We start from the raw sequence: 68,263 nt of genomic DNA on the forward strand, positions 1-68,263 counted from the left end.
TGTTAGCTTTGCCCTTCGAGCTACATAAAATAAGGCTTTTTGTTAGGACGCTTCCTATCTTTCCATGCTGAGTACTCTCTGTTCATTCTTCCCTCTCCCCTCCACTGGTTTCCCTTATGGCATGATTTCTACACCACTCACCATCCTGCTCTCCCTCCTCTGGGGCACCTTCTAATTTTTTAATTCTTCTGTCACAGTTAACCCACCAAATTTGAGTGTATAATTTTGAGATGCTCTCTTACCAATACCAAATGCAGTTAGTTGTATGATTACTTCTTGTGATTTTAATAATACATTGGTTTTAACTTTTTAATGACATTGGCTTTTTAATGAGCCACCTTGCTTTGTTAGTGCCTATGAAGCACAGTCTTTTTTTTCACTTTTGACACAACAGAGCTCTCTTTCTTTATTATTAATGAAGAAACAAAAGAAAAACATAGGCTGTGTTATTACATTAGCAATAAATAAAATAATCAGGCTTTCCTGCTTTAAATATTATTTATATATAACATTGTACATTTCAGTCACATCTGCATTTTGCCCACTTGTGATGGGTCGTCACAACTGCTGGTCATTGCTCCTGAAACGTTCATGCTATCAGACGTGCCGCAATATATGCTGGTGCACTCTGGGTTTTATAGGACTCTTGAGGCAAGACTTAAGAAACAAATGGAAGTGACTCGAAAACCACAGCTCCCAAGCTCCTTTGGGATCTCTGTTAGGATAGTGCCTGAGGGCACCTGCGCTGCCGGTGACCCAGCCTGAACTTGCACTCCATCCTTCCCGCCAGCCTTATGATGCCGCTCCTTTCACTCCCACTCAGGAAGCTATAGGGCTGCCGGTTATTATAGAGATAACCTTTAATTGGCTGCAATGTAAGGAAAGCGAACTGCATTTTTAACTCCTATCAAAGTACTTCATAGTGGGGCTGCTTCCATGGATTTTAACAGGACGGAGGAAGAGGGAGCCCTCTTCCACAACTTTTGTTCTATGATTTTAAGTGTGATGAGGCCCTGTCTTCTGGTAGCTTTGTTTTACGTCAGGCGACACCAGATTGCTGGGACTTGTTTCCTGGCCCATCTGGATGACTGCCCGGGAAACTCTATTCAGGCCACTGAAAATTAACTTTTCTCTCTCTCTAGAAAGAAAGGCAAAGTGAAATGATAAAACAAAGGTTAAAATATTTGTCCTGAACTGTAGGAGACAGGTAGATTACAGTAGAGTATGACAATGTAATTTGGGCCATTTGGAATGTTATGTGAATCTGGTAGTTAAGACTTTTATGAGGTTTGCTTTCAAAACTGTGACTTACCAGTATCACCACAGTAAACATTTATTTGAGTATTTGTATTGAGTATTTGTAGCTAGACACAAGTTTACCTTAACCTACTTACTCAAGTGTTCCGTGGAGAGCTGCTTTCATCTGCCTTATCGTTTTTTGTTCTTTTCACTCTTCTTGAGTAATAATGAGATGAGGCTGAAGGAGAAGCTCTCTCTAAGCAGAATCTCATAGGCCACATGGAGGCCCCTGGTTCTCTGGGCATAAACTACCCTCTCATTATCAAGGCAGTTTTTCAGCTCATTGTGGTGCCTTTTGTTAACACCTGTTTGAATTTTCATTTTGGGGGATGGTCCAGCCCTTACCCGAAGACCTACTGGAAACTTCCTTGCCATCTTGACTTGAAGAGAAGCGCTGCCTTTGTCCTTCTTCATGTTGCATTTCCTGTCCTGGCTGGGGAAGTGCTACGAGTGACTTGTGTGTCAGCTAGAGGGATTTCAAGTCCATCCCATGCCTCTCTCTTCCATCAGTACGGGCTCATTGATGGACTTAGCACTGAAAAGGGAAGAGACGCCATCTCTCAGATGTAGCGGATGGGCAGGGGAAGGAGAGCGTGCCACGGAGTGCCTGTCTGCCCTCTGTGGCATTCCCCACCCTCGGGGCCCAGGCTGGATCCCCCTGTGGTCCACGTACTTCCAGGGCATGAATGTAATATTGTATGGATCCTTTTCCCTTTTCTTCTCCAGTGTCCAGTGTAAAGATCTCTTGCTCAGGCTGATAAATCTATCACAACTGCATTGTAGTTGGTCCAGGCTTTTTGAGACTTCCTCACTTGCCTGGATCCCATTATTTTGGAAAATGGCTGTCCACCCAGGAAAGTGATCTTCCTTCTCTTCCCCACTGTGCTCATAGCTGGCTATGGAGTTGCCGTAGCCACATTTAATCCGAAAACATAGCCTCTACTACTGTTGGTTTTTTGTTTGTTTTGTCTTTTCTATTAGAATATGAGAGTTTTTAGAGATGTATCTTGGAATTATTCTTTTTTTTTTTCTTTTAGTCCTCTTTTTCTCTTGGTAAAGTTTTGTCATTTTATCTTTTAAAAAGCTGGCCATTAATTTTATTGCTCATTTATATTGTCCTTTTACTCTCTATTTCATCAACCTTTATTCTGATCTTTATAACTTTGGGCTTCACTTGTTTTTCTTGTTTCTTGAGGAAGTTCATTTGAAATTTTTCCCTTTTCCTGATGGAGGCATTTACCGGTATGAATTTTCCTCTTCGAACTGCACTTGCTGCATCTTACCAGTTTTGGTGTGCTGTGTTTACGTTTTCATTTGTCTCAGGGTATTTTTTGGTTTCTCTTTCTGATTTCTTTTTTTTTTTTTAATAAAGATTTTATTTTATTTTTTTTATTTGACAGAGAGAGAGAGAGAGCACAAGCAGGCAGAGAGGCAGGCAGAGGCAGAGAGAGAAGCAGGCTCCCCACTGAGCAAGGAGCCCGATGCGGGGCGGGTGGAGGGTCGGGGGCACTCCCACCTCCTGGATCCAGCTCAGCACCAGGTCCACTAGCAAAGATCCCTGCATTAATGCCAACCCAGTATGGCCTCCCCTGGTCTGTGCCCCACAGCCCTGACTTTCTGGTCGGAAGGACAGCCTTATGTACTTCTTCCCCATTGCTGGTTTTTATCCACCTCGTGATAAAGGGCAGGGGCCTTAGACTCCACCATTTTTCTTACACTTCAAATGAAATGAGAGAGAGATGGATTGTGTCTTGAGTCTCTACTATGTTCCTAGTCCTTATGGGCAAGCCTATGAAGAGTCTTACCTCCATTTCCTGGATGGGGAAGCCAGATGCAGAGAAGGGCAGTGATTTGCCGAAGGTCCGCACATCTAAGGTTCTTTTGGGTTCTCTGCTCTGCATGCCTTTTGGGGTGATGGTTAGTGAGATGAGTATCAGCTACCTGAGGCCAGAGAGAAATTTACATGATTTGATAAGTTTCAGAACAAAAGACCCACAGCTTTGAACCAAGGTTTGTGGCTAGTGGCTCTTAGGGAGAGATGAGAATCATAGAGGTCAGCAGAAGGGCATACTCTCTGACTCCAGGTAAGGGCTCTCCTTTCTGCTAAAAGAAACCTGGAACACAATCCCAGATGGGCTCTTGCCTACCATCTCCTTGGCACAAGGCCGGACTTTGGCTTCCAGGAGAGCCTCTGGATACAGTAAGCTCCTTCATGGGGTCAGGATTGCTAAGCCAGCGTGGCTCAACACTTTCCGGTAGGAGAGCTGATATAGGATTCCCAAGACATGTCCTAGGATGAGAATTCCCATCCTCCCCTGACCTCCAGAGTAAAACTCCCAAAGGCTCAGAGCCTGTCATCATGACGCAACACCAACTTCCAAGGAACCTCCTTCTGAGATTTCTATTTTAAGGACTTAATGTATATGAAAATGTTTTGCAGTGTAGAAAGACCTGTACAAATACTGATAAAGAAAGTTGAGGCTTGAAACTATAAAATTCCTCAGAGAAGATGTAGGGGGAAACCTTCATAACATTGGCTTTGGCAATGGTTTCATGGATATGATACCAACAGCACAGTAGAGGAAAGCAAAAATAGACAAGTGGGATTAGGTCAAACTAATTTCTGCACAACAGAAGAAACAATCAACAGAGTGAAAAGGCAGCCTACGGAATAGGAGAAAGTATTTTCAAATCTTGTATTTGATAAGGGATTAATAGGGGCTCATACCCAAAGTATGTAAGGAATTCCTATCACCCCATAGTGAGAAAACAAATGACCTTTAGGTCAGTCAGAGAAAGACAAATACCATATGATTTCGCTCATATGTGGAATTTATGAAACAAAACAGAAGATGATCGTAGGGGAAGGGAAAGAAAATAAAATAAAAAACAGAGAGGGGGGCAAACCAGAAAAGACTCTTCACTACAGGGAGCAAACTGAGGGTTGCTGGAGGGAGGGAGTTGGAGGGATGGGGTAACTGGGTGATGGGCATTAAGGGGGGCACGTGATGTAACGAGCACTGGGTGTTGTATGCAACTGATGAATCACTAAATTCTACCCCTGAAACTAATACTACACTACATGTTAACTAAATTGAATTCAAATTTTTAAAAGTGGGCAAAGGACTTAAATAGACATTTCTCTATTTAAGATGTACAAATAAACAACAGATACATTTTAAAAAGTGCTCAACATCACTAAACCTCAGGGAAATGCAAATCAAAAGCACAAAGAACTATTATTTCATGTTGATTAGGATGGCTGTTATATATTAAAAAAAAAAGTTTGACAGGGATGTAGAGAATTTGGAATCCGTGCACTGTTCGTGGAAATGTAAAATGGTTCAACTACTGTGAAAAACAGTAGGGAGTTTCCTCAAAAAATTAAAAGTAGAACTAACTCCCCTATGATCCAGAATCGCCACTTCTATGTATTTTATCCAAAAGAACTGAGAGCAGGATCTTAAAGTGATGTCTGCCTCCTGTGTTCATTTACCATTATTCACAATAGCCAAGAGGTAGAAACAACCTTGATGTCTATTGGCAGAAAAATGGATAAAGAAAATGTGATCTTGTGGTGCCTGGGTGACTATCAGTTAAGTCTCTGCCTTCGGCTCAGGTCATGATCCCAGGGTCCTGGGATGGAGCCCTGCATTGGGCTCCCTGTTCAGTAGGAAGTCTGCTTCTTCCTCTCCCCCAGCTCATGCTCTTTCTCACTCTCTTTCACTCTCTCTCATATAAATAAATAAAATCTTTAAAAAAGAGAGAGAGTGTGTATGTTACAGAGAAAAATAGGGAGTACAGGGGAGGGGGCCCATTTTAAATAGTGTGGTCAGAGAAGAGCCCTCAGAAAAGAGATTTGAGCCAAAACTTGAAGGAGGCCAAGGAACAAGCTGTGTGTTTATCAGCGGGGAGAGTGTTCTGGGCAGAGGGCATAGTGTGTGCAAAGGTCTTGGAGCAGACTGTTCTGAGTGCAAATCAAGGTGTCCCTGTGGCTGACAACAGAGTGAGGGAGTGAGACATGGGGTCAGAGAGGTAAAGGACAGGGGTGAAGGGTTTTCACGCTGCACAGTATTCCATGTGCTGGACAACAATGAAGGACAGGTGAATTCCTATGGAAGTGAAGAAATATTTTGCAATGTGTATTAGGGTTCTTCAGAGAACTAAAGTATCTATGGACATTCATTCATACATATGTGTATATACTCATATGTACCCGTGGGCGGCAGAGGGGCTGCCCCAGTCAGCATAGTAGATAGAAGCAAGATTGCAAAGGTCAGGGAGCTGTTTTTTAGGAAGTGTGGAGATAGGGTTGGAATTCCTTCATGCAGGCTTCCCCTGTCTGTGAAGGCGGTATTACTTATTAACCTGGGAGTCTTGGATTGTCCCAGCAGTGAAAGTAAATGATTTTATAGACTCATAAACCTATGGATTCCTGCTCCTGGCAGTCTAAGGCCATTATTGGTTGTTTACTGCCCTTGTAAATGGGACTTGGCTGCCTTCTGGGGTGGAAGATGGAGGCGTGGCTGGGGTGGGAGGGCAGGTTCTCACTCTGATCTGAGCTACTCCTCGGGGGGCGGGGGGGGGGATATGATCACAGTGGTCTGAGAAAGGTGGTTCATTTTCAGTCTCTGGGGCTCATTATCACTAGAAAGACAGACCACGGTTCCCAGCAGGTGCCTTATACCAGAGGGAGGCCCATGGCCTGGAAAAGCTGGGAGGACCTCAGGGTCTTTCTGATCTGAGATCTTTATTACAGATGAGGAAGGCAAGCCAGAGAAATGTCACAACTTGATTATCAGAGTTCAGGTATGAGGTCCTCTATTTTGTTCCAAAGATTGAATTGTATAAGCACAGAACTGGGAATTCTCAGTTTGGCGGCATTTTGCAGTTAAAAGTTTTGCGGGGGGGACAGTTGATAAGAGCTTTGTGTGTGTCAACACGGAAATATGGTTCTGAAAAACGAACATGCTACGTTTAAAGATATTCATCATAACTATAAAATAAAATCAATATGTTTATGGTAAGAGATTTGAAGAATATTAAAAAGTATAAAGATAAAATCAGAAATCACCCATAAAATCCACACCTCCAGCATGTATAGCCAATAATTATAGACATTGTGTGTGTACGTATATATCAAAGATATCATATAAGGCAACCATATAATATTTACAGTTACGTAGCACACTTCTCAAAATTAAACTTTTTATTTATTTATTTATTTATCTATTTATTTATATTTGTTTTTAGAGATAGCAAGAAAATCCCAAGCAGAATCCACTCCAAGCACAGAGCCCGACTCAGGGCTCCATCTCACGACCCTGCGGTCATGACCTGAGCCGAAACCAAGAGTTAGGCACTTAACTGACTGAACCACCCAGGCGCCCCCAAATTAAACATTTTTTATTTTGAAGTAATTGTAGACACACATGCCGTTGTAAGACATAATACAGAGAGATCCATGTACCAAGTTTCCCCCAGTGGTAGCATTTTGCAAAGCTATAGTACAGTAGCACAACCAGAATATTGAAATTTATAATCTACTAATATTATTCAGATATCCCAATCTTACTTGTACACATGTGCGTGTGTGTTCTCCACAATTTTATCACACGTGTAGGTTCACACACACATGAGCACCAAGAAGATGCAGAACACTTCCATCCCCGCAAAGAGCCCTTGCTGGACCCTTTCGTAATCATACCGCCGACCTCACATATGTGCCAACTCACCCCTGAACCCTGGCAGCCACTGATCTGGTCCCTAAATTCTAAATTTTGTCTTTTCCAAAGTGTTATACTAATAGAATCCTCTTTGGTATGCACGTTACCCTTGGAGATTGGCTTTTTTCTCCAGCAAATCTCCTTGAGATCTATCCAGTTGTGTGTATCTTACTAATTCATTTCTTTTTCATATATGCGCTGCCAAAGTGAGCTCCTAATTCGTTTCTCTTTATTGCTGAATAGGATTCCACGGTATGAATGGACCACAGTTTGTTTATCCAGAGGAGGTGAGGTAGGACGGCTTGGCTCTGGGTTCTCGGATTGCCTGTTGGCCCTCCTTATTTTAGCTTCTATCAAGAAGAATTGAAGGATATTTGAGTGGTTTCCAGTTTTCTACTATCAGGAATAAAACTGCTATACATTTTCATGTACAAGTTTTCACGTGAAGGTAAGTTTTCATTTCTCTGGGATAAATACTCAAAAGGACCCTTAGGGAGTCCTACAGTAATTGCATGTTTAATTTATAAGAAACTGCCGGAGTTTTTTCTGCAGTGTGAATCATACATTTTTGACATGCTGTGTGACTATTTCTCTAAGTAATTAGTCTTTAAAGAAACATGACTCTTAACAATGATATAATATTGCGTGGGATACATGTAGCATGATTTATTTAAGCTTTCCCCAAATGTGGAATATTTTGATTGTTTCACATTTCTTTTTCCCCGTGGAAATCATGAATAGACTCCTGCACGTGGAGGTTTGGGAAAAGGCCGGCTGGAGCTGGTTCTCACAGTGGCCAGGGGTGAGCAGGCTCTGAAGGACGGATTCATGGTGACTTGGTTGCACAGGGCCCCGAGGGAGACATCGCAGTGTCCCGTGTTTCATCGTTCAATGAGCAATACAACTGTCACAGGGACAGGGAGGGTTCATGGGAGCACTGACATAAGCGACATCCCTTTCCACCTTCATTGGAAGGCTGTCATAATCGGAAATTCCCTTTTAGCTTGCCAGGAGAAAGACTTCACGATGCCACAAATCTTCATGTAGTCAAGTGCCAGGAGAATCAGATGGGCCCTTGGTGAACTTAGAACCAGGAAAAGGGGAGTGAGGTGTCTTTAATGGTCCAGTTGGGGGTGGCCTACAGCCTCCTTCTCATCTTGAGGAGGACAGAGGACAGAGCACAAGGACATCATCCACTGGCTGAGCTGGGTAGGAGGGTTTCAGTGGGCTCTTCCTATAGTACCTCTCTGGATTTCTGCATTTAAAACCTCTTCTGACTGACACCATATTTATTTTGTGAGTTGATGCCCTTCAATCCAGTCCTGTGAGCCTACTAGCTTTTCTGTCTTTCCATGGAGTTTGTGTCTTTGGTGTCTGATCATTTGAGAGGGTTTTGCAGTTTGACACTCAGTGGGAAGTACAATTTCCTCATTCAGTTGTTGGGGGACATACCATTTTGGCCTCCAAGTACTTACAACTTCCACTACTGTAAATAACGTTCGTTGTTACAAATAACTCACACTCTTAGAAACAACCCTATTGGGCACGAATCTTGTCATTTTTTATTATTTCTTTAAGGGGAATTTTAGGAGTAGAATCATTGGGTTCAAGAGTAAGAACATTCTGGGGGGCTTGGTCATTTATAAATTCATTCCTGGAAAAGAAGTTCATGAGAATACCCCTTTCATTTTATTTTTATCAATACTGGACGATATATTTTTAAAAAATGCAATTTTGATAGGTGGAGAGAGGATTTTTTTTTTTTAATGAGCATGCTATTAACTTTCAGTGAGTTAAACATTTATGTATAAACAGGCTGAAAGCAGAGTCCAGGGGCATCAATAAGGAAACTGAGTTGCTACGTGGGTCATGGTGGACCTCTTCCAGTTGTCAGAAGCACTCATAGTTTTTATGGCACTGACCACAGGTAGAAAAGATTCCTCTGCCCTTGGCCTTGGCACTCTGTACTGCATATGTAACAACGTTCTAGGCTGTACAGTCACATGGACTTTATTTCCTCACTAATTCAACAAACAGCTATTGAGCACCTACTTTCTTTTTTTTTTTAATGTCTTTTTAAAAAATTATGTTATGTTAGTCACCATACAGTACATCATTAGTTTTCGATGTAGTGTTCCATGATTCATTGTTTGCATAGAACACCCAGCAGAGCATGTACTTTCAAAACACCATGCTCGTCACCGGAGACACTAGGGTCAGCAAGACATACTCTCTGCCCTCTGGAGTTTACAACCAGGGAGAGAAGACAGACAGATGGTTACAAAGCAGTGCGATCAGCACGTACAGGGTGCCACACCATGGGAACAGAGAGAACACCCAGTGCTACCAGATGGTAAGGGCCAAGGATAACCAGGCCGAGTCTCAAAGGATGGAAGGAGTTCAAATGAACAACCACGGGCTGTCATCAGGCAAAGGACTGGGTGAAAAGGAATCTCAGAAATTGTGCGATGTACAGACTTGGGCTGTACAGATAATAGTTGAAGCCTCCATGGGAGGGAGGTGGGAGAGCCACGCTCCAGGACCTAGTGTTATATCCTGTTTCTGGGTCTCTGTTTTAGTGGCCACCAAAACCAGTCGGGAATTCCCACAGTCTCCTCTTCCTGAGTTCCCTCTGCCCACGAATGGCACTGTCACCCAAACCAGAAACCTGCCAATCACCGAAGACCCCTGCTCCTTACTCACCTGTGTTAGTCAGTCACCAAGCCCACAAGATTGCCCTTCTCGGGAATTCTCAAATCCTCCCCCTGCTCTTGATCCCCACTGCTACTGGTCTAGTCTCATCCCTTGCTGGAATGCCTCGGCCTCCTGTCTGGCCTCCATCCTCCTTCCAGCCCTGTCCCCGTCCCATCCAGCCTCCATTCTGCAGCCAGGGTGTGTGTGTGTGTGTGTGTGTGTGTGTGTGTGTGTGTGAGAGAGAGAGAGAGAGAGAGAGAGAGAGAGAGAGAGAGATTCAGACTTCAGTTGTCTGGCTTCTCCAACCCCCAGGGGAGTTAGCTCTGAGGGCAGACACCCTGGGCTTCCTTATTAACATGTCCCTGACACCTAGCACAGTGCCTGGCATCGACTAGGTGCTCATAACTATTTACTGTCCCCCCGCCCCCATCACCATCCTTGTTCTCCCTTCTCTCCCAAGTCAGAGGCAAAGAGAGATGATTGGATTAGAAGAAAAGATAATTTGTGGTTCACCTTGTGGGTGCCGCATAATTTGCTTTGCGTAATGGCACTGCTGCAGGCTCCCGACAGCACCTTCTTAAAGGAACCCCAGGCTACTTTCGGAGCAGCCATAAGCAGTGAAAGATTAATCAGACCAACTAACTAGAGCTAATGAATGAGTTGGAGAATCTAGTGCCCTCTCCAGTTACATAAAGACAACTCAGCTGAATGTCTCCAGAAATCTTTAAAGTGTAAGCAAAATGGTACAGAGAGAAGATGGGAAGATGGAATGCTCTGGACAGGGACCAGGTTGGCCAGAAGCCTATAGAGCCCATACATGGGAGTGATCCTAGAGTTTATATTCCCTCTAGCAGGGCGATCCTGCTTGAAGGTGGCTGGGCCCTCACTGAAATTGCCCTCATTCATACATTCAACAAATATTTATTGGGCATCTCCCATAAGGTAGACATAGTTCTAAGTTCTGAGGATATGCTAGCAAACAATTCAGGCAAAAATCTCTGCTTTCATGCAGCTTATATTTTAGCATAGAGGAGAGAGAAAGAAAAAATAAGTAAAAAATCTAGTTTGTCACACTGGGATAAGTGTGAGAAAGATATAGCAAGGCAAGGGGGAGAATTCTGGAGATGAGAGGACTGCTGTACACGATGGTCAGAGAGAGCCTTTCCGAGCTGACGTTAGTACAAACGCGTGGAGCCGCCTTCATGTGGGTATCCAGGAGAGGACATCCCTGACAGAGGAAAAAGCTTATGACAGAGCCTGGAGGAGCTGCCTTGCATTGACCAGAAAAGCAACTGTGGCTGATTTTACAGGTGCTGCTCTGGGACTTGCCAGGGCAGGTGGAGGTGACGGAGGTGGCCGCTGTGGCTGAGCCCTGCAGGTGCCTTAGGAGAATCTAATTGGCAACACTCCTATTGGCAAAGGTCTTGGCCCGTGCTCCTTTTCGGGATTTCCCAAGCTCCCTTTCGATGATCTGACATCCCAGTCAAAGTAGGATTTTGGTCTGGTCCTCCTACTAGTCACAGCGGTGACTCTCCTTCTGTGCCCTGTGGGTCAAGCCTGGGTGCCTGGGGAATACTGACACCTGTGAACACAGCTAAAGCAGGCAGAAGGTGAAACTTGTCTTATTGTGGCTTGCTCCCTGTTATCTTTTTGGGGCTCCCTAGTGCATATCAGACCCCCTTTGGAGTTAAATATCCATATATTTGGGTGGGAGGGTCTAGACAAAGTGGTGGTAATGATTCTGTGAGTTGTACTTTGATAAACACAGAAAGCCATACCACTAGAGGGAAGAAGGGATCGAATACTGCATTTGAATGATGGGCTATTCATTGTGCTAAGTTTTTTACACCAACAATCTTACTAAATTTTCATTATTCTGCAGTGATACTCTGATATCACTGTCACTATTTTACAGAGGAGAAATGGAAGTCTCAAAGATACTGGCTATTCCCTGCTTACAAAAATATTTATAAATATATAAAATTAGTTTGTAAGCATTTCAAACAAAAGTAAAAAATAGGAAGTGAAAGTACCTCATAGTCTCACCTCTTAGAGAAAACAACCATAAGCGGTGAGTTGTATAATCTTCCTTAAGTTTCAAAAGGTACACACAAACGCATACACGCATACCCTTTTTTCTTTTCTAAAAAACCTGGGACCGCAGTTTACAGACTGTTTTGAAATTTGTTTTCTTTTTTCTTTTATCTTGGTTATCTTGCCTTGTAGTTGGGTAGTCGTACTAATGAAAGCAAGGCTTTTCTCTAGCACTCTGTGATGACACAACTAGTTGTGTGACTGCACACAAGTCACTTTCCCTCCGGACTCCAGTTTCCCTTATTTGTAAAACGAGGACGCGGCACAGAGGATTCCGCGATGGAATGCCAATGAGCAGGGCACCTCACCCCCTGCCCGCCTCGTGACTATCTGGGATGGTCTCCAAGGTCCAACCCTGCTTGACTTGGACAGCAGCCGCCGCTTTCAATAAGTCAGATCACAAAGCCGGCGCCAGGGACGCCTGGAAAGCCAGGCGAGCAAAGGGTAGTTCAGTCGCTCCTCCCGGAGGCTGATGCTGACGGAAGTGGCTGGGCAGGGCTAGGGGCGGGACCGGGGCGGGGCCACAGGCGCGCGGCGCGCGTTGCGTGCGGGCTGCTAGGCGGGCCGCGGCGTGACGTGCTTGGCGCCGGCGGCCGGCTCCGCCCCGCGCGGCGAGACCCCGCCTCTCCGCCTCTTGCCTGCCGCGGCCGCTCACGGCGCTCGCGCAGCGATGGCGGAGGCTGTGGAGCGCACTGACGAGCTGGTCCGGGAGTATCTGCTCTTCCGCGGCTTTACGCACACGCTGAGGCAGCTGGACGCCGAGATCAAGGCGGACAAGGAGAAAGGGTTCCGGGTGAGGGGCCGGCGGGTGCGGCGCGGGCAGAGGCGGCCCCGAGGGAGACTGGAGCGGGCTCCCCCCAAGCTCTGCCCTCCGGGGCGGGAGCCGCGCTGTCAGTGCGCCCGGGGGGACCGTCTGCATCAGCGCGTCTGGCCCTCCCTTGACACATGAGGAACTGAGGTCCTGAGAGGGGACGAGACTTGCCTGAAGTTGCCCAGCGAGTCAGGAGCATCGCTGAGGCTGGAGCCCAGGTGCCCTGACTCCTGGTCCGGGTGTCTGTCCTCCACGCCAGTCTCCGAGCAGGTGCTGGCCAACTGGCCAGGATGAAGATAAGGGTTTTAGGAGATAAGGTTGGGTAGATAGTTAAGTTTGGGCAACAGAAATATGAAAAAGTTAGCTTCTGATGGCATTGGGAGCAAAGGGGTCTGCAGCCCAAAATGTTAGCTGGGTATCTTTTGGTGTTTGTTTAAAATGGCATTGTGGGGGACTTACTGGCAATTTTGTCTCCGCAGTTGAGGAAGACCTTGTACATTTTAGAACGTTATATTTCCCCTGCTCAGACATGATTTTCTGTTTAGAGGTTCTTGGAATGTGTATGTGTGTGATTCGTGTGCTTGCTGAGTCTAACTGGTGTTGACAGGTGAACTGAGAGAGAGGCAATACTGTGTCCTCCGGTGTGATTTCTCACATGGAGGTGACTTCTTTGGTTGACAGTCTGATAAGCTACCAGGATTTGGGTCAGTCAGTGCATCTCTTCCTGAGTCTAGGACTCCTGGAATGGTGGAGCTGGGAGAGGGATGATGGAGGTTGTCTCTCTGGTTTTTTGTTTTCAAATCTTAGGCCACTGAGACCAAAGAGTTGAAGTAACATTTTCAAGTTGGTTGCATAAGCCAGACACACTGATCCAAGACCTAGACTCAGGTTCTCCTGCTTTGTGCTTTTACGCTTGACATTTCCATGCTTGCTACAGGGTCAAACCACATTTCTAACGTCAGAAAATAACTCAAAAGCTATTATATTACAATGTTTTGTACATTTTATAGATGGCTAATTAAAAAACAAAACAAAACAAACAAAAAACCCTCTAACATCAGAAGCCACAGCAAGAGGAAAAAGCTGTATTAGCTCTGTGAAGTGATGGGAAAATTCCCTCTTGTCCTTCACCACATTCTCCATCTCATCTTTCTCCACCAGGTGGACAAGATTGTGGACCAGTTGCAGCAGTTAATGCAGGTGTATGACTTGGCTGCCCTTCGGGATTACTGGAGTTACCTGGAACGGCGACTCTTCAGTCGCTTGGAGGATATATATAGACCCACCATCAACAAGCTGAAAACCAGCCTGTTCCGCTTTTATCTTGTCTACACCATCCAGGTGCTTGTTCATTCCGGGATTCCTTGGAGAGAGTTCTTTGACCCTGAAATAGATTTCCTTTTTAATTTCTAGGGAGGACTCTGTGTTCCTGTGGGAAAGAGGGGAACAGTTATAGTGCGAATTATTTTTTACTGTTTTCCTACTTTTTTTCCCTTCTCCTCTGTAGATCAGCTGACCTGTCTTCCTCATTCCTATTTCCTTTCTTGTTTTAAGCACATAAGCCTGGGTGGCGTTTCAAAGAATATAAGTAGCTGGGTTAAAGTTTGAGTAATAAAAATTATAGCTGACCCCGGGGGATAAGTCACTTGGATTGTTTGGAAATCAACTAGGAATCAATTTTTAGGATGGCATTTATCTTCAGGGTTTCAATTTAAACCAGCTTCTTAGAAATTACAAGGAACTTGAGAAAAGTATTATCCTTTATGGCATTTGTAGATTATATTTGGCCACTTTTCTGGTAGGCTGCTATCTAGAGGCTCTCTTTTGTGCAGTAATGACTTATCTTAATTCTGGACTTCTGTCTCGTACCCCTTTCTGCTGCCTCCTCTTTGTCTTGGCAGACAAACAGAAATGACAAAGCTCAAGAGTTCTTTGCAAAGCAGGCCACAGAGCTCCAGAACCAGGCCGAGTGGAAGGATTGGTTTGTCCTGCCCTTCCTGCCATCCCCAGACACCAACCCCACCTTCGCTACCTACTTCTCTCGACAGTGGGCCGATACCTTCATTGTGTCCCTGCACAACTTCCTGAGCGTCCTGTTTCAGTGCATGCATATCCTCCCAGCTGCCTGGGGCTGTGGGCCTGGTCTGCCCAGACAGCGTGATCAGTGGCCGCTGCTCTCGATGCACTGCCCCAGCATCGTTGTCATGTGTTATGTGAGGGGGCTGGACAGACCGTGGTTATTTTTGTCAGCAGGCCAGGAAATCATGAATCTTCATTGTGCCGCTGCTGAAGCAGTAGCTGACATGCACGAGTTGGGACAGTAGTAGCAATGAGGTCCAAGTGCCTGGCCCTGCTGGGAGCCCTCAGATAGGGCTGAGCTGGTGCAGCTGCTGCTCTTTGCAACTGGCCAGCCTGGAGAATACCCTGTCCGTGCGTGCCCTGTGCCCCTCAGGGTGTTACTTGCCTTGTTGAGATCAGGTAGGAGGTCAGAATACTTCTTGGGCTAGAGCTTCCTTCCTGTGTTCGCGTTTGGGTCACTCTCTGACAGCTACCTCCGTGTTTCTCAACTTGCCAGAAAACAGAGCGGCTCTCAGAATGTGTGTATGGATAGTTAAGAGAGGGAGAATGTAAATAAATTGTAGCCCACCGGGTTTACCATTTTGTCGTGGAAAGCCTGCATTCTTGAGGCCCAGGATATCCTCCAGGGCTCATGCCCTTTAGGCTGAAATTCTAGAGGAGGAAAAGGGAATCCGGCTTGGAGGTTGCTGCCTGGTGAGTCACTGACAAATTGGGTGTTTATGGGCCCACCCACAGGTGACCCATTTCGGCCTCTGGGAGAGACAGCTGGTGGAGGTAGGAAGGGTGCCCCTTCCTTTTGTGCTGTGGGTCTGAGGGTGAATTCCACTCTTGCCAGGTATAAAAGCCCCTCCTCCTCCTTGTCCCCTATTGCTTTTTATCCTGAGGGCTTTCAGGCTAGACTAGCAGGGGGCTCAGCCCAGTGGTGGTTATGACACGACCATATGGGCCCTCTATGGAAATCGGAAATGTCACTGAAGGTCTTTTCAGTGCAAGACAGTGCCCTGCAAACTAGGTCACACACATTTGAGCTACAGTTCACTTCCCCAGGACCAAGACCCTTTGCCTGCTTTGTGCTCCCCTTGACTGAAGCTGTTTAAGGTGGTGGGAAAGATGGACACCCTGACCTAGAATGATATTCATAGCATGGCACGGGACTGTCCAGTCTGCAGAAAGCGTTCTCCTCAGTCTATACCTTTACTAGGAAGAGGTACAGACTGGGGAGGGGCAAGCCAAGTGGCTGAGGCTTCTGCCCAGATGGTAGACCAGCTGGCCCCTGGGATCGCTTCTCACTGTCTGCCCTGACCTTGCTATGGCCTGCACTGGCTGGGAGGCCCACTGAGTGTGAGCTCTTTGCTGCTGGTGTTTAGGGAGAAAACACTCAGGTTTAGATTTATGTCCTCTTTGTGGGCTGACCAGCCAGATTGGCGTGAGTGTGAGTCTCTGGAGAAAGGCCAGACCCAGCTTCAAGGGAGAGATTCCATACAACTGTGGAGAGCCTGCAGGACTAAGTCTGTCCTCTGCTCCCTGTAACTCGTGTTCAAGGGTTTTGCTGCTGTATCAAGAGTTTGGGAAGGGCTTTTAATCATCGCAGGCAGGCTTTTTCTTTAACTTTGGGCACCAGTTCCCGTAATCCTGAACTTCGATGCGGAATGCCAGAGGACCAACCAGGTTCAAGAAGAAAATGAAGTTCTTCGCCAGAAGGTTTGTTCTAAACACGCTTGCTTCTTGGGAAGAACTTCTGCTTTTTGTATGTGAAATTAGGTAGTGGTGGTGGAGGGCTGATTAAAAATAGGGAAGCACTAATCTCAGATGTAAGTGAGTCACCAGAGAGGCAGTATTGGAGATTTGGGGGGCTGTAATAGTCTCTGGAAACAGAGGTCAGGTTCATATTATAAGTCCCGTGTAAAGCATGAATAACATAGCAATGGTAATGAACTTTGAGAGGAAGAAGACTATGTGCTTTCCTGTGTCTCTTTTGTGCCCCCAGTCCTGTATGTCCACATCTGTGTTGTTTACAGCCCATGTATAGTCATTGTTCTGCTCAGCTCCAGGAGCCTCTAGTTGGGTAAAACGCTGGAGCTGGGGGACCCACATTCGCCTTTATATTTTGTCGGAGGAGCACTTCTCTGCTGTTGAAATTAAGGCAACTGTAGGTCATATTTTCGGAAAAAGGAAGATTATAAGCTGTTTGCATTTTAGGTGCGTGTGTGTATATAATTTTTTTCAGGCATAAGGTCAAAAATGCTGAACTGTGTTTAAAAAAAAAAAAATTATCCATGAGACTTCCAGAGCCTGATTTTGTAGATTTTCCAAAGAGCAAAACAGGACTGGGTGGAGCTGTTTTTCTCCATGAATTCAGGAAGAAGCAAGTCAAATGACGAAAAGAAAGAAAGTGGGATTTGTGTGTCTGACAGTTGTCGGTGTCTCACTTCAGTATAGTCAAGGAACAGCTGCCCCTGGCCTGGTATCTCACTGGGTGGTGAGCAGAGGGTTGGGCTGGTGCCCCGAGGCCCACGAGGCTGGATGTTGGACGGCTGGGTGTTGGAGGAGGCTGGGTGTTGGACGTGCTGTGTCTGCTGCTCCTTAGCAGAGGGAAGATGGGGTGAGGTCACCATCTAACTCGCCCGCACCCCCACTCAGCTTTTCGCCCTGCAAGCCGAAATCCACCGCCTGAAGAAAGAGGAGCTGCAGCCGGAGGAGGAAGAGGCCTTGGTCCAGCACCAGTTGCCTCCTTATGTCTCCCACATGGACCGCCTGGGGGACTCGGAGCTGTGAGTGTGCGCCTGCTTGGGTGGGAGGGGCGGGTGGGCGGTCCCCTCCTCTAATCTGTCCCCTGTCGCCTCACCCTGACCCTCCCCTCCATTCCTGGTGACAGGGAATTGCTGGAGAGCCTCCTTGGCCCTCACTGTTCCCGCCTGAGCTTTCTAAGTAAGCTCCCCTGGCTTTTAAAGCCCTCTAGCCTCTGAACCTGCCCCAAGGGAGGGGCCTGCACACCCAGATGTGCACATCTGGGTAAATAAACACAGACGCTGTCCTAAAGCCTCAGGAAGTGTGCGTGTGTGCGCGCGCGCGTGTGTGTGTGTGTGTGTTGAAAGCAGTGCCTTGCGGATGAAAAGGTTGGATGCAGTGTGTGGTGAAAGCGTGCTCCCACCCGAGGCTTTGGAGAGGTAGGCAGGTGGGTGGCTAGCAGCTAGCTTAGAACACAGCCAGTTAGAGCGGAGGCCCCAGCTGATGAGAACAATGGTAGCCGTTGAAGATACCGGGGCTCACAGTGGTCCCACAGCTAACGACTGGTGAATCAGGATGCAAAGCCAGGCAGGCAGATTCCAGACCTACACGAGGCCAGGTGCTATACTGGGGGAAACTGCGCTGGTGTCTGAGCTAGCCTGGTGCAGTGGAACCCCAGGGCAAGCCAAAAACAGCACATAAAAATTTGTACTTAGGGGTGCCTGGGTGGCTCAGTTGTTAAGCGTCTGCCTGCCGCTCAGGTCATGATCCCAGGGTCCTGGGATTGAGCCCCACATTGGGCTCCCTGCTCCATGAGAAACCTATTCTCCCTCTCCCACTCCCCCTGCTTGTGTTCCCTCTCTCGCTGGGTCTCTTTGTTAAATAAATAAAATCTTTTTTTTAAAAATTGTACTTAATACTCAGTAAAAAGAAACAGGTGCAGTTAATTTTAGGAAGTATTTTATTTAGCCCAGTATGTCCACGATATCGTTTCAGTGTGGGTTGAACAGAAACGAAGGACCCGTGAGCTATTTTGCTCCGTTTTCCTGCTGAGGCTTGAATCCCGAGGAGTGTCGTGCTTCTCCAGCACAGGGCCTGTGGGACTGACGGCGTGCCAGGGGCTCAGTGGCACGAGTGGCTAGGTGGTTATTGGAGCGCATGGCTCTGAACTGTACCTCGGCCCTCAGAGTGCGGCGGGCGTCCCAGTCGTGCCAGAGAGGCTGCAGGCTCCCCTGGGTACAGGAGGCGGTCTCAGGGATAATGCCACCTGAAAGCCGGGCCACGCCCCGGTGCCGTCCAGAGCCCAGGAGGCCTGTGCTTTGGGTCCTCTTGGGTCCCCCTCCAGCCCTGTGACCTTGTGTGTCTGCTGGTCCAGGGCCATGGTGTGCAGCCAGAGGAACACTTCCCTGTCGCAGTCGCCTCGAGTGGGTTTCCTGTCCTCCCTGCTGCCTCAGAGTAAGAAGAGCCCCTCAAGGTTGTCGCCTGCCCAGGGTCCCTCTCAGGCTCCGAGCTCAGCCAGGAAAGAGCCTCTCAGCGGTCAGGTGAGTGCAAGGCCTGCGTTTCTAACTGCCAAGAGGCCCCTGGCTTCCGAGACTGTATTTTCCGACTTTGTTTGTTCTGTTCTTAGGACTGATTTCTCTGGTATGCTGGTGAGATCCTAACTTCACATCTCACTCCCTTTCTTCCTTCCTCCCCACCTCCTTCTCACCGGCAGGCAGTGCCGCAGGGCCAGGCCACAGATAAGAGCAGGATGGAGGCGCTGAGGCAGTGAGGAGGAAATCACCTCGCACAGCCTCTGCCCGCCCGCCCCCCTTCCCCTCTTCCGGCCGCAGCTGCAGGTGGTGTGGGCACAGTGAGATGGGAGGCTGGTGGGTGCTGTGGACCAAGGGTCGGGCCAGGTCTCAGACCCACGTCTAATCTGGAGGGACCTCTCCCCCAGCCCCCTGCCCTCTACACCGCCCGCACTCCTGTGCCAAGCCTGAAAGCTGTGACAGCCCGCAGGGGAGCAGCAGCCTGGCTGTGAGCAGTGCGCTTTGAATCTCTTCCCTTTCCCTCCTAAGCTCCTCTGAACTCGTGAGCACTTGTGACTGGGGTGTGGTGGCTTGAGGGTGAATTCAGGCAATTCTGGAATTTTGAATTTTGGGTGATCTAAAGCAGTGTGTAGAAAAGGAGTAAGTTAGAGTTACTTCTGAATCAGTGCGTTGCTTTTACAAGCTGGGATTTACTGATTCCGCAAAGGCCTCTCGCTATTTTTCACTTTGATAGCCGCTCGCAGGGGAATTTCTTTTATGCTAGTTCATGTCCAAAACAGCCCTGGGTCCCACTGAGGACTTTTCCTGGCAGAGTTGGTCAGAATTCATGGCTTTCAGCAGTGCCTTCCAGAGTGAAAGTTTAACAGACCCACAGTCATGCTTCCTTGCTTGGCCGAGGATCCTTGCTCTTTTAATGTATTTTTATTCGTTACAGATAAAGGCAGTCATCATAATCGCGGCCTTCCTCTCCCGCCACCCTTGGCTCGGGAACCGTTACAAGTGACGCAGCAGTTTGGGGCTGCTCCTTGCAGCGGGGAAGCGGGGCATGTGCCCCGGGACCTGCGGGGCTGTTTTGCTGCTGAAGTGCAGATGCTGAGCAGGGCACTGGGGAGGGAAGAGTGTGGGCTTCAGAGGCAGGTGATGTCCTTTCAGCTGCGGCTCCTTGTTCAGCGTCCTTGCTCAGATGGCTGAAAGTCACCCTGATTTGCTTGAGACGATACAGACACGTCTTGCCTAGGGGGAGACTTCATGGAACTGGCAGACTGTGCATGCCCAGTACACTGTAGCAGCGCTGGTGGTCTTAGCAAGGGCACTGGCCTTCCTGGGTCCCCGCTTCAGCTCGGAGACCCCAGGTCCCAGCCACGCTAAATGACTCTCACCTGGCATTCAGGAGGCCTGCGGCCGTCACAGAGCCATCCTGGTGATGCCCATGGCGGGTTTTCTGAATTCCAGTTCTGTGGAATGTGGCTGAGTAAGTTTTGCCATTTGCTCTGGAGATCCCTGTCATAGTTCAATATTTTCTAAGTGTAATAGATCATGGATGGGGTGCTCGGGCTCTTGAAAAATGCATGAAATTATGAAATTCAATTTCATTGACTTAAAATGAAAGAAAAACCGAGGATGGGTTCTTTGGGGTTAAGTCTGCGGCCTTGTTCTTTATGTGTTCAGGAACTAAGTGTCACATGATGAGATGGGAATGGGATTGGAACTTGTTTGTGTAGTTCATGTTCAAGGGATGAGGGTAAGAATGTCGTTCACAGCAAGCAGTCCTTGCCTCTAAATATATTCCAACAGAACTTGGGTCACTGTATGGTATGTTAACAGAGTGGAGGTAGCTCTCTTTCCATTTCATGGAAAGGGAAATGGGATAATAGATGTCTGTCATCTGAAAAATGGGGTCACTTGCGATTTTATTAATTTGTAGGACTCCACATTGATGTTTCAATTCTGAAAATAACTAGTATATTTGAGGTTCAGGAAATTCAGAACTTTATAGTTGGAGGAAGCTTAAAGATCATTTTGGCCCCCCACTTCTATTTTGTAGAGGAGCACATCCTTTGATTGCCTCCTGTGATGTGGATCTCACTACTTGCTAGTGTGAGGATATTTTCCTGTTAGAAAGCTGTATGTAGAAACCGCTATAATTTTGAGGCACCTGGGTGGCTCAGTGGGTTAAACCTCTGCCTTCGGCTCACGTCATGATCCCAAGGCCCTGGGATCGAGCCCCACATCGGGCTCTCTGCTCAGCAGGGAGCCTGCTTATCCCTCTCTCTCTCTGCCTTCCTCTTTGCCTATTTGTGATCTCTGTCTGTCAAATAAATAATAAAATTAAAAAAAAAAAACGCTGTAATTTTCACTTGCTGATGTTAGCTTTGCCCTTCGAGCTACATAAAATAAGGCTTTTTGTTAGGACGCTTCCTATCTTTCCATGCTGAGTACTCTCTGTTCATTCTTCCCTCTCCCCTCCACTGGTTTCCCTTATGGCATGATTTCTACACCACTCACCATCCTGCTCTCCCTCCTCTGGGGCACCTTCTAATTTTTTAATTCTTCTGTCACAGTTAACCCACCAAATTTGAGTGTATAATTTTGAGATGCTCTCTTACCAATACCAAATGCAGTTAGTTGTATGATTACTTCTTGTGATTTTAATAATACATTGGTTTTAACTTTTTAATGACATTGGCTTTTTAATGAGCCACCTTGCTTTGTTAGTGCCTATGAAGCACAGTCTTTTTTTTCACTTTTGACACAACAGAGCTCTCTTTCTTTATTATTAATGAAGAAACAAAAGAAAAACATAGGCTGTGTTATTACATTAGCAATAAATAAAATAATCAGGCTTTCCTGCTTTAAATATTATTTATATATAACATTGTACATTTCAGTCACATCTGCATTTTGCCCACTTGTGATGGGTCGTCACAACTGCTGGTCATTGCTCCTGAAACGTTCATGCTATCAGACGTGCCGCAATATATGCTGGTGCACTCTGGGTTTTATAGGACTCTTGAGGCAAGACTTAAGAAACAAATGGAAGTGACTCGAAAACCACAGCTCCCAAGCTCCTTTGGGATCTCTGTTAGGATAGTGCCTGAGGGCACCTGCGCTGCCGGTGACCCAGCCTGAACTTGCACTCCATCCTTCCCGCCAGCCTTATGATGCCGCTCCTTTCACTCCCACTCAGGAAGCTATAGGGCTGCCGGTTATTATAGAGATAACCTTTAATTGGCTGCAATGTAAGGAAAGCGAACTGCATTTTTAACTCCTATCAAAGTACTTCATAGTGGGGCTGCTTCCATGGATTTTAACAGGACGGAGGAAGAGGGAGCCCTCTTCCACAACTTTTGTTCTATGATTTTAAGTGTGATGAGGCCCTGTCTTCTGGTAGCTTTGTTTTACGTCAGGCGACACCAGATTGCTGGGACTTGTTTCCTGGCCCATCTGGATGACTGCCCGGGAAACTCTATTCAGGCCACTGAAAATTAACTTTTCTCTCTCTCTAGAAAGAAAGGCAAAGTGAAATGATAAAACAAAGGTTAAAATATTTGTCCTGAACTGTAGGAGACAGGTAGATTACAGTAGAGTATGACAATGTAATTTGGGCCATTTGGAATGTTATGTGAATCTGGTAGTTAAGACTTTTATGAGGTTTGCTTTCAAAACTGTGACTTACCAGTATCACCACAGTAAACATTTATTTGAGTATTTGTATTGAGTATTTGTAGCTAGACACAAGTTTACCTTAACCTACTTACTCAAGTGTTCCGTGGAGAGCTGCTTTCATCTGCCTTATCGTTTTTTGTTCTTTTCACTCTTCTTGAGTAATAATGAGATGAGGCTGAAGGAGAAGCTCTCTCTAAGCAGAATCTCATAGGCCACATGGAGGCCCCTGGTTCTCTGGGCATAAACTACCCTCTCATTATCAAGGCAGTTTTTCAGCTCATTGTGGTGCCTTTTGTTAACACCTGTTTGAATTTTCATTTTGGGGGATGGTCCAGCCCTTACCCGAAGACCTACTGGAAACTTCCTTGCCATCTTGACTTGAAGAGAAGCGCTGCCTTTGTCCTTCTTCATGTTGCATTTCCTGTCCTGGCTGGGGAAGTGCTACGAGTGACTTGTGTGTCAGCTAGAGGGATTTCAAGTCCATCCCATGCCTCTCTCTTCCATCAGTACGGGCTCATTGATGGACTTAGCACTGAAAAGGGAAGAGACGCCATCTCTCAGATGTAGCGGATGGGCAGGGGAAGGAGAGCGTGCCACGGAGTGCCTGTCTGCCCTCTGTGGCATTCCCCACCCTCGGGGCCCAGGCTGGATCCCCCTGTGGTCCACGTACTTCCAGGGCATGAATGTAATATTGTATGGATCCTTTTCCCTTTTCTTCTCCAGTGTCCAGTGTAAAGATCTCTTGCTCAGGCTGATAAATCTATCACAACTGCATTGTAGTTGGTCCAGGCTTTTTGAGACTTCCTCACTTGCCTGGATCCCATTATTTTGGAAAATGGCTGTCCACCCAGGAAAGTGATCTTCCTTCTCTTCCCCACTGTGCTCATAGCTGGCTATGGAGTTGCCGTAGCCACATTTAATCCGAAAACATAGCCTCTACTACTGTTGGTTTTTTGTTTGTTTTGTCTTTTCTATTAGAATATGAGAGTTTTTAGAGATGTATCTTGGAATTATTCTTTTTTTTTTTCTTTTAGTCCTCTTTTTCTCTTGGTAAAGTTTTGTCATTTTATCTTTTAAAAAGCTGGCCATTAATTTTATTGCTCATTTATATTGTCCTTTTACTCTCTATTTCATCAACCTTTATTCTGATCTTTATAACTTTGGGCTTCACTTGTTTTTCTTGTTTCTTGAGGAAGTTCATTTGAAATTTTTCCCTTTTCCTGATGGAGGCATTTACCGGTATGAATTTTCCTCTTCGAACTGCACTTGCTGCATCTTACCAGTTTTGGTGTGCTGTGTTTACGTTTTCATTTGTCTCAGGGTATTTTTTGGTTTCTCTTTCTGATTTCTTTTTTTTTTTTTAATAAAGATTTTATTTTATTTTTTTTATTTGACAGAGAGAGAGAGAGAGCACAAGCAGGCAGAGAGGCAGGCAGAGGCAGAGAGAGAAGCAGGCTCCCCACTGAGCAAGGAGCCCGATGCGGGGCTTGATCCCAGGACCCTGAGATCATGACCTGAGCCGAAGGCAGCGGCTTAACCCACTGAGCCACCCAGGCGCCCCTCTCTTTCTGATTTCTGCTCTGATCCATTGGTTGTTCAGAAACATGTTGTTTGATCTCCACATACTTGTGAATTTTTAAGTTTTCTTCTTATGATTGAGTTGTAGTTTGATACGATTGTGATGCCTGATATGTTTCCAGTCTTTTCAAGTTTATTAAGCCTTGTTTGGTGGCCTAACATGTGATCTATCCTGGAAATGTTCCGTGTGCTTGCAAAGAATGTATATTCTGTTGCTTTTGGATGGAATGTTTTGTGTCTGTCTTTTAGGTCCTTCTAGTGTAAAAAGTAGTTCAACGCAGTGTTTCCTTATTGACTTTCTGTCTGGATGGTCTCTCCATTGTTCAAAGTGGGGTATCGGAGTCCCTATTAGTGCATTGCTGCCTGTTTCTCCTTGGTATTTGCTGGGTATGTTTAGGTGCTCCTGTGTCAGGTGCATAAATACTTTCAAGTGTCATATCCTTTTATTTCGTGGACCCCTTCATCATTACATAATGACCTTCTTTGTTTCTTATCATAGTCTTTGGCTTAAAGTCTATTACGTCTGATAGATATATAGCTAAGCCTGGGGAAGTCTTCGGTCTGATTTTCCCTCTTCTTTAGAGATATGGGGAGGAATCAATGGATTCCTATAATGAGGGCCAGCACTAGTTTCAAGACCTCCTTGTATATCTTGACCAACTGTTACTTCTGGGTATGTTAGAGAAGTCTTCTTGGACTTTCTAAAACTGTGGAACCTCTTCAGTGTTCCATGAACCATGGTTTACTTCTCAGAAATGGCCAGAAGTACTGTGAGAAGGGCCTTGTCTTTGTTATTTAGTTCTGGGAACATGACATTTCTTCTTTTCTATTCATTGTCACTTTCTTCTCTGTGCTCTTTTCATGCTGTTGCTTTCATCAGGTTTCTCGGGACATGGGGTTTGCTGTCAGATTTGGGTGGGAATTCCACCTCTGTCCAGCTCTCCCTGTGTGAGCAGTAACCTAACCTAAGCCTGACTTCCTCCTGTTAATGTCCTCATCTTTATTTTAAGGGAACATTTGTAAAGTTCTTAGCATGGTGCCTTGTATATGGTCAGCATTCAATGAGTAATCTATTTTGGTGCATTATTGTTGTGGGTTTTTTTGGTTTTTTTTTTAGGTTATTTCTTTTATCTTGACTTTTAGGTTGTATCTTTTATCTTGAACCCTACTACTCCTAAAATAAGCCAGAATATAGAGTATCAAATACTTTCCCTAGAAGAAACCTCTGTTACAAGCATAAGTGGATACCCCTGAGATCACCTCAGTCAGAAAAATAGAAATAACCAGTACCATGAAGGTCAGCTACAGTTAGGTTCCATGTGAACTCATAGTCCTTTAAAATTTCCTTTTCAACTCTTCCCATGACTCCAGGGTCCCAAGGAATCTGTGTTAATCATGTTAAGTTGTTTAATATTAACATAAAAACTAGAAAGTAGAATGGGTAGAAAGCAACAAGCACACTTTGGTTGAGTTCTCTTGACTCACGTCTTATGTGCAAGTGACTTGCCAAGAGGTTGGTCTCAAACCTGAGTGGCTGTTAGCATCCAGATCCTTTCGCTAAGAGTTGTAAAATGAGGAGGGAGGGGACCATCACAGTTTGTGGGAATAAGGTTGGAAACAGCCCAGCCAGATAATCTGGAAGGATGAGGTGACATCTTTTAAAAAGGCTCTAGGGGCTCCTGGGTGGCTTAGTCACTTGAGCGTCGGACTCTTGATTTTGGCTCAGGTTGTGATCTCTGGGTCATGGGATCAAGCCCCAAGTCAGGCTCTGTGCTCAGTAGGGAGTCTCCTTGGGATTCTTTCTCTCCCTCTGCCCCTCTCCCTATACTCACTCTCTCTTATAAATGCATCTTTAGGGGCCCCTGGCTGGCTCAGCTGGTTAAGTGATTGCCTTCAGCTCAGGTCATCATCCCAGGGTCCTGGGATCAGTCCCGCATTGGGCTCCCTGCTCAGTGGGAAGCCTGCTTCTCCCTCTGCCACTCCCCTGCTTGTGTTCTCTCTCTCATTGTGTGTGTCTGTCAAATAAATTAAAAAAAAAAACTTTTTTTTTTTTTTTTTTTTTTTTAAAGATTTTATTTATTTATTTGAGAGAGAGACAGTGAGAGAGAGCATGAGCAAGGAGAAGGTCAGAGGGAGAAGCAGACTCCCCATGGAGCTGGGAGCCTGATGCGGGACTCGATCCCAGGACTCCGGGATCATGACCTGAGCCGAAGGCAGTCGTCCAACCAACTGAGCCACCCAGGCGTCCCAAAAAAAAACTTTTTAAAAAATGAATAAATAAATACATCTTTAAAAAAAATTAAAAATAAAAAGTCTCTAGATTAAGAATCTTCTCTCCATGGAAGTGGGCGGGGGTTATTGAATTCATCTGCTGTAACTTGCTCACCTTTTCACTCCTGCCATCAAACAGGGCCTTTCCCACCTTGCTCAGAGGTCCTTGAATTTCCAGTAATTTCTGTTAAGAATTTCTGGTTGCCTAGTAATCATTTCCAAATACCTCAGTATTTGTTAACATCAGCTGGCTTTGTCATATACTTGGCCCAAATAAGAGAGGGTACTGGTTCCTCTGGGGCTCTGGAGAGGTGACTATATGTTGCATAATTATTTTTTTTTGTATTGCCTAAACACTGAGTTGCCTGTAGCCATTTTTGACACTTAGCGTGGGGCCTGACCCCTCTCATAGTCATCGCTCAGTAGGCATAGGTCTCCTGCCCCTTAGCTAGAGTTAATTGTTCTGGTTAGATGAAGGGGTGTGTGTGTGTGTGTGTGTGTGTGTGTGTGTGTGTGTGTACATGTACACACACACACCCCAAGAGCTGTGGGGTAGAGAAGCTGCCCCCTTCCTTGGCTTCTGCCTCCGCGCCCCCCCCCTCCCCCGCTGGCTGAGGGGTCATGGCCTGGCCTCCGGCAGGAAGCCGCCCTTCACCACCCGGTGTCTCGCTGTCTAGACTGCCAAGGGAAAGGACACGGCGTGCGGGCCCAAAGATGGGAAGAGCCTCTTCGGCGGGCTGGCGTCCGGGGAGTCCAGCTGGTCGCAGCACCGGCAACGGCGCTTGCAGGATCACGGCAAGGAGAGGAAGGAGCTCTTCTCTATGACTTTGCAGGTATGGCTGGGTCTTGGCGGGGCAGCCCTTGGGGGCCGTGGCTCTCGGTGGAGGAGTGCAGGGCCTGCATGTACCCCTCCCAATTTCCATGTAATGCTGTTCATGGGTTACAGGTTCTCTGAGGCTTGGCCGGAGAGACCTGCTTCCCTTGCCTTCACCCAGAATCACCCAGCCTTGCTTGGTCACAGGGTGCCTTCCTCCTGCGTCCCATGCTGGAGACGCTGCCCTGACATGCGGTGTTGTGCTGAACCCAGGCACTTGTGCTCGTGACACTGATCCTGGGGACTCCCCTCTCCCCTGAAAATGGGATGGGGGTCTACCCTTCCTGGCAGTAAAGCTGCTTCTCTCTCTGTCACTTGCTCCGGATTGAAGTGAAACATCCAAGCGATTTGCCAGCGATGTCACCTGCCTGACCACTTACCCTCTGTCTGGGGCTCCTGGCTGATGTCAGAAGCACTGTTGCCGCTCCCCAGCCCTGTGTGTGCCGGCGGAGTAGACCCTCGTGGCTCTGACCTCAGATGGTCCTGTTCTGACCCCGTCGGGTTAGAGACATGCCTGAGCTCAGCTTCTCCCAGAGGGCGCCTGTCTGAGCTTGAGGTCTCTCTCCCTCTCTTATATTTTTGCTGTAGAGCTGTGCTTCTGTGATGCGAGGAGCACTTTGAAGAGCCTCAAGGGCTTTGGGGGTGGTGAAGGCTGCCCTGGCCCGTGCCCCCTGGCCCGGGTTATGTCAGGGGGAATAGTAGTAGTTGTGGGGGCCAACCCCCAGCCAACACTGGGGAGGCAGAGAGGGTGTGTGGGGTGCCTGCAGGGGCCTGGCCTTGTTGTGGTTCTGCCGCTGTCCTCATGTCTGCATCCCGATGTCTGGTCAGTCGCCTCGGTCTCATGGGATGGTGGGGCGAGGCTTCGCATCCAGCTCTGGACCTTGGGCAGCGTATTTAACCTTCTGCTTTCAGTCTTAGTTTCCACAGTTATCAGATGGGGTTGATAATAGGATCCTGGACGGTTTGGGGCAGGATTAAATGATTGAATCAAATGTAGGCATACAGCGCCTGGCCCTTACTGGGTGCTCCCTGATTTTTATTGTCAGCCTGTCCTGTGTCGTGTCAGCTGTGATAGGGCAGGGTTCCCACAGCCCCTGACTCCCTCAGCAGGGCCTCTGAGAGGGGGAGGGTCTCTGGCAGAGCAGGAATCTGCCTCTCCTTGGACAAGCTGGTGCTGCTCTTAGTGTCCAGAGCTCTTTCTTCTAGAGCCTGTGGCCCCTCAGAGCCTCCCCCGGCATCCTGTGGCCTGGCATCTTAGCTGTCCTGCAGCAGGTCCCCAGATGTGAAGGGCTGGGACCTGGGCAGACCCCGCACAGCTGACTTGTCCCCATTTTGCTTATCATAGAGCGCAGAGAAGAAGGCCGAGGCTAGTGGCCCAGAGGCTGAGCCCTGCCCCGAGCCCCATGTGGAGGCACTGGAGACGCTGACACGGGCTTCTGCAGCAGGTGCCGAGGGCGGAGGGGTCCGCCCCGAGCAGCCGTTTATTGTGCTGGGGCAGGAGGAGTACGGGGAGCACCACTCCTCTATCATGCACTGCAGGTGGGCTTGGTTCCGGGGGTCCGGGGGAGGCCCTGGCAGGGAAAGTGCTGACTGGGCTGGCGGGGCTGGCTCCCTGGGAGGCCTGGCTTGTCAGGCTGTGCATGTGAAGGTGTGGCAGCAAGGAGGTCCCTCCGGGGGGATGGTCCCTGATGGACCACGGTCATCCATCCAGAGTCGGAGGAGGGCTGGACAGCTGCTCTTGGCCTGGGTAGCCTCTCTGTCCTTTCTCACTGTGGAACTCTATGAGTTTTAGTTTTAGTTGTAGTTTTATTTTAACTCACTGAGACTTAACTTTAATTTGCTTTATGTTGTTTTATATACATGTTTTATATATACATATACATATATATACATATATGTATATGTATATATAAATAATTTCCTATATGTTGTTTTGTTGTTTTACTTTTCGGTAAACCTTCACCATGTACAAGTTTTTAGTCACGCATGGTGAAAGCATGAGCTCTGTGAGGCCTTGTGGACTGTGGTTTGGGGAGAGTGAGGGGCTCCCTTTCGCGGGACTGTGGCTCTGGAGTCCTGCAGGAGGCGCAGCTTTCTGGGCACAGGGCCGTGGGCCCCTCGCCGCTGCTCCGTCCCCACTGCTTCCCCCAGGGCTCAGCACAGAATAGATTCTTGCTAAGTAGTTCTTGACCGGTGACTGAATGAATACTTCTAGAAAGAGTCCACGCCCATCCTTGGAGTGTAGGCAGTTTGGGAGACAGTTGAGAAGTCAGCGAGGCCATGCTCTGGGCTCCAGCTGACGAGGATGGTGGGCTCAGGCAGGGATGGTAACAGCCTCCTTCTCTCTTCCATCTTAGAGTGGATTGCTCGGGAAGGAGGGTCGCCAGCTTGGATGTAGACGGGGTCATCAAAGTGTGGTCCTTCAACCCCATCATGCAGACCAAAGCGTCCTCCATTTCCAAGTCGCCACTGCTGTCTCTAGAGTGGGCCACCAAGCGGGACAGGCTGGTGAGGGGACGCCCGCCTTGTTGTGTCTAAGTGAGGAGGTCCCGAGGCCATCCCCCGGCGTCTGGCACCACAGGCTCAGCTGAGGCAGCCAAACCACCCCTCCCTTCTCTGCTACTGGGGTTTGGGGGGACATGCATCCAGAGTGTCCTGGCTGGGGGGTTTAGTGGGGAGTCGTTCTTCCTCTCCACCTAGGGAGATGCCAGCTTGCCTCCTGTTCCCCGCCCCCCGCCAGCTCCCATCATCTGTCCAGTTTCTGACAACCCACCGAGAACGTTCTCAGCTGCCCCTCCTCCTGCTGAGACCCCTCCCCATGGCAGGCTCCCGGGGTAACAGCTTAGGCTGGTGGGGATGGTGTCCTGTTCAGGGTCCCCACAAGTCTACTACAGTGCTATTGGTACAGTGTTCTTCCTTTTGGACTTTACTGTTTGGGAGAGGATTTGTAGTTTAGGAGGTAAAGTTGATTTATAGTGTTTTCTTTGATTGTATTCTGTTTCGAGGAGATCATACAAGGCAGCCCAAGGAGCAAACCTCATTGGCAATTTTTTTTTTCAATAATTTTTGACAACCTGCAGAATTTATCTTTATGATACTAGGATCTCAGAACTTAGCCTTTACATGTATTAATCTGCCGGTGTTAATTTGAGCTCAGAATGTTGGTAATATTCCTGGGGGATATCCTCAGACTTGCTTCCGGCGCTTTCCTTTGGCAGTACCAGTTATCATCTTTGAAGCTTTTTACCCAGTAAATCACAAATGCCTGGAGGCAAGGATATCCTTTTCTATTTTTTCTGGAGGCCATAACAGGCCCAGAGTCAGAGGTTTCCCCAGAACATGTCACTGGGGCAGGGCCCAGTACCCAGGGAGGTGTGGCAGGTAGAGGAGAAGCCAGAAGAGAGGACGGGAACTGCCGGGACTGAAAAATGGCAGAAAGGGAGGGAAGGTCAGGGGCCTTCATTTAATCAGTTAGCACATTTCCAGGTGTATCTGAGGCGATACCTCTCTCCCAGTCTATAGATTTCTTTTGAAGTTTTGCCTCTGTTCAAGGTCACCTCTGATGGGTTCATGTCATTTTTTTTTTTTTTTAAGATTATTTACTTATTTGACAGAGAGAGCTAGCGAGAGCACGAACACAAGCAGGGGGAGTGGGAGAGGGAGAAGCAGGCTTCCCGCTGAGCAGGGAGCCTGATGCAGGACTCGATCCCAGGACCCTGGGATCATGACCTGAGCTGAAGGCAGAGGCTTAACAACTGAGCCACCCAGGTCCCCCTCTTCATGTAATTTTTGAATGAGGTCCATGTTAGCCAGATTTCTCCCGAGTGTGTGGTGGTGGGTGGAGGCGGGGCCTCACCCTGCAGCTTGCCCAGACCCGCACCTCACAGGAGTGGGCCTGGCCCCGCAGTGGTCCTCCCTGACCAGGCATGAGCTGTCCTTTGCATCCCCCGCCCCTTCTCCTTCTAGCTCTTGCTGGGCAGTGGTGTGGGGACGGTGCGTCTTTATGACACAGAAGCCAAGAAGAATCTCTGTGAGATCAACATCAACGATGATATGCCCAGGTGAGTGGGAGGCCGCGGCCCACACCCGCTGTGCTCTGCGGGGCTGGTTCTGCGCTGGGCCTTCTGCCGCATCCCCGTAGCAGGACCTGCCTCAGAGCTGAAGCCTGACTTCTCTGGGGGAGGCACAATGCTGACCTGGCCCCACGTGTATTGCAGAATCCTGTCACTTGCCTGCAGCCCCAACGGGGCCTCTTTCGTCTGTTCGGCCGCCGCTCCGAGCCTCGCTGCCCAGGTGGACTTCTCGGCTCCAGATATTGGCAGCAAGGGTACTAACCAGGTTCCCGGCAAGCTGCTGCTGTGGGACACGAAAACCATGAAGCAGCAGGTGCCGGCCCTGCCCCTGGGGATCTCCTCGTGGGTCTGTGTGGGGTTGCGCTCCTGGGGTAGCCCTGTGTGTCAGTTTCCTGGGCCTTCTGATGAGCCTCGTCCTCTCTTTGCTTTGGTCTCCTCAGATTTCAGTAGGTGAAGCAGGTTCAGAGTCGAAGGGTTGGAAAGTAGTCACACTCCAGCTAGGCTGGCTTCTGGCCACTGGCGTCATCCAGAATCGGGCCGCAGATGTAGAAGTCCCACACGGCCTATCAGAGGGCGCTTGTGGTTTATTAAAAATTTTTTAAATTTAATTTTGTTTATATTGAAAGGCTTTAAAAAAAAATTTTTTTTTTTTGAGCAGTTCTGGTTCACATCCAAATTGGGAGGAGGGTCCAGAGATCTCCCATTTACCCCCTGCTCCTGCCCCCCGCCCAGCAGAGCGGCACTCTCTTTATAACAGAGGCCCCCTCACACTCCCAGTCTGCCCTCGGGCTCAGTCTTTGTGTCGTACACTGTCTAGGTCCCGACAAGTGGGTGAGGACACGTATGTACCATTATGGTACCACATGGGCCATTTTCACTAAAAGCAGCCTGAAGGTCCTGTGTGCTCCTGTTCCTCCCCTCCGCCCCTCAGACCTTGGCACCTGCCGATCTCTCTAGTGTCTCCACAGTTTTGCTTTCTCCATCACATCGTGTAGTCGGGATCTCACAGTGTGGTCCCATTGGCTTCTTTCACTTTGTCTTATGCAGTCAAACAGCTTGTTTTTTAGGAGACAAGCGGAGTCTCTGACTCCCTGTTAACATAGTGACCATAAAGGTGCCAACAGCAGCCGGAAGGAGTGGGGACACGTGCAGGTTCCTGGGAAGTGACAGCCGGGCAAAAGCTGGCCCAGGAGCCGGGGACCACCCACCCACCGTGGCAGGTGCTTGCCGCAGTGACCCTGAGCGCCCAGAGAGAGAGATGAGGTGTAAATGCACACATTTAGAAGGCATTGATGTTTCTTACTGAAATTAGTTTCGGGGTGCAAATGTGGTGTGGCCCTTGCGTTCAATAGATGGGTTCCCAAGGCCACTGGATGCCGGGAAGTGTCCCTGTCCTGTAGATGGGCCGTTTGTGCCTCCCTGCACCTGCCTGTAGAGATGGGGTGCATTCCCCTCTGGGGATCTCCCCGGGGCGCAGGGATCAGGGCCACACTGGAATTCTTGCCCACCGTGCCCTGCCACGTCTGTTCTCCTCCCGAGTTTCCTTGTCTCAGCACATGTGCCCCACTGTGAAACCGCGTGCCCTTCCAGAGCCACCCTCCTCCCTCACCCTGCAGAGCCCGTGGGCTGACACCATCCGCTCCACCTGCAAACCGTTTCCATTCTGCCCACTTCTCTGCGCTTCCAGGGACACACCCTAGACTGGGTCTCAAGTACCCCTCGTAGGACGCTACACGACATCCTGTGGTGGGCCCTGACCTGCTGCAGGGAACGACAGACCCCGGAGCCTGTTCCTCCAGATTTCTGGTCCACACCCCCGCAGGGCCCCCACCGTCGGCCTTCCCCGCTGCTCCAGCCTCCGAGTGTGTCCTGCGTCTGCAGGCCCTCCCCATGCGCTGTCCCCTGCATGCTGTCCCTTCCCGGTCATGGTGTTCTCCCCACCTGGCCCAGCACACGTCTGTCCTCCAGCCACTCTCAGTGCTTTCCCTTGTACAGCTTAGTTAGATCCTTCATCTTCCTCTTTGCCTCAAAGACACTTAGAGTAGTTTTATGTTTCCTTGTTATCTTTAAAGTTTTAATGAAATACTGAGTACATACAAAAGAATCTTGCGATCAGAGGTGTGCAGTATAGTGGGAAGAGAAGCTGTCACATGAGCACCTAGGTACGGTCACAGTTGGAAACTGGAACCTTCCCGCACTTTCCATGCTCTCGTGTGCCCTTCCGAATCTTGGTCCTCTTTCCCTTTTCAGACAAGAATTTGTCTTGAATATTGAGTTGTTATTCTTCTACAGTTTCAAATTTAGTTGTATTTTTGTTTGGTTTTGTTTTTTAACTAGCTCCAGTTCTCTCTGGACCCCGAACCCATTGCCATCAACTGCACCGCTTTCAATCACAACGGGAACCTGCTGGTTACGGGGGCAGCTGATGGTGTCATCCGGCTGTTCGGTAAGCAGCTATGCTCGTGGCTGTCTGGTCCCCTCCTTCAGTGGCCCAGAGAGGAAAGTTGCATTTTTGCTGGCTGGACTAGAAGCTATTGCAGAAGCCCACCCAATTCAGGATGCTCGAAATAGGGCTTAATTTTGGTCCAAGTCGGCTCTTTTCCAAACCTCTGTAATCAGCCCCCCTGCACATGGTTGGTGTCCGTGGGCCTGGGAGTGGTGGGGCTTAGCTGTCCTTGAGTGTGGCGCTGTGTGGTCCGAGTCCTGTGGCTGGAGTGAGATCCAGGAGGGCACATGAGAATAATGGCGTGCCTTCTGCTGAGGGTGGCTGGTGCCTTCTCCTGGTAAGAGCATTAGACCGGTATGCAGTGGAGTTATTGGGCGCGCTGTTGGAGGAACCCAGCTCCATGCAGGCCCGCCCCGGGAGACTCTGGAGTCTGGGAGGTAATGAGGGACCAAGTCTAGCAGAGCCCCGGGCGCCCCATGGGACCTTACAGAGGCCTCCTAGGAAGCATTTGTTTCTCTCCCTAGACTTGTGTGCCTCCCAGATGAGCTCAGTCTCTGGCCATGGATTCCTGAACCTCGTGTTTGACCCAGGGAGAAAAGCTTCAACTTCAGAATTGTTGAATCGCTGCTTAATACACCGGAGGAGAGAATTAGTGCACTGAGAGAGCTTTTTGGCAGGGCTCAGCTCTGGGATGCCTGTAGGCTCCAGGAGATCCTCCACCTCCAGAACAGATCCAGCCCTTTGGGAGGAGGGCCAAGGTGCCTGTCATGGGCGGATCCTCCCTGGGGCCCTGGCGGGGGTCTCAGTGGCATCTCATCCCCGCAGATATGCAGCAGCACGAGTGCGCCATGAGCTGGAAGGCCCACTGCGGGGAGGTCTTCTCGGTGGAGTTCAGTTACGACGAGAACACCGTGTACAGCATCGGCGAGGACGGGAAGGTAGGCGGGAGCCGGATTTTGACCCGGAACGCTTCTTCCTTTGGCTTGAGATTCCAGAGGGCAGCAGAATAGCATGAGGGCTGAGATGAACCCTGACTGGGCCCTTCACAGGCTCTCTGACCTCGGGGCCCCTCTCCACATCAGCAGGCCATCCATACAAAGGGGCGGTCATAGTCACTGGTCTTGGGACCGTTGTGAGGTCTGAACAGGCATAGTGGGAGTCGGTGACGAGGAAAAGGGAGAGCCCAGCCTCCCTCCAAGTTTTAGCTGAAGTGACTCCTCCCACTCTGGGTGGATGCGGGGTTCAGATTAGGGCCCGGGTTGAGCTGGCTGGGGTCATCAGGGGTCACAGCAGGGTGTATAGAGTTGCTTCCTAGAGGCCGTGTGGCTAGGCCTGAGCGGAGTCAGAAAGCCCAGTAGAAAAAGATGATAAGTGAAGATCAGTGCCTCCTTGTGTATTCTTTCTGGAAGGACACGTTCAGATCCAGGAAAGGGAGCTGGGCTGGGAGGCAGCAGGAGAGGAGAGAGGAAGACTTGGTTTTCAGGTATACCCACCTGTACCCTTGGATTTTGTACTGTGTACCTGTATTCCTCACTGAAAACTGTAATTTCAAAGTAAATTCTGCATTTGGAAACTATGGGGAGGGATTTTTAAGGTAAAGCTTGACTTCCTATTTATTTGAGTAGGAGTCTCAGTGAAGAGGTGGTCACACAGCTTGTCCACGGTGTAGACTAAAGGATTATGTACACCACAGGCCGTGAAGCTAGTTTATAACAGTTCTGCTCATGTTCAATTGATTACACTGCTGAGACGGTGGGAAGATATTTGCAATTATGCTCTCTTCTAAGTCGGAAAAACCCAGTTGGGTTCTAACCCTAGAAACAACAACAACAGTAATAATAACGATCACATGGTGCATCCCCCCTGTTTGAGAGATGGGAATCCATGTGCGGGCAGTTGCCCACCCTTTCCCTCTCCTGGAGTCAGGCCAGAGAGAGTTCAGGCTCTTCTGTGAAGTTGCGGGCTCTTTCTGAGATGTTGTTTTCTAAAAAAAATGTTTGAATTGTGTTGGGAAAACACAGACCAAGGGGTCACCGCACTGCCTCTCCTGGTGGCCTGTTGGCACCCCCACGTCTGGCCTGGGCCCCCGTGGCTGAGCGAGCGCTCAGCCTCTGCTTCCTGGTTGCAGTTCATCCAGTGGGACATCCACAGGAGTGGCCTGAAGGTGTCCGAGGACAGCCTCCCCGCCGACGCCACCGGCCCCTTTGTGCTGTCGGGTTACAGCGGCTACAAGCAGGTTCAAGTGCCCCGGGGCCGGCTCTTCGCTTTTGACTCGGAGGGAAATTACATGCTGACGTGCTCTGCCACAGGGGGCGTCATCTACAAGGTACCTGGCGGGGGCGGAGGGCCTGTCCAGGTGGGCAGAGAGGTTCCTTCCTGGAGGTGTGGGCCAGGGCCAAGCCGGCTACATGTGCAGAAGCCTCTGACCTGGGGGGGATGGTGCCTGCGGCCTCGTGGCTGCAGGCCGGGCAGGGGGGCCGATCCCCAGCTCGGGGGTGGAGACAGGACGGACACGTTTGTCTTTTTTTCTGCTTGTCCATTTGCTGTCGTTTGACAAGATTCTGGCCCTCCTCCGCTTTTGTTCCTTGGGCATAATATCTATTAGAGAAAATGTGAAGAAGCAGAAGCGTTGGGAAGTGTGTTGGTTTGGGGGGAACGTGCCACACACGGACAAGTGCTTCCGTGGTCTGCTTCAGTGACTGATCTGGTGTAGGCTTACTAGCTTCCTGGAGGTCCCCTGGTCACAGACATTACAGCCTGTGCCCAGGGCGGAAATCGGGGGGTGTGGCTCTTCACACCAGCACGGAAGTCATCCACGTGGGGTTTGTGCCTCAGTTTATGTGCTTGTTTCAGTTCTCATGACTGAGCTTCTCTGGTTCATGTACTTTTTTGTACAACTGTCTGCAATGATAAACCTCATCTATTTTACTAGTATTACCAGACAGACTAGTGATGGGGGTTTGAGTTGTAGTCAAAGCATGTTTGTTTTTATTTTCTTTAAAGATTTTATTTTTTTGTTGAAGAGTGTTCGTGCACACATGCATGAGCCGTGGGGCAGGGGCAGAGGGAGAGGCAGACTCGCCGCTGAGCAGGGAGCCTGAGGTGGCTCGATCCCAGGACCCTGGGATCATGACCTGAGCTGAAGTCAGCTGCTTCACTGACCGAGCCATCCAGGTGCTCCTAAGCATATGTTTTTGGTAACAAACCAGTTCTTAGCCTCCGTGGCAACTCTTTGCCTAATGGTAGTGTTTATACAGTGTGTAGGCGTGGAGTCACAAGAACATTCTCTGCCCGGGGGCTCTCCGTGCCCCCGTTACCCTGGCTCATGGGTCGGTGGACGGCACGTGCTCTGGATGGCAGCTGCGTGCAGGTGTTGGGCAAAGCAGTGTGAGCGCGCACGGGAGGGTGTGATCCTGCTGTCGTGGGGCTCACACTCAGGACCAGCAAGGACAGGGCAGGGTTCTGAGCGGAGGAAGCTGGGCAGGGGCTGGGCCCTCAGGGGAGACCCCTGTCGGGTGGGGGCTGGTCCGCGGATCTGAGGCCTTGAGAGGAGCAGGAGGTGGGGAGGCCAGCGAGTGAGTGAGGCCAGCCTTGGTGTCCCACGGGGATAGAGGCAAGTGAGAGCACTGGAATGGGGGAGGGAGGCGTGCAGAGGTGGCACGTCGGGAGCCATCTCGACTGTTGGTCCAGAGTGTGGCACCACGGGTGATCCAGGCTTACCATCACTGAGGCTCCCCTTTTCCACAGATGATAATGCATTAACGGCTCTTCCCTTCTTAAAATTAGCTCTGTAATTTCTTGTAATTGCTATTAGAAGATGCTATGAAAAGCTTTCTGTCTGCAAGCCTAATTGTATTTTATTATTTAAAAACTGAGTTTGTTAGCCTGTACTTTGCTCTGTGTATGATTTTTTTGTGTGTTGTGTGTACATTTGTGTATTTTTAATCATGAGCCTCGTCACTTGTTATTTGTCCCAGTCAGCCTTTGTCATCTGTTCCAGTCAGCCTTTGTCATTTGTCCAAAGGGCCTCTTCCTCTCCTGTCCTCTTGCAGCTGGCTGGGGATGAGAAGGTTCTGGAATTCCATTTAAGCCAGGGTGGCTTCTGTGGGCTGACGATTTGCTGTCAGATTTGCTCTGTAACCATTTAATGGCTTGGAAGATTTCCCTCTGTATAATTTTTGAAATGCCAGTTATGCGGTCTAATTTCTTAAGGAATATAATGAACTTTAGATCCACTTTTTACAATCTTTAAACGATCTATGATTTTTTTAAAGATGTTTTCTCCATGAGGGCCCAGACTTCTCTTTCCTACTCATGGGTGTTTTCTTTTGCTGGATTGATCGTTATTAACTGTGCTCCTGGCTTCCCCTTCCTTGTTCCCTTCTGACTCTCATCACTGTGGACTGAGTCCCGGGAGGCTGGTGCTGCTGGGCGAGGGAGAGCCCTGCTCACACGTCCTCAGGGTGGCCGGCGTTGCACTGTGCTGGCTGCTGTCGGAGAGGACCCACAGCCTGCCCTCCGGCAGCTTGCATTCCAGGGGGAAGCAGATGGGAAACAGCAGGGCATGTGTGATCGCATGCTGGAGAGCAATAAGCCCAGTAGGAGCAGATTTGGGTGTGGTTTGGGGAGGGTGCAGAAGGCACATGCCCACAGTGAGTTAAAGGTGGCAGAGAGAACATTCTCTTGTCTTTTTGAGCAGATTTTCCACCTAAGACAAAGGAATGACTATAGTCGGGACAGTGAAGGTGTTTCCTGGCACAAGAAATTAAACTGAGGTCTTCTGGGAGGGAAAGATGGGTATGCGTGCCCGGGCACGTCCTCATGTTGGGGTGGCAGCCCCCAGACTCGAGGCAGTTTGGTGGATAAAGTGGCTGTGTGTGTGAACAGTGCCTGCTGACGCCTCCTCTCTCCTGTCTTGCAGCTAGGCGGGGATGAGAAGGTTCTGGAGAGCTGCTTGAGCCTGGGCGGCCACCGAGCCCCTGTGGTCACTGTGGACTGGAGCACGGCCATGGACTGTGGGACGTGCCTCACTGCGTCCATGGATGGCAAGATCAAGCTGACCACCCTGCTGGCTCATAAACTCTGACGGGACCCCCCCCCCCGAGGGACACCCACGGAGGCAGTGTTATCCTGTTATCCTGGGGGAGTGGAGTGACGGGACCCGAAGACAGAGCAGAGTGCTTCCTGCTCCTGGCCAGTGTGGGGACTCCTCAGGGAAAGACAGTCCAGGGAACTCTGGCTCTTTCCAGCAGCAGAGACCGGACAGGAGCCACACTGAGTCATGGCACAAGTGCCCCCAGAGACCAGCGTGCTGGGCTGTGCAAGGGGCATGCTCAGGCGGCAGGGACGAAAGTTCAGGAAGCAGGAGATGCAGCAGATGGCTGCTCTCTTGGCCCAGGAGGGAGTGACAGTATTTTGTATATATTTGCTCATTTTTTCCTTTTTTTTTTTTTTTAAAAAAAAGAATATTCTCGTGGTCACCTGGTATCTCTTTCTGGAACGCGTGCGTGCAGCAGAGCGTCTCCTTTTCACCCTTTGCCCTTGGAGAGGCAGATGTTCCAACAGGAAGCTGGTCAGCTGCGAGCTGAGGCCCTGCGTGCCAGGTGTTGCCGGCTGTGGGGCTGAGCCGTGTGGAGGTTTGCTTGTTGCTTTGCCTTAGAGCTAGGCGTCCTGTCTCCCACCGCCGGGCTAGGTAAGGTTTGTGCTCTTCCTCTTTCTTTGGGCTGCAGTCAGGGAGGTCATAGTGTTCCTTTTCTTCTGTGCGTTGGTGGAGCTTCTCGAGATGAGGTTAGGGTCTGAGGCCTCTGACTCCAGCTGCCCCGTCCACCTGGGTGGGTGTCCCTGTCCTTCTGCCACTGAGGCTCTGCTTGTTCTGTCTCCTTCCCATCTTGGAGGTGGACCGGAGCCAGCCGCCAGCGCCCTCTGCTGGTGGACGGTGAGAGGGCGGTTGCCAGTGGGCCAAGCTTGTTTTTCCAGGAAGGCCGGCAAGGGGTGGGTCTCCTGCTCCGAGGGCTGACGGGGGTGGCCTTGTTGCCCAGATGCTCCGAAGAGCTGTTGAAGGGCCTCTTTGGGCTCCAGCCCAGTCCTGGTGGTGCGGGTGTAGGGGGGTACTCCGGTGACCTAATTCTGGAAAATCATGAAGTTGGTACAAAGGCCTTGGCTCCCATTCTGTTGGGATTTGGAGGAAGAGTAGGGGTTTATGGCTTAATTATGGGAGAACAACAGAGACTGATAAGTAGTTACTTACACATTTTTACCGATTTCTACCTTGGTAACCCTCTCTTCAAATGAAGAAAACCGAAACTTGTCCATTTACAATTGTCCCCATCTTCTGCACTGAAACAGCAAATAATTTTCCCCACAGATTCTGTAGGACATTTAAGAAGCTGTCATGTGTTTCATTTGAGTGAGAGAACTCACTGTTTAACCTCAAAGTTTTGTTTCAGTTTCTCTTTATTACCCATTCTCTTCTCAATATGGTCTCCACAGCTACGGGCACAAGGATTGCAAAGAAACAAAGAACACTTGAAAAGCTTTGTCTTCTCTCTTTTCCTTTATGCTCTGGGATGGACATCCACCTCCCTTTTGTTTTGGCTTTTGCTTGAGATTCTGTGGGGTTCCACAACACACTGCCTGAAAACACAAAACCATAACACTGACTAAAAATAAAACAGAAAAAACCCAAATCCCATTCACCACTGACCTTTTGAAATTAGCAAATACAAGTGGCCAAACCTGCCCATTCCTGGCCCGTTTCTCCCCAGCCTTCACTCCATCCTGAGTGCTGGTCAGGCCACATTCATCCTGGAGTTGGTCCCTGGGCCACCCAGACCCTCCAGGATGAGCTCTCATCCTGCAGTCAGTCACATCAAGACTTGAATTTCCTTCTCCTTCACAAGAGTTGCTCGGCACCTGCCCAGAACCCCAGCAAGACTCCTCCCATTCTTGTGGGCAAGGGCAGCTTATGGGGAAGCTGTCAAGCCAGTGCCGCTCAGGACCCCCCCACCCAGCCTGCATACCTGGTATGGGTGTGGCTCCTGGCTGTAGCCTGGGCTGCTTGAGAGCCTCTGCCTTGCTGTCCTCCGAGCTCTCTGCTCTGTGCTTACTGCCTCTGCCAGGCCTGGGAGCATGGCTTTCAAAGCACTTTAGCCGTTGACTTCAGCCTGTCCAGATCCCACAGCTCCGGTTTCTAGTCCCACTTGGACTTCTCTCCCTTCAAACAGAAAGCTGCTCGTGCAGATGCAAAGGTTTCCTGTTCCTCAGACCTTATATTTCAGCCGGTGATGGGAAGAGGTTTTAGGGAGGCAAATACGGAGGGAGCGAGTCCACTAAGAATAAGTATTTTCTGTTCCTTTATTCACAAAACAAAACGATGCTTCACCAGTTAGACCTGGGTTTGCCTGGCTCACAGCTTGCGAGCAGAGGACCCTGGAGGTCAGCAGTTCTAATACTTTTTGCAGAACCAGAGAAGCAGGGCCTGCCCCCCCTCCCCCCTCCCCGGTGTTGCCCTCTGGAAAAGACTGGAGGCAGAGTTCAGGTTCGGCCTGCAGCTAGATCACCCTAGTGCACAATGGGTTGGTTTTGTGACTTGAAACCGTGGATTTATCTCCTTAAGCCTTGATTGAGTGAAACATTCCCGGCCCAGCGGGTGAAATCGCTTTAGAAACCCCAAGCACCACACAACTGGGAGAGAGCTTCAGGGTCCCGACTCCCCAAGCTTGGGCTGGAGCTGCCCTGTTGTGCACCTCTAGTGTATGGAGGGTCGTTACCATTAGCGGATTTGTTATAAATCACAGTTCAAAGGGCTGTCTTGATAATTGCACATTTTGGGGTCAGACGGACAGTTCTGATCATCCTTTTACCTTGAAGTGCAGCAAAAGAAGGTTCACCTGTGATTGCTTGTGCTTGTGGTTTTTGTCATGTCTGTGACCTGGAGGTTTCTTTGCTGTAAGCTGAGTTTGATTTTAACTAAAACTAGATGCTAGCTCCACGTGTCCACGTTAGTGCTCAGCACCAGGCTGAACACAGACCACCGAGGACACCTGGGAAGCTTTGTGGAGCTCTTGCTCGCAGAGGGAGCACCTGGCCACCCATCTGAATGTTGAGTATTAGTGACACCTACTTCCTTTAAGATGACATATGAACAGGCTTTCTTTTCCTGCACCCAAGGGGCTCACCTTGTCTCCCTCCCCCTGGGATGTGGACCCCCACCAGGGAGAGTTGACCCTGATCCCTGTGGGAATCCTGAGCTTTAAAAAAGGCAGACCCTCCTCCCCTCATCCTAATTTCTCCCTTGGGGGGCCCGGGAATTGCCACCCTAATAAAGACCGACTAGCAGACCTCCAGTGGAGCCGTGTTTGGGGACCGTTAAAGAAAAAAATATTCTATTAAATGGAAAATCATTCGTGACACTTGTTAAAAACATCAAGGCAGACTTTATTCAAGGGCGGGTACTACAGTGGGGTTTTGTAGTAGGGGAGAGCCATCAGTCTTAACTCTGGATACAGCCAGGAGGAGGGACTTGATAGCTAAGGAGCAGGGTGGGGTCAGTGGATGGAAAGTTGCTAAGAGGAAACACGAGGAGTAAGGAGGGTGGAGGGAGGAGGGCTCTGGCTAAACTCAGCACTAGGATTCTTGCTGAAGGCAGTCTCAGTGGTCAGACATCACCTGGAAGATGGTGAAAGATGAGGAGCCCGCCCAAATGTGAAGGCAGTCAGGATTGAGGCTGGGGGGTCCTGGCTAAAATGGCTTGGTAGGATGCTTGCTAAAACTGGACAATGCAGAAGGGGCAGGGTCGCTCCAAAGGCGGGGCCTAGATGACAGTTCAGAGGAGCCGCAGCCGAGTTTGGCCCGGGAGAGACGATCAGGCCGCCGGAACGCAGGCGAGTCCGGGTCTGGCGGGGACGCCCACGGAGCGAGCTGCCTGCAGGGGGCGCGCCGGCTCTCCGCGCGGGCCGCGGCCGGGGCCGGAAGTGCCAAGGCCGCGCGGGGCGGGGCGGGAAGCCCCGGCGGGAGGATCGCGCCGGCCGGACTGAGCTCCGCCCTGCCCCCTTGCCCCGAGCACGGGGCAGCGAGCGAGCGTGCGGGCGGCCTCCCTCCCGCGGTCAGCCAGGCGTCGCGTGCAGGTTCACGTGCCTCCCCTCCACTCTCGCCCCCGCAGGTTGGCACTCGTCCCGTCGCGGCCGGGGCGGCCAGGGCGGTGCAGGGTCCCCGAGGCAGCGGCGGGCGGTGGCTTTGGGGCGGGGGGGTGGTGCCGGGCGCGTCCCGAGCGTGCGGGGCTGGGTTTCCCCATGTAGCGCGGGCTCCTTCCGGCTTCCCGGCCCTCCCCGCCGGGCCTCTGCGCTCCTTGGAGCTTCGACCCCGTGGCAGCGTGGCGTCGGTTAGGCGCAGGGTTTGGCCTGCAGGACCCGGCTGCGAGCCCTGGCTGGCCATTTCAGACTTCTTTGAAACCTTGTGCACATGCAGTCAGTTCCTCGTTTGTAAAATGGGCTTGATAATACCCGCCTTGGGGTCGAATGGATGTCGGGATGCCTGGCGGTTAGCAGTGCTCCTTAGTTGTGGGAATGACTATTACCATTGCCTGAATTCTGACAGCAGCGAGGTGCGTTGGCCAAGGTCTGTCCTCTGGCCAGACAGGTTAGGATGACGTTCTGCTCATTTTTAAGTTGTAATCAGCCTTCTAGATGAACAATAAATGATTATGATTCAGAGAGGGATCCCTTATTTGTGGCTGACCCTTTTTGAGGCAAACTCTATTCCAGTAAGGTCCTCCCTAGGCGGAGCCCTGAGCTGCTTTCAGGGTTGGCTGGCAAGTGGAAGGGTTCGACTTGTACCCTTTGAGCCCCAGGGTGGGGACTGAGCTTTAGGGGGAGGGGAGAAGAGAGACCGTTAGATGAGAGGCTGCCCTTGGGTCTTCGGGATTCTCCCATCCCAGAGCCAGCTAAAATCTGGCCAGTCAGAAGTATCTTCGGATTAAGGGAGAGGGTGTTGGTTGGTTGGTTGATTCAACCTTCCCAGGGATCAAAATGGACTTGGGGTTCTCTGTAACCACACCAAGGTAGAGGAAATGAAAAGTCTGGATTTGGGGAGATGAGGGAGAGATAGGTTAAGGGTAGGGGAGGCAGGGCACCCTGGGGACAGCAAGCATCTTGGACGGTAGGAAGAAGGAGAGTGGCCCATCTTAGTCTTCTGGGCCCTGCTCTTCGCCCTGCTAACCTGTGGCCTGTGCTGACCAGTAATTACAGCGGCTGACTGGAAGTATTCTAACTTCTTAGAATTCACTGGACTTTGTTCTTTGTAGGAATTGCAGGGTGACTCCCATGCAGTGTGACACACAGACCTGTAATTCCTGGTGTGATGAGAGTGGAGTTTGCTGTCCTGAATTCGAAACACAAGTCATTAAGCCTGGGCCCTGACTCATCTTCAGGAGAGAAAAGAGAGATGGGAGACTTAAAATCTGGGGATAAAAAGAGGGTCCTTCCCACATGGATGACAGCCCAGGAGGCCGAGAAGAGAAAGGTGGCGGTGAAGACCCCCAGGGGGAGGAGACCAGCAGCTCAGGGGGCTGCCGCAGCGAGGTGGGACAACTTCTGGCTGGGGTTCCCGAGAAATCAGGAGAAGGGAGGGTTTGGGGACATCACAGTCGCTGGGGCTGAGCCTTCCGGTGCTGGTGGAGCAGGGAGGTGGGTGGGGGTTTCAGCCTGGCAGAAACCTCTTCAGCTCGCAGGTGCACGGTCTGGGGTGGGTAAAGTGAGCTCTCCCCTCACAGGCTCCGGCTCTGCGGGTGCATCTCCCCAGCCAGGCCCTCAAGGCTCAGCTCCCAGGCAGTGCTCCCCTCTGGCGTGTACACGTTAGCCAAGTGCTCAGAGATGCCAGTTGTCCAAAATGCCACTTTCTTCATTTGCACCAAAAATCGTGACCCCCAGTGGTCAAGCTGAGTGGACCAGGGTCCCATCTCCCGTGGGCGGATCTTCAAGGACAGACAGAGGAGCAGTCCCTGGGCTGGTGTGCAGTCAGAAGCTGTGGGGGCAGCTAGTTGAATGGTGGTAATTTGGGGGAGCCTTCAGGCTGCCAGGGAGGGGAGGTCCCTGCACTCTCCTAGATGGGGCACTGCATTCCCCCCTCCTTGGCTTTTCCTTTTCTGTGTTGTCCTAACTGACTTACCTCCCTTCTGACTTGCGGTCCTATTCTCCTGTGCTCATGGGTGGAGGTGGGGGTCAGTCACGTCTTGGCCTGATGATCGGTTTGGTCAGCTGGTGTCCATTTTGTCGGGGCACTGGCTGTCAGGAACTGGCCATCATGCCCTCCTTTCAGATTGGAAGGCGGCAGCGGGTGGGGAGGCCTAGGGACGGGACTCTTTCATGATCTTCCCTCTCATGAGACCTGAGACACATGCGTCCCCATCCTAGCATCACGCCTTCCTTTCAGACTTGCCACAGCGAGGACCGTGTACTGCATGAATGAAGCTGAAATGGTAGACGTCGCTCTGGGGATCCTGGTTGAGGTAAAGTCAACTGTGTCTCTTCTTAATCTTGGGACCAGAAACTGGGCTGGGCCCTGGTGAGGGGCAGTAGAAGAGACGTCCTGCATTCTCAGGCGGCCTTGGGGACCCCTATCATCTGTCATCCCATTTCTCCCACCTGGCCCTTTTCTAGCACTTCTCTCAAGGTCGTGCTCCCCGTGGCCTCACCCCATGTGAGGTGGGACTTAATGTTTGGGGCTGGACACCTGGGGAGGGAGCAGCCGTGGGAGGGAGAGCCGCTGTCTCTGGGCTGACTGTGCTGGTGTGTGGAGGGGACGGGAAGTCTCGAACTGCTTATGTTCTCTGCAGGGTCTCAGTTGGGGGAGGTGACTTCGTACTTCTCCTTAGCCCACGGCCACCCACATCTCCTGGCTTCTGAGGCAAATAGTAATTGTAGCACCTTAGTATTGTTGACAGGGTACTTTTGTATGTTATTGTCTCATATAATCCTTGCCGTCACCTGGTGACCATTATTTCAGATATTATCCCCATTTTACAGATAAAGAAATTGAGACCCAGGGATTTCCCCTTAATTACACAGCCAATAAATGACAGAGCTCATGCCCACACTCAAGTTTTGTATCCCCTGCTCTTTCCATTCTGTCACCCCTGCCTTTCCAGATGTTTTTCCTGTTTTTCTTTTCCACTCTGGTATTCCTTAGGCCCCTGCCCACGTCTCTCCCACATTGGTCTGGACTTGTACAGGAGCTGTGAGGGCCAGGAGGGAGGGCAGCGGGAGGAGAGGCTCTGATGGGGGAGCGGTGCCTGACCTGGTCACACGCTGGCTTCACAGTGGCTTCTGTCTCGCCGATGGATAAACCCGCACATCCACTCGGGAAATAACATAATGTCTGTTTTGCCTGTCATATCTCCTACTCCCGCAGGCCCGGAAACAGGAAAAGCCCTTGGAGTCTCCAACTCTGGTGGGCGCTGATAAGCCAGCTCTGTCCCCAGTCCTCTCAGTGTCGTCACCAGGATCTCCTGGGAGTAGAAGTGAGGATGAGGACATTGGGAAAGACGCCCTTCCTCCAGGCCTCAGCCCTCCTCAGGGGCCCCCAGGGTCTGAGTCTGCGTGCAGCGGGAGCCCTGAGGAGGATGAGGACATGTTAAAATACGTCAGAGAAATATTTTTCAGCTAAGGGACAGACTCCCCAGGACTTTTACACGGGACGCTGGAAGAAGCTGGCTTCCCCTCCCGGCCCCGGACCTGCCCAAGGATGCCGACACCGTCCAGTCCTCCCCTCCCTGGGCTGGCAGATGCACCGCAGAGGGGAAGCCCAGGAGGCTCTGGGCCTTGGGACCTGTCACGCCGAGTGTGTGGAAATGAGGAGCCAACATGAGCTTTTGTTACAATTTCTCTCTGCACTGAGCCTCTTCTGCTCAGAGGGTCTGGCTTTATTCACTTCCCTGGTTCAGGGAAAGGTGGACATGGGGGTCACACTTATTGGAACCAAAGAGTCAACTTAATAACTTTGAAGGAAGAAAGAGTACGGCTGCTAAGTTCACAGGAAGCCTGACCGTTTCGTCAACGTGATCTCTCCCTGCAGAGGAAGCTTCTTCTAAACCGAGTTCCCCTCACCTGTGCAGCCCGGGAGGCAGGTGACCCGCCCTCAGTGCCCTCCTCTGCCTGGCTCTGGACTGGAAGGCCTCTGCCCCCCGTGCCGCCGCCTTCCTTCTACTCGGCGGCTCAGCCTCGGCCCCAGGGCAGTTGTGAAGCACGAGCGGCCCGGGAGTCCGGGGAGACAGCGGACCAGATCCCGCCAGAGTCCGCATTTCTGTCTCTGTTCAGGGTGGATCCGGACAGGCATGGAATGGGGCTGTCGTTCGCTGTCTGGGTTTTCTGATATGCAGATGCGGAGAAATACAGTCCCCCAAGGCGAAGGTTGTGCTTTTATCCTTTGCAGTTCCCGGTGGAGGAGTGAAGAGGGAGGTGCAGCCTCTGTACGTCAGGCGGCTCCGTGCGCCTTCCTCTCTTGCCCTGGGATCTGGCGCATTCTGTTCCCGACTCCCAGGGCACGTGCGAGGAATGATTTGCCCGCTGCCGCCCCTGCGGCGTCTGGCCTCAGGTCCAGGAGCCTTTCCAGGAGAGCCCTCAAAGCCTCCGAGGCTTCTCTTTGTGCCCACGGGTTCTGTCTGTGGTGAATCCCTCAAGGGGTCCCTCCTGGGCCTTCGGGAGTGGTATCTGGAGAGGGGCTCCGCACGTCACACCCACCCCGGGAGGGAGAGCTTGCTAACCAGGGCCCCAAGGGACACTGAGGCACACTCTCTCTCTCATAATGTTCCCCATTTGTTGACATAAACCTTTCCTGGGTTCCAGTTTGATATATGGCCAATTACCCTGGCAATCAGGCCTCGTGAGGGCAATCCTCTCCCTGTCCTCCTGAGGACGAAGTAAGAAAGGCTTGCTCAGATCAGTGCGTTAGAGGAGTTCTCTGGACAAGGAGCTACATAGTCTGGGGTGTCCTTGGAAACCTCAGAAGTCCCACAGGAAGGACAAACCTGCACAAAGGTTGTCCCACCATTGCTGCCTCCTGGCCTTCTGGACCCTGGGCACCCCCCCTTTCTCTGGGGTGGGGCCCATCTGCTAGGGCTTGAGATCAGCATTCCCTATGAAACAGGCTGAGAGGACATACTAACACCTCAATTTTCTGGCACTTTCTCTGAGCATGGTTCAAACTGAACTCTTGCAATCATGTAAGCCTTTAGATAGAACTAGAAGCTGTCCAGCTTGCTCTTGTCCTCCGCCCTCTGAGGGAACATGACCATGGCCATAAGCAAGAGGACAAGTAAAGCCAGGGCAGTGCCCAGAGCTAAAAACCCAGGCCCCAAGAGGGAGAGCCTGAGCCACTTCCAGGTGTAGGTGAGGAAGAGGCCCAGGCCACTGGCCAGCAGCAGAGAGGACGTGGCCAGGAAGCCCACCGCCAGCTGCCACTCTCCCTCGCTGCTGTTGCACCGGGCCAGGAAGAGAGGCAGGGGGACAAAGAGCGCGAGGACCAGGGCCCCGTACACACCCAGCCTGGCCAGGGCCAGGCCGACCCGCGGCACGCCCAGGGCCTCCAGCTCAGGGAACTGGTGGCACCGCAGGGAGCCAGTGCCCTCATCCCACAGGCAGAAGTTGTAGAAGCCGATTCTGAGGTTGGGCAAGTCTGCGAGGTTGCCGGCCTTCCAGAGCAGAGCGTAGAACAGCAGGGAGATGACCGCCACCGCGACGGCCATGAGGCACAGGAACAGCAGCTGCTCACTCCGCCTTGGCCCAGGGACGGTCATGTTCTGCCCTTCTCGCGGCCGCCTTCCTGTGACCTGAGGGAAGTCACATCCGTCAGTGCCCAGTCTCCCTCCCAGCGTCCTCACAAGCTCACGTTCTCCCTTCTGGAATTCCGTAAACACCTATGGCAACCTTCCTTCCAACCCCAGCGGGAACAAGAAGTTGGAGGGAGCCTCCAGGTAGGACCCACTTGGTGAGTCCTCAGCGGCCTCCCTGGGCCGAGCTCAGGGGAAGCCCCCCTCCCCCGCCCTGGGCAGCTGGGAGGGCTGACACGGGCTCACTGAGGCCCTCTGAACAGGGGCTTCGAGCACTTCTGACACCACAAGCCACTGGAAACGTCTGTGAGGGAGTTTCTCAGATCCTGACGAGGGAGGGCTTGGTGGGGGTGAAGGAGAAGCCAATGGGTCCTTGGGGGCCTGAAGGGGGACACAGTGCTACAGGCACAGGGATCCACGGTTCTCAGGGTGACAGCGGCACCACCGGGAGCTGGAAGAACCACCACCAGTGGGACCCCGACCAGGGCAATCAGAACTTCTGAGGCTGGGGTCAGGCACTGACTGTTCTGGACGCTCTACAGCGTGCCCTCATGTGAGCTAGGGTTGAGGAGCCCTGCTCTACTGTCCTGTGAGCCCACCAGCCCTGCGCTGGGAGTCAGGACGCGTGAAGACAAGAGGCTACCTGGTAATGCAATCACACATACTCCCTACTTTCTAAAGTGTCTACCGTTTTTTCCTGACAACAGTAATTATAGAAATCTTAGAAAATAATTTTTAAAAAGAAAAAATATAAAAAATAACCTTTTATCTCACCACATACATAGAAGCACTGTTAATTTTCTACCAATATTTTGTTTCCTATGTGCTGGTATATTTTTAAAATAATCATACGGTTGACCATAATGATCTTCTCACTGAATACTGTGAACCTGTTTTCAAAGCTGTTAAATAGTCCTCAAAAACATGACTAATGGCTGCGTATTAGCTCCTGTCATAGATTTATCCGTGCCCCTATCAAACAACTTGTTTCCATTTTTCACTGTTACAAGTGACAGGGAAGATGCTTGTAGGATTCTGGTTTTTCCTTAGGCTAGATCTCCAAAAGTACGGTCCCTGAGTCAAAGGCAGCAATATTTTTTAGTGATTTTATTGCCCAACTGACCTGCAGAAAACTTAAATGTAATATACACCTTCCTCATCGTGTTTGAAAAATCTTTTCAAACCTTGTTTACCTCAAAGGACCCCTCCAAATTGTCCTCTACAGCAGTCGTCTGCATACAATACCTTTGTGTTCGCAAACCTTCCACTTCAGAATGGCGGCCCAGAGCTCTGGAACTCAGTGCTGCTGGACTTAGAAGACACCAGGTGCTGGGGACAAACCAGAGTGACATCCAGCGCCAGGGACACTGGTGCAGTCGGAGGGTAGCGTCTGGAGGGTCCCCGGGGAGGAGCATCCCCTCCCTCTTTCCCACAGCTGACTGGAAGGAAGGGGTGTCTGACCACATCCCTTATTTGTTTTGCAAGAACAGAAAGTGCCCAGAGGGAGAGAAAGGACACGTACTTGGGAACAGGATATGGGGCCGGCCTGAGGGAGGGGGGGCTGTCCTCGTATCCCTGGGCCACTGCACCAGACACCACAGACTGGGCAGCTTAGAAACAGCAGACTCGGCTCTGGAGGCTGGGATGTCCGAGATGTAGGTACTGGCTGATTTGGTGGCTGGTCAGCCCACCTCCTGGTTCATAGACGGACATCTTTGGCTGTGTCCTCAAAGGACGGAAGGGACAAGAGAGCTCTCTGGGGCCTCTTGATTTTCTTCGGGGGGCCTCTTTCACGAGGGCTCTGCTGTGAACCTAATCACCTCCCAGAGGCCTCACCTGATACCATCACACTGAGCTTAAGGCTCCAACATATGAATCTGGAAGGTCACAATCATTCACTCTAGCAGGTGGCTGCATTCAGAGGACAAACACGGAGAATAAAGATTTATCAGCAACTCCTTTGGCAGAGAGCAGGGGACACACTGCCCGGGGATGAGGCTGGGGCCCATTAGAACAGAAACATCAATCTGTGCGGGCAATGAGGTTTTGAGCCTGTGAGGATCTGCACACAGGCCCCTGCCCATGGCTTCTCCAGGGTAGCTCGGAGATGGGAGAGCGAAGGGCTATCCCCGAGGAGGCCCCCTACATCCGTAGTGTGTACTGACCGGAGTCTTGGGAGGCCTGAATTAATGAAAACAGGAGGCCGAGGCCCTGTTTGAATACAGTTGGAGCTTTGTGCTTGCGACAGCAAGACTTACCAGGTATGATAAAGATGTCTTTGGGCCCTGTGTTGTGAGATTAGCATAATGGGGGTTCTAACCAGTCTGGCCTGTGGTGCAGGGGGGTGGGGGGTGCGGGACAGGGGGAGGTAGGGAATCCCCAGCAGGAGGGTGTTTTGTATGGTTTTGGATATTTAACAAATGCTTGTAAAAACCTGTACCTGTGTTTTTAGTGGGTTTAGGTATCAGGGTGTGGAGAGGATTTCCAGGGCTGGAACCCCGATTTGAACAAGTGTGCTGAAGAAAGTGAGGTCCGACTTAACTCCGCTGCCCTGGACCCATGGCTTCATATGAGTGCTCCCTCTTGCTGCCCCTGTTTGGGGCCTATTACACGTGGGTTAAAAAAGAAATCGCTATTATTAAGCATTTTCGACTGGAAGACAGCCCCGCCCCCTCCATGCCACAGGCTTGGCCTCCGGAAGGGATGGGAACGCCAGCCTGGCCTTTGTTTTTGATCTCTCTCTTCCTCAACTGCCCTGTGGTAGGTCCTCACCCGAGAGAGAAACAAATCAAACTGCAGCTGGGAAGCCCAGAAGTGGGTCTGCGGAGAAGGTGGTCGCCCCCGGCTTCCCTTCTCCCCCTTCACAGGCGCAGCGTTCAGTCGCAGCTCCTTTGCCTGGAGTTCGGGGTCACGACCACCTGGTGCCACTCTGAACTTGCACTTCTCTCCGAGGGGGGCCTGCTCCCTGTGCTTTCCACCCTTGCTGTGCTCAGGCACCCGCCACCCCACTGCTGAAGTCCGACCCTGCTTTCTGCCTCTAAATCCTACTGACACCTGCTCCCTCTAGTTTGCTCTCCGTTTTGTCCCCAGAATGTGGGGTGATACACACTAGGAACTTTTTTTGAATGAATGAATGAATGAGGAAGGGAGGGAGGAAGGGCCCTGTGGCATCCTTTAGTAATCTCAGGCACGTGTCCTAACAAGCCAGCAAAGCTGCTTGAGGTGAGGGGCAGGCTGTGTTTGGTGTCTCGGCCACACCGCGCAGTGCTGTGTCCTGTGTCCTATGGGACACCTGGACAGGCTTCAGGACCTCGTGGACTAAGGCTGGAGGCTGGTCCTAGCTTCTTTGTCTAAACGTCTCAAAGCGAACGCAGATGGATGTTCGGCTGGAAGAGCCCGTGGCCCTCTCCTCTGCTGTGCCAGGAGCCCACCCTGGCTTTTTTGGCTTTTAACGATCCTAGCAGTCACGTTCTCGCCACCATGAGCTTTTTCATTCCCTTTCACAGTAAGCCTTGCTTCCTTCAGAGGGGAACCCTGCAGACTGCTGAGTCACTGCTGCCCTTTTTTAGCTGAACTTTTCTCCATTTATAATAAAGCAACAGATGCCAATCGTAGAAAACTAGAAAAATATGCAAATGACTAAAAATCACCTGTAACTTCGGGTTGAAGAAACAACGACTCTTAACAACACATTTCCTTCCATAACATTGTTTTACACAGTTGGGCTTGCGTAAATATGTTTGTATCCTGCTTCGTAAACGCCATGATAGCGCGAGGACATCTGTGTAGGTTACGTTGTTCGACATTATTTTGTCAGACTAGAACTAATGCTGAGGTGAATGTGGGTGAACCACCACCTCCTGCCATGGGCACTTGCTTCTCAAGACCGCCGAAATGTTCTCTCCTGAGTCGCAGAGTCGAAGGAAACCTTACAAACTGTCCTAGTCCCTTCGTTCCCTTTCACAGAGGAGGGTCGGTGGCTCTGGTCTCCATCTCCGGAGCATGCTTGGTCCCTGCCTGTGATCCTCTAAAGGACCAGCAGCTTCATCACTATGGGACCCTGCTGCGCACTGACACTGACCCCACACTTACTTGCGGCTTCTCTGTTGTCCCTGCTCTACTCATGGCTTTCAGTATTACATTTTCATCTTATGCCAATGATCGAGATTCCCACAAAACTCCCTTCTCCTCTATTTTGTCTTATATAAAAACACCCAAAATGACCCACCCTCATCCTATTTTTTTTTTCCAATTCGTTCTTCCTGTCCACAGACTCACGACATCCAGTATGCAGGCCAGACCTTCCGCAGAGCTGGGGCTGAGGGCTCTCGCCATCTACACGATTCCCACCTGCGTGCCCCTGTCGCTCATGACGCCTCGAGGGGGCCTCACCAAGCGGGCCTCACCGAGCGCCCCTGCATGTCTTTCATGCCCGATGACCGGTTGTCCGGCACCCGCAGGAGGTCTGTTCCACTCATTAGGTGTTCAGTGAGCCCTTGGAGCGGGGCCCACGGTGGGTCATCGGGAACCCACAGACAGCGGCCCCTCCAGGAGCGTGTGCCCTGCACTCCGGGACCTCCGACTTCCTCCCCCAGGAACACTAACCTCTGCTCTCCCTGGGTCTTCTGGAACGTGCTACGAAGGGTAACTTTGCTACCAAGGGTGCCGCCTTTCATGGCAGCATGAACAATTACCTGCCCTTCTTCCTGCTCCTTTAGGAACCGGACCTCTCCTATTAGTCTTGCTCCCTCGCCACTTCCCCCCACCGCCCCCTAGCTTCCACTACGGTGGCTTCTGCTGTATTTTCCAAGAACTTGAGGCAAGTCAGGGCTCTGGCACTTGTTAGTACCTCTGCCTAGAATGCTCTTCTGTTGTCACAGGTCTCCCTCCCTCGCCTCCCTTGGGTCTCTGTGCTCCAATGTTCCTTTCTCAGGGAGGCCAGACCATCCCCCCTCCTTGCATCTTCACCTTGACTGCCCCCCCCCCCCGCCCCAGCAGCCTCTGGTGCTCCCCGGGCCCCTTTCCCACTCTCTCTGCCTCTCCCATTCTCAACCTTTTCTTGTCGTACCCCCCACAACCCCCACTCGGATGTAAACTCCATGAGGACCAGGACTTATCTCCTGCTCATTTTCACGTATCTCTAGTTAGCTGGCTGGCTGTTTATCTACCAAAAATCTATCTTTCACTGTTATGTCCCCAACCCCCAGGACCACCAGGCACAAGGCAGGCACTCAGTGTCTGAGTGACATGTGAATGACTGAATGGACTTAGGCAACAGCACACGGAGTTGATCAAACTCCCGGCTGTGTTTACTTTTCCTGCCCACTTCTCTGTCCTGGTTCTCCTCCTTCTGGCCCTTTTATTCTTCCCATTTCCTAAATGTGGGCTCTCTACAAGAATGTCCTCTCTTTCTCAGATATGTTCTCTGAGCCACCAGCTTCCAGAGCTGAACACGGAGAGGAGGACGCACGAGATGTGGGCATAGCTGGGGTCAAGGGCAGTGGCCCCCGTCCCCCACCCCCGCCAGGCACAGCCAGAGCCAACGGGACTGCCCGGTAGAACCTGGATGATATCACTTTGTTGTCTGAACAGAAGCATGAAAGAGAAAACAGGTGGGTTACTAGGTGGTTATCAGTTACAAATTCACCTCCCGGGCTTCCTGTTCATTAATGATTTAAGAAAGCTGGAAATGTGTCCTATTTCCTTTGGCAGAGATATGAGCAAGTAGATCGTGCCCTGAGAATTCTCTCTGGTCAGTGGAAGGCGTCGAGCAAGCAATCTAATTTGGCTGAGACCTTACTCGTAGTTAGAAGCAGACCAGCATCTCGCGGGCATTTACTCTGTGCGAGCATGGGGAAAGGACTACTTTATTAAGTTCTCACAAGAACCCTGGGGTTCTATGGTTCTTATCTCCGTTTTCCAGAGGAGAACCTGAGGCTCAGTAAAGGTCAGGCACTTCCCCACTTCCCCACAGCAGGTGGATGGTGACATCTGTCAGGCAGGTTGGTCGTCATCACTGTGGAACCTGCCTCCACCCAGCCCGGCACGAGCCTGCTGAGGCCTGGGGCACACCGTTGTCCGTGTTTGTCCTTCATGTAGAGGAGACAACGTGGGCTAAGGCTTCTGGGCACAGACGTGGCAGCTGTGTGTCCTGGGTTCAAATCCCAGGCTGACCGCTTACCATCTGTATTACTTAACATCCCAGGGCCCCGTATTCTCATCTGGAAAATGGGTCTACTAGAACTTATTTTGTAGACGTTATAGGAATTAAATGAGGTGAATTTATCTTCAGCATGTGGAACATTACCTAGTAAGTACTACTTAAATTATTACCAGAGAGAGGAAATGAAAACTCCTAGAAGTTAAGCCCAGAGCACCACAGCCCGGCAGTGGTCAGACGCTAGAGGAGACAGAAGCAGAGCTCCCCGGAGGACCTGCAGTCCTGGAAGGGTCTTCAGCAACGTCTGATGCAGATGCTGTGTCACACAGGGACAGGGAGGTGAAGGGCAGACGACGTAGAGCCGGCCCACCCGGGCTCAGGTCTGGGAGCTTGGGCCTGTGGTGTCCCGCACCCCCACCCCACCCCGGGCTGGGTGAGCCACGTGAATGGAGAGCGAAGCCAGGGAAGAAAACGTTAGCAGAGTAAAGCCAGCCAGTCTGACGGGGGAGGAGCCCGGCTGGAAGCTTAGCTGTCGGAGGAGGGGGCCTGGCCCGACTAAGGCCCCTCGGGCCGAACACAGGACCAGTGTGTTCACCGCTGGGGTGTGGCTCTGACAAAAAGGGAAGAAGTAGGGGAAATGTGTCATATTTCCTTTGGCAGAAACATGAGCCCAGGTTCTTAGTTTACAAAACTGGACCGCAGTGGCGCCTCCCAAGTGTGTGCAGTGCGGGGCAGCTGCCCGGGGTTGGGGGCGGGGAGGCCCCACAGTGGCTTTTTACACAGTGTGCGACAGTCAGATGTCCTTCATGCTGCGTGTAGAGGAAAGCAGCTTCGCCCGCAGAAACGGGAGCACAGCACGAGACTGCGCTTGGGGTCAAAATCATGGGTCTGCAGACCCCCATGTACACGAGCTGCTCGAGTAGGCCGCGTCCGGGGTTGATGGGAGGCTAAGACTGGGGTTCACCGGACCAAAGCAGAGGGTGAAGGCGAGTAGTACTGGAAACCAGGACTGCCGCTGGCTGTTGGGTCTCCTCCCTGGCCCTCGCCTGCAATCCAATCCCGACAGGAGAGCCACAGCCCCCCTCCTACTGAGGGGGCCAGGGTTTCCTCTTGTGACGCCACGAATGGCATATTCTGGATGGTTCCCTCTGTCACAGGCCCTGTGGAGTCAGTAGCACTCCGGGCAAACCAGGGGCCTGGATTCACTGAGCTCACTTTCTTGTTAGGGAGACAAAGGCCAACGGTGGACCTTTAAAAATATAATGGTAACTTCTGAAAGGATTTGGGAAGGAAACAAACAGGGTGAAGTAAAGGAGAGACGGCGGCAGGAGGAAGCCGTCTGGATCAGTGGGTCAGGGAGGGCCTGTGTGGGGAGGAGACATCTTGGTTTGAGGCCCGAGGGGACCTGAAAGAGCCCTCTGGAGCTGGGCCGGGGAAGAGCCTTCCGGGGAGCAAGGGCAGTAGTTGTAAACACCTGGTTGGGAGACGAACAGATTTCCAGGGCTGGGGGGCCTGCAAGCCCCGTGACTGAGGAGAGGGGACCAGACAGGTCTGGACAGGTGAGCTGTCCCCAGTCCCTGAGGGCCTTGTAGGCCAGGGTGACAGGTGTGGATTCTATCCTTCTAACCCAGTGTTCCCTTAACTCATGTCCCTCTTCCCCCAAACCCAAGGAGCTTGGCACCCAGATGGCAGGCAGACCTGGGATTTGGGACAGACGAAGTCCAGGGATTATGCTGCGCCCATCCTGCCGGCTCAGCCTGAGGGAAGCGCCCAGGCCTCCCTGAGTGTGGTTATGCCCAGGAGGGGGGAGGTCAAAATAACCGACAGCGCTAAGGCCTAGACCTTAAGTTTTGCAAGAGGTCTTTAGGGAGTTGGCTGAAAGGACGGTTACGTTTCCCGAGAACTTCACCTGCGTCTTCTCAGGGCAGGAGAGGGTTCTTCCCTGGGGAGTTTGTAATACATGTGAAAGGGCTTCAAGCCAGGCACAAAATAACTCAGGGAAAGTAAATCACCCCCAAGCTGAGGAGCCGATGCTGTGGGGCCTCCCCCTCCAGCCTTCAGGGCCAGATCTGGGAGCCTGCGAAAGCTGGTCTTGGCCTGGTCAGACTCGGGGCTGGCACGGGTGGGCTGCCTGAGCAGAGAGCCAGGGCTGCGGCTCCTTCTGGCCCTCCGCCCGGGGGAGCACCCCCACCGCCCCGCTGTGGCCGAGCAGACAGACGGCAGCTCCCCTCACAGAAGCGCTGGGCGGCTAGGGATCCCCTCCCAAAGTCTGTTGAAGTCTAGGCTGGGGCAGACCCGGGGGATCCTTCATATCGCTGGGCCACGACACGGGAGGCCGCAGCGGGGCCCAGCCCAAGTCAGCCGGTCGGGGAGGCACCCGTCAAGGAAACCTAACACACACAGAGCACGGCCCCCAGTGCGCTTCCGCCAGCTGGCCGTACCCCGCAAAGCAGGACCTCCCAGCCAGGCGTGCCCACGGGTTCCCACACTGCTCTTTTCTCCGCCATTCACTCTGGCCCCCAATCCCACCCCAGTGCTCCGGGCTCTGTGAGGCGCTGTACTCCCCCAATCCACGGCTCGTTGTCCCTCACATCAAGGAAGGGTAAACCCATGACTGAACGGTTTTCATTTTGTCATTTGACAGGGCTGAGAATGCTGAGGTGCTGTCAGCCCCGGGTACCAAGCTCTGAGGACTCTCAGTTCTAATGAGAACGCGCTGTCCGTGGATTCCAAGATCAAACCTGCAGGTAGGTTACACTGACTACATCACTTGGAAATGGACCACTCTGAGGGCTACGGCAGGCTAGAGTCAGCGAAGTAATCCCTGGATCCAGTTCCCAGGTGGATTCCTAGACATAACAGGGGAAATTGGATCCTGACCCCCCAAATGGTAGCCCCCCAGGAGTACTGGGGTGGACAGCTCGAAGGGGGAGTATCTCAGAAAAGCCGCACATAATAAGTTAATGTGTGATAAAAGTGGCATTACAGGGGCACGTGGGTGGCTCAGTGGGTTAAGCTTCTGCCTTCGGCTCAGGTCATGATCTCAGGGTCTTGGGATGGAGGCCGCATCGGGCTCTCTGCTCAGCGGGGAGCCTGCTTCCCCCTCTCTCTCTGCCTGCCTCTCTGCCTACTTGTGATCTCTGTCAAATAAATGAATAAAATCTTTAAAAAAAATGTGGCATTACAGTTCCATGGAAGATTTCCCATTAACCAGCACTGGAGCCGTCAATGAGCTAACTGAAAACAGAACAAAACTGGTATAAGTCCTTGTCTCACGCCACAAACCGAAATAAAGTTCACATGGATCCAAGCGAGACATGTAATGAACAGAAGGAAAAAAGAAAAGCTCTAGAAAAGGGTGAAGATTTGATCTATGACTGAGAAAGAACACTTGGAACTTCAAAGCAAATTGAAATCACAAAAAAAATTGTACGGATTTAACCATATAGAAAGATACATTTCTATATAACATCATAAAATGACAAGTCAATGAGCATAGAAAATACCTGCAATAAATATGAAAGTATTACTATTATGAATATACCAGATGTTCACACAAATAGGTAAGAGGAACAACCCTTGTACAAAGGGACAAAGGCTATGAAGACGTTTCAAGAGAGAAGAACTGCTGATAGGTCAGTGTAGCTTTATACACTCTACCTAAGGTGCGGGAGTTTTCCCTCAGCCAAACAATTCTCGTGACATCAGCTGGTGTCCTATTTAACTCAATTCTGACACCATCTACCTGAAGAGTGTCAGGTCCCACTGGCCAAGGGTTCAGTCTCATAAGCCGCCCCACCCCTGCCCCACCCCCCACTTCAGAGGAGACTTCATTACCTGGCCCCATGGATGACATCACTGGGCACTGGGCGTGGGTGACCGACTCCAGCTGGTCTGCCCCCCTACCCCCACCCCAGATTGTGGGGTGGAGCTAAAAGTTCCCTTCTAATCCCGAGGTTGCTTCTGGGGCAACTAAACCCCATCTATAGAGCCCTGCCAAAAGTCAGCTCATTAACATAAACCCAAATGTGGTTGAAAGGGGTTGTTAACGGATAAAGAAGATACCTTTATCTCTATGGTCACTTACGAAATTCCAAAGGTTTTAGGAACTCTGTGCCAAGAAGGGGAATAAAGACCAAATATATATTCTCCTTATGTAAATCACGGTATCATTAACTAACATGAAAAAAGTCTACACGTTTTGTAATGTGAGCAAAGATATGCCAAGTCAGATAACCTAGGAGTTTCCCTATCAAAATCGCAGGTGAAAAGGTTGTCACAGAGCGCATGACAGACGGTGCGGGGATGGTGGGAACGTTGAACAGCTGAGCAGACTTTCTAAGAGGCAATTTGGCAATTTGCACCGAAACCCCTAAAAATCATTCTTTTTGGCCTAGTTGTCCCACTCAGGAGTTTATCCTATGGCAGCAATCAGAAATGCGATCAATGATTTATATACAGGAACGTTCATGGTAGTTGGTATTTGGCAAAACCCGGGAAGGAACACGAACGCCCACCATTGAAATTAAGACACATCACGGCAATGGAACTCTGCCGACTTTAGAATAAAGTCACGTCTAAAATCACATTCTATGGTACGACTGCAAGAGAGAGACTCAGGAAACATTCTAAAAAGTTCGTGTTAGCCGTGGGATCCGTCTCTGGATGGTGGCAATATGGACAATTGTTCTCTTTTTGCATTGAAAATATTTCCAGAATTATGTGTTGTATTTATGTAAAAGTGAAACTTAAAAAACAAACATAAACAACCTTTATCATTAGGTGAGATAAGGCAGGAGTTGGCTGAAAAGAACACGGGGAAAGGGGAATACGTACAGAATCCAGTCTAATGAACGGAGTCTCGGGTTAGGGCTTGGGGAGGAATGCGGTATAGGGAGAAGATACTGAAAACTGTACAGTAGTTGCCAGGAGGTAGGAAGGAAAGAGGGATCGTGTGTGTTTTCTTTCCTAAAGGAGCCTTTGGGTTTACAGGTGAAGAACTGTAACGGAGGTTCTTAAGGGAAGAGCCCACATTAAATTATTTTAAGATAAGCCCCAGCAGCCCTGAGCTCCCGCCGTGAATTTCCATCAAGGCACGAGGAGCACCGCAGTCTAGTAACAGACGGTCCAAAGATCTCAGACCCCGTAATATTCCGAGTCAAGAACACTGGTCTTTCTGACTGTGTATTTGAAGGATTGGAAGCGTGTTTTTGTAACTTCGGGGACTAGTTCAGCTCCTGCGAGTCCGGGATCTGCTCCTGTCCGGACGCCCGGTTCTGCTGAGCGGCCGCTGTGGCCGCCTCACGCGCCACACACACTCGTTCGTCCAGACTCGGGGCGAGCCCTGGCGCTCACACTTGTCCCCGGGTGTCTCTCACGGGGGCCCCTGGCGTCGCCCGCCCCTTCTCGGGGTTCGGACGCGCCCCGGCTGGCGCTGGAGGGAGCTGGGGGAAGGAGGCAAAGCGGGCGGGGCGGGTCCCGGGGGGCGCGCGGACGCCCACCGCCCTGCCCGGACCCCCGCTCGCGGCTAGGCTGAGGCGGGCGCGGGCTCACGCCGGGGCGGGCCGAGGGCCAGGTGGGCCGCGTGCGGGGCAGGTACTTACGCGCACCCGGGGCCGAGCCCTCGAAGAGCGGAGCGGGCGGGTCTCGGGCCGGCGTCCCCGCGGCGCGCTCGGGAGAGGGGCCGGGGGCGCGGAGCCGAGTGGGCGGACGCGGTCCCTGTCCCGGCGGCGGCCCCGCTCGCACCCGCACGGGTGCCCAAGTAAACAGCGCTCGGAGGGTCGGGCCGTTTGTGCTGACTGGTGCCCCGTCAGCTGATTTCACTTTCATTTCTTCACTTGCCGGGGCTCGTGACTTGTCGGAAAAGGGGGACGCGCGCGGCGCTGCGGGTTGGCGGCCCGTCCCCGCGCTGGAGCCCAGCGCTGCCGACGGCCGGCCACAGCCAGGTGAGTGTCGCCGCGTCGCACACGGACCCGGGACGGCAAACCGCCCGGGATGCGGGCGCCGCGGAAACACGGCCTAGGACTTCATTCAGAGGGGCCCTTCGTCGTCCCCTGGTCTGAGACCCCGGCCAGTTCCCCCGCCTGTCCCTTGCTTTCCCGAAGTCGGCTCTGCGGGATAACGGGGCTTCCCGGGACCGAGCCCAGGTGGCCTCCGCGTTCCCACGGGGACGTGTCTTCCTTCAAAATAAGAGCAGGACGACGCTTTTATTTTGTAATCCTAGGGGGATTGGCCAGAGTTTTAAAAATTGCTTCCTTGGCTCCCAGGACCAGCTGGGAATTCCAATGTGGAGCAAAGCTCGGTTAGGTCGGGGGACAGCTACCCTAGGAATCCTGGAGTCCTTCGGAGTTTCTCTTCCCCTCCCCGGTCCTTCCCATTCCCCGCCTTTGTAGTTCTTTTATTATTTTTAAAAAAATATTTTATTCATTTATTTGCAATTCTTTCCAACTCAAACCTAGAAGGATGAGGTCTAATAGGAAGAAAAGAGGCTCGGGTCAGGGATCTCTGCTGCAGATTCCTAATTATCTACTCAAGCTCTCAGCATCAGGTTCCTCTCTCTGACTGGCCCGGGCACCCGCTCTCCAGGCTGTTCTGGAAACCAGGGCTGAGGTGCGAGAGTGCTTCGCCCTGAGTGCTGAGTACTGGGCTCGCAGCGATGGCAGCTGTTTCCGTTCAAAGCCGAATTTCTAAATATTTGGCGTGACCTTCATGACCATGCCTTGAAGGCAGAGACAGAAATAACTTTCTGGTACAAATATAAAATAGTTACTGTGAAAATCAAACACTGGTGAGTACAGTGATATGGTATTCAAGAGACATTATTTGAAGTTTATTTATTTGAAGTCAGAATACGCAGAGTTTCGATAGAGCCCAGCGTTCGGAGTTCATTGTGGAAAGCAGCAATCCCACGTTCTCCCTCCTTCGCCGGAGGCAAGTGCTTTCTCCTGTTTCAGCGTTTACCTCCGTTCTCAAAAATAACCCTCCCCGGTCCCCACTTTCTGGGTTTTCAGTTTCAGGCCTAATCTATTGATTAACCAATCAGCTGTTACAGCTGTTACAGCTCCCTGACTCTGGCTTCCTCAAGCCTGAGTCTTCTCTTCCTCCTCTGTCCAGACTGGGTATATCAAAAGTTTATTTTCATCAATATTCAGTGTCTGCAGTACTGTCATATGTAAACTTCGCACACAGTAGTGGGGCCGTATAGAAAATTGGTTTGTTTTGTTTTGTTTTTCCTTCCCCGGAAAACTGTTACTCTTCCCTGGAGATAATAATTGCCTTAATTCTTTGTTTGCTTGGAGTCCTCTGCGCTTAACAGCCATCCAACCCGCAAATCTGCAATCTTTTTTCAAGAAATGTGTATGCATGGTACTTGACCTCTTCCCGAGAGTCACTCACTCCGGGAGTGCCCTTGGACCTGCTTCTGCCTTCTGGGCACAGCGCAGTCCTCCTGGAAGGTTCCCCGCCCCCCATCCTAGGGATTCCCTTAGCCTCTGTCTGACTGGGGATCGCCTGTTGCCATTATCAAAGGCTTTTACGGATTTAGTCTTCATTCTGCTCTTAAACTTGATCAATCAAAGGTCAATCGAGTACAGAATTTTAGGTGAAAGTAACTTGCATTTGTAATTTTGAAAGCCTTATTCCACTCTATCTGGCCTCCGTGTTATTTTGTGAGTTTAAAGCTGTTCTGCTTTACAGCTTCCCACATGGTCTCCTCTCCTGTTCTCATCGTGCAGCTTTGTCTTAAACAAAAATGATGATTTTAGTGGGCTTTTGAGAAGGAACAAAATGAAATGTGCCCAGTTGGTCATTTTTAACTGGAAGTGTAATTTTTTTTTTTTTTTTAAACACCCTAGAGGCTCTTTCTAGCAGTCTCTTTCACTGGCTCTGGTAACACAGCTGGTGAGCTTCTCGCTCTAATCAAAGCTACTAGTCTCCTCTTAATTGCTTATCACCCAAATCGCCACTGGTTTTTGTTTTGTTTATTTGTTTTAATTTATTATTACTTTTTTCACCATTGGTTTTGCCTGCCCCCTGGGGGGTGAACTTCCCCACCCTGTTCCAAACACCTCAGTGTACTTGGGGAGAACGCCTGAGCGCTCGGTTTGCCGGCCTGCCCCTCCTCCTGGGGTGGCCGCTGGCCTCTGCGGGAGCATGGTGGGCGTGGGGCAGTCCCTCCCGCCTGGTCCGCCTTCTTCCCTCCCCTGTCGGGGGAGCCAGCCCTGGCAAAGGGGGCCTGTGCGCTCTGGTGCGGTGTAGCGGGGAGGCCCTGACCTCTTGGTTGTACTTGCCCGGAACGGAGTCTCTGTGGCACTGAGGTAGGACCGGAGAAATGCTAGCAGCCGGGCCCTGCCGGGGAGATACCCCAGCCCTTGACTGTGACCTTGGCCACCTGCTCAGGGAGAAGGGAGATTCCCTTTTGCTGAACCAGCGGGAAGGGAGGAGTGGGTATGGCTTAAGTCTGAGATGTAGTAAATTTTCTTTTCTTTTCCTTTTTTTTTTTTTTTTTTTTTTTGGTAAATTTTCTTGAATGTTTCTTCATTTGTTGTATGTCCTTAGGACAATTTCCTGAGACTTGAGGCTTAAAATGAGTGTTTGTTTTTTTAAAACAGTGATGGTATTCTCATATGGGAGCAGATGGAGGAACCTCTTAGGGTGTTCTAGAACTGGGTCTCTGTCCCTTTCTTGTTTTTTAAGGGGAAAAATTTTTTAAAAAAGATTTTATTCATTTGAGACTGAGAGAGAGCGCACAAGTGGGGAAGGGGCAGAGGGAGAGGGACAAGCAGGCTCCCCCCTGAGCAGGGAGCCCAACACTGGGTTTAGCTCCATCCCAGGACTGGGAGATCATGACCTGAGCTGAAAGCAGACACTTAACCATCTGAGCCACCCAGGCAAAAATTTAACTGAATAAAATCTAAGGGCATTAAAGTATCGAATACATGAACAAAGCTGAAATGACAAATTTCAGAAAATTACAAAATAAGAAGCCAATGGTTGTAATTTGCAAGCCGCTTAGTCTATAAATTTAGAACTGATAAGAATACAGATAAGTTTAACTGTGATGTCTTTGTTGTTGTTTAGGTTTTTCATTTTGTTAAAAGGAATAATGCCAATAAGTTTATTGAGGTAAATATTAAGCTACTTCTACAGATTTTGAAGAATATATTGAAATAGTCTCTCCCCCCTGGTTATATCCTGCCTGGTTTTGTAAACTGACAGTGATGGTTTAAGTAATAGTGTAAGTGTAATATTTACATCCTTCCATTCTAGGGGACTCGATGAAATAGAAATAATGTGTCATAATTAAGTTAAACCCATCTATATTTTAAAATGCTCTAGAAGTTATAATTCTCTCAAACTTCAGTAAGACCAAGCAAAAAAATCAAACAGCAGCAATTAAAGTGTTCATCAGAGGTAAATCAAAATTGCTTTTTTAATGTTTTTTTCCAGCTTTATGATGAGTGACAAATGAAACTTGCATCTATTTGAAGCATACAACATGATATTTAATATACATTGTGAAATGATTACCACAATCAAGTTAACTAATATATCCATCACTTCACTTATTTTGGGGGGGTGATAACACGAGATCTCTCTAAGCAAACTGACAGATATAGGGGCACCAGGGTGGCTCAGTCCTTGGGCATCAGCCTTCAGCTCAGGTCATGATCCCAGGGTCCTAGAATTGAGCCCCACATTGGGCTCCCTGCTCAGTGGGAGGCCTGCTTCTCCCTCTCCCACTCCCTCTGCTTATATTCCCTCTCGCTCTCTCTCTCTTGTCAAATAAATAAATCTTTAAAAAAATTGACAGATGTATAAAGAAAATGTGAGAGGCGCCTGGGTGGCTGGGTTCAGTGACTGCCTTCAGCTCAGGTCACGATCCTGGAGTCACAGGATCGAGTCCCGTGTTGGGCTCCCTGCTCAGCGGGGAGCCTGCTTCTCCCTCTGACCTTTCCCTTTTCATGATCTCTCTCTCTCTCATTCTCTTTTTCTCTCAAATAAATAAAAATTTTTTAAAAAATTAAAGAAAAGAGTGATCATATATTACATAATCTTTATCTATGTCCTTCTATATATTGGGATATTACTCAGCCATGAGAAAGAAATCCTATTTGCAACAACATGGATGACCCTGGAGGACACTATTCATTATTTTTTATTTTCTTTTTTGGTTACTTTTTCACAAAAGGAATAGGGTTTGAACTGGAGGACATTATACTAAGTGAAACGAACCAGACACAGATAAGTACTGCATGATCACAAAATGGAATCTAAAAAAAAAAAAAAACCTACAGTAACACAGAATGCAGTTGAGTCTTTCAGAAGCTGGGTTAAGGGGGAAAAGGGGGAGAGATCAGAAGGTAAAGTCCTTCAGTTCATAAGATGAGTCTGGAGACCTAATGTACCGCACGGTGGTTATAGTGAGTCATTAGGCGTTGCGTACTCGAAATCTAACTTACTTTTGAAGAGAAAAAAAACCAGATGTCCTGCCGTGGCTGCGGCTGTTCGGGGTCGGCTGCACTGACCTCTGAATGAGACCTGCATGTGACCCTGGGTCGTTGTGACTTCATGGCCAAGCTGTCCTCCTCTCCTATGGAAGGGGGACTTCCCAGCGTCTGCGGGAGTTTCTCTGAAGAGAGCAGGTGAGCTTACCACCTTCCGCACAGAGATTTTATGGGCTCCTTTATCATTTGAAGCCTGTGTCATTCATGTCCAATACTTTCAAGCTTTTTTTTTTTTTTTTTTTTTTGCCTTTCAGTTCCCACACTCTCTGTTCCTCATCTCGGGAAAGCAGGCTTAGGGTTTGCTGTGGGTGAGCGTTTTTATCCCAGCCGTCCATTATTTCCTCTGAAGTCGGGCTACACTTTCTTCTGAGATGCCTTTAGCATTAGTTTGTTGGGACTGGAAGGGTTTCAATCTGCCTTTGATCATGTCTTTTTTTTTTTTTTTAATTTGAGAGCGCGCGCGCGCGCGCGCGCGCGCGCGCACACACACACACACACACACACACACACACACACACACACACACACGCTTGAGTGAGCAGAGGAGGGGCGGCGGGAGGGGGACACTCTCCAGCCGACGCCCTTCTGCCTGTGGAGCCCGGCGCAGGACTTGATCCCGTGACCCTGAGATCAGGACCTGAGCTGAAACCAAGAGTCGGACGCTTAACTGACTGAGCCGCCCAGGCGCCCCGATCACGGCTGTTCGGAAAGAGGAGCCACCATCACGCAATAACAGGACGGTTTGGGGAGCTTGGTTTTTGCTTTGTTTTTGAGAGCTCCACTGGGTCCGCAAGTCAACTTGGTCAACCGCTTTCCACGGCTCTTAGGTGCTGCCAAACACAGACTTTGTACCCTCAGAGGACTGGCCTCCACGAGGGGTGACCCGAGAGATCCATAGCCTTGGATAAACTTATTTAATCTTTTCACTGACCTGTGTTCTTCAACCAGGACAGAAAAGCATGTGACTACCTCTTTATTCCCCCTTGATGTTAGCTTCTTATTAAAAATTAAAAACTCGGGGGTGCCTGGGTGGCTCAGTTGGTTAAGCAACTGCCTTCAGCTCAGGTCGTGATCCTGGAGTCCAGGGACCGAGTCCCGCATCAGGCTCCCAGCTCCACGGGGAGTCTGCTTCTCCCTCTGACCTTCTCCTCGCTCATGCTCTCTCTCTCACTGTCTCTCTCTCTCTCTCTCAAAAAATAATGTAAAAAAAAAATTAAAAACTCGGGGCACGTGGGTGGCTCACTGGGTTAAAGCCTCTGCCTTCAGCTCAGGTCATGATCTCAGGGTCCTGGGATTTTGGGCTCTCTGCTCAACAGGGAGCCTACTTCTCCCCTTCTCTCTGCCTGCCTCTCTGCCTACTTGTGATCTCGGTCTGTCAAATAAATAAAACCTTAAAAAAAATTAAAAACTCATAGCAGCGGGGCGCCTGGGTGGCTCAGTTGGTTAAGCGACTGCCTTCGGCTCAGGTCACGATCCTGGAGTCCTGGGATCGAGTCCCACATCAGACTCCCTGCTGAGCAGGGAGTCTGCTTCTCCCACTGACCTCTCTCCTCTCATGCTCTCTCTCTCTCTCTCAAATTAAAAACAAACAAACAAACAAACAAAAAAAACCCAAAACTCATAGCAGCATATACTGAAGGGAAACCCAAAGGGCTTTGTCTCTTCCGATTCTAGCCCCAGAACACTGCTCCAGAACCGAGCTGGGAAGCTAGCTTTGTGGCAGTCTGTGTTGGGCTGGCAGAAAGGGCTACTTAAGATGGTGAAAGTTCCCACCACAAGACCTGAGCTCGGACAGGAGAACAAAGGCCCAAGCAGGAATCTGAGACCCCCCCGCCCCGGGTTCCTATGGACCAATGGGACCCTGACGAGCAGGCGAAATATCCGAATAAGGGAAACTTGCCAAAAGACCCCTGAGCTCCCCTCGAGACCCCTTAAAAGCCCCCTCCTCCCTGCCTTAGGCGCGACTACCGCCACTCGGCTTTCCAGAGTCGCGGAACCTCGCCCGAGGGTGCCCACCTCCTCCCGGCGCAACTTTCCTGGCTCCCCTTCCCCTGAGCCCTGAAACTTCGCCGGAGATGCCTTTAATAAATCTTGCCTTGCACCCACTTTGCTTGGTGTTGTGCTTATCTCGCCGGAAAAACTTTACATTTGGTGCCGAAACCCGGGAAGGAGATTGAGCCCCCACCCCAGTGGGGAGGCTCTCCTTTCCCTAGCCGCCCGGACCGCCTTTCCGAACGCCACTTCTGAAGCCGGGGTGAGTTTCCCCCGATTCCGCGCCTCCCTCCGGAAAGCCCTGCCCTAATCGCAGCCGCGTCAGGGCGGACCCCGCAGGTCACCAGGTGACCTCCGTGACTCCGAGAGGCTGGGAGACGTCCTAACCTCTACGGCAGTCGACACAGTTTTTCCGCAACCCAGTGATGGACGAGGGGACGCCTTCCTCCAGCCCTCGGGTTGCCCGGCAACGAATCCTGGGGACCTCCCAATCCAAATTCGACCCTAAAACATCCCCGGGGGTGTTTTAGGCCTGTTGGCCAATCTTAAATCAGTCCCAATGGCCTCCGGAAGGCACATTTAATTATCAGATTCTCTTGGACCTAAATAACCTCGGCAGACACCTAGGCAGATGGGCCAAGGTCCCTCACGTCCAGGCTTTCTGGACTCTGCGCTCTCGCCCCTCCCTCTGCTCTCACTGCTCCACTTCACAGGTCCTCTTCGCCCGCTCCCCTCCCCCTACCCTGCCACCCACTGCTCCCAAAGACCCGGATCTCTCCTCCCTGTCGCCCCTCTCTGAACCCCCAGAGAGCTTCACCCACCCACCGACAAGAGGGCCCCTGGTTCCTCTTCCTCCTCCTCCTTACCGCCATCCCTTACCCCAAGGTCCCTTAAGTTCAGGATTTCTGAACCGGC

The 68,263-nt window shown here is 50.6% G+C and overlaps 3 protein-coding genes across 8 annotated transcripts; 2 read left to right on the top strand and 1 right to left on the bottom strand.

Annotated features, from left to right (window-relative positions):
- The first annotated feature begins 12,473 nt into the window (after positions 1-12,473).
- LOC111151921 (WD repeat-containing protein 91) lies at positions 12,474-42,819 on the top strand. 3 transcript variants are annotated; one of them, XM_022510127.1, is made up of 15 exons: positions 12,474-12,606; positions 13,786-13,965; positions 14,526-14,733; positions 16,322-16,404; positions 17,344-17,474; positions 18,806-18,971; positions 27,155-27,315; positions 28,699-28,890; positions 29,709-29,859; positions 31,318-31,412; positions 31,569-31,737; positions 33,762-33,870; positions 34,696-34,808; positions 35,999-36,196; positions 38,792-42,819. In XM_022510127.1, exons 1-15 carry the CDS (start codon positions 12,484-12,486, stop codon positions 38,954-38,956), a joined length of 2,244 nt encoding a protein of 747 aa, XP_022365835.1. In that variant the 5' UTR covers positions 12,474-12,483; the 3' UTR covers positions 38,957-42,819. The 3 variants fall into 3 exon arrangements, with proteins under 3 accessions (XP_022365835.1, XP_022365834.1, XP_022365836.1); XM_022510126.1 differs by having other exon boundaries at positions 27,155-27,310; positions 28,697-28,890; XM_022510128.1 differs by lacking the exons at positions 34,696-34,808; positions 35,999-36,196; positions 38,792-42,819 and adding an exon at positions 34,395-34,685 and having other exon boundaries at positions 27,155-27,310; positions 28,697-28,890.
- A 59-nt stretch (positions 42,820-42,878) lies between these two features.
- LOC111151933 (chromosome unknown C7orf49 homolog) lies at positions 42,879-47,001 on the top strand. Of its 4 annotated transcripts, XM_022510156.1 has the most exons (4): positions 42,879-43,030; positions 44,171-44,447; positions 45,298-45,373; positions 46,276-47,001. In XM_022510156.1, the coding sequence occupies exons 2-4, from the start codon at positions 44,227-44,229 to the stop codon at positions 46,528-46,530; spliced, it is 552 nt and encodes a 183-aa protein (XP_022365864.1). In that variant the 5' UTR covers positions 42,879-43,030; positions 44,171-44,226; the 3' UTR covers positions 46,531-47,001. The 4 variants fall into 4 exon arrangements, with proteins under 4 accessions (XP_022365864.1, XP_022365863.1, XP_022365865.1 ...); XM_022510155.1 differs by lacking the exon at positions 42,879-43,030 and having other exon boundaries at positions 43,059-44,447; positions 46,276-46,535; XM_022510157.1 differs by lacking the exon at positions 42,879-43,030 and having other exon boundaries at positions 44,298-44,388; positions 45,279-45,373; positions 46,276-46,535.
- A 1,037-nt stretch (positions 47,002-48,038) lies between these two features.
- Positions 48,039-60,486, bottom strand: LOC111151932 (transmembrane protein 140). The gene is made up of 2 exons (XM_022510153.1): positions 60,455-60,486; positions 48,039-48,691 (listed from the first exon to the last, which is right to left on the bottom strand). Exon 2 carries the CDS (start codon positions 48,656-48,658, stop codon positions 48,104-48,106), a length of 555 nt encoding a protein of 184 aa, XP_022365861.1. The 5' UTR covers positions 48,659-48,691; positions 60,455-60,486; the 3' UTR covers positions 48,039-48,103.
- Positions 60,487-68,263: the final 7,777 nt, after the last annotated feature.

This window comes from Enhydra lutris, unplaced genomic scaffold (assembly GCF_002288905.1).
Source record: "Enhydra lutris kenyoni isolate GAN:26980312 unplaced genomic scaffold, ASM228890v2 scaffoldscaffold27, whole genome shotgun sequence".
NCBI classification, from domain to species: Eukaryota; Metazoa; Chordata; class Mammalia; order Carnivora; family Mustelidae; genus Enhydra; species Enhydra lutris.

Coding starts and splice junctions, on each gene's coding strand:
- LOC111151921 (XM_022510127.1), top strand. CDS start 12,484: ATGGCGGAGGCTGTGGAGCGCACTGACGAGCTGGTCCGGGAGTATCTG. Junction 14,734..16,321: donor CGTCCTGTTTCAGTGCATGC/ATATCCTCCCAG, acceptor AACTTTGGGCAC/CAGTTCCCGTAATCCTGAAC. Junction 36,197..38,791: donor CAGGGGGCGTCATCTACAAG/GTACCTGGCGGG, acceptor CCTGTCTTGCAG/CTAGGCGGGGATGAGAAGGT.
- LOC111151933 (XM_022510156.1), top strand. CDS start 44,227: ATGAGAGTGGAGTTTGCTGTCCTGAATTCGAAACACAAGTCATTAAGC. Junction 44,448..45,297: donor CAGGGGGCTGCCGCAGCGAG/GTGGGACAACTT, acceptor CCTTCCTTTCAG/ACTTGCCACAGCGAGGACCG. Junction 45,374..46,275: donor CTCTGGGGATCCTGGTTGAG/GTAAAGTCAACT, acceptor CTACTCCCGCAG/GCCCGGAAACAGGAAAAGCC.
- LOC111151932 (XM_022510153.1), bottom strand. CDS start 48,658: ATGACCGTCCCTGGGCCAAGGCGGAGTGAGCAGCTGCTGTTCCTGTGC.